This window comes from Urocitellus parryii, chromosome 12 (assembly GCF_045843805.1).
Source record: "Urocitellus parryii isolate mUroPar1 chromosome 12, mUroPar1.hap1, whole genome shotgun sequence".
NCBI classification, from domain to species: Eukaryota; Metazoa; Chordata; class Mammalia; order Rodentia; family Sciuridae; genus Urocitellus; species Urocitellus parryii.
Window position 1 is genome coordinate 30,401,123 of NC_135542.1, and position 56,688 is coordinate 30,457,810.

The window sequence follows — 56,688 nt, forward strand, 5'->3', positions numbered from 1 at the left end:
AAATTGCTAAGAATATAAATAAATAAAATAAAAGTATCGTGTCCAACTACCAAAATAAATAAATAAATAAAAGGAGCTGGGGTTGTGGCTCAGCGGTAGAGCACTCACCTAGCATGTGTAAAGTGCTGGGTTCGATCCTTAGCACCACATAAAAATAAGTAAAATAAAGGTATTGTGTCCAACTACAACTAAAAAAATTTTTTAAATTGCTAAAAGTAGATTTTAAGTTTCCTCACCAGAAAAAACAATAACTATGGAGCCAAGCTCTAGCATTCCAATAAGTATCACATTCCTTGTATTCATTTTATTTACTCATTTCCCAACTGAAGTACATTTAGATTATTTCCATTTTTTCACAACCACAAACAATGGTGAGATGAGCAAGTTTGTAGATGTCTTCTACAAAGACATGTGCATGTTTATGATAAATCTTATATTCCTAGGTTTCTATGAAGTTAAAAAATTGTTTTAAGATCATGATTGAGTATTCAATGTAAGTGTGTGCTTTTTACATTTCTAGTTTTCTAGCTATTTTGAAGTGCTTTTCAGGTAATTTATAGGTATTCAATGTGAGTACATGTCCTTTTTAGCATCTACTAAAGGAGCATACCATTTTTCCTTTTTTCTTTTAGTCACTGCAGTGAATTATAGCTAATTTTTAAAAATCTTCAAGTAATTTTGTATTCATCTAATACTCCCAAGCAATCATCGTGACTATGTAAAAGTATGCTAGGGATTGTTTATTCATATTTTATATAAGAAATTTTCATCCATGATCTCAAGTGTAGTTGAGCCATAGTTTTTCTTTCTTGTCTTCTACTTCAGATTTGGTAATGGTTTCTTGCAAGTTCTATTGAAAGCATTGAATAGTTTTCCATCTTTTATAAGCTCTGGAACCATGAATAAAATGTAGGAAATATGTTCCTTGAGGTTTGGTAGAACTCATTCCTTAGCAATTGTTTTTTCAAATAGAGTTAATAATATAATCTAGGTCTTCCATACCATGACTTCTTTTTAATGTATCTAAGATGCCTATAAGGGCTGAGGTTATAGCTCAGTTGCAGAGCACTTCTTAGCATGTGTGAGGCACTGGGTTCTATCCTCAGCACCACATTAAAAATAAATTAGTAAAATAAAGGAATTGCATCCAAGATGTCATTACAAACGGTTAAAATCTTCTCCTGGTACAAAATTTTTTCATGCTGTTAGTTCAGGCTAGTCCATGTTTTCATTCATTATAATTTCTGGAGTGCATGCTATCTTCATGGACTCCATCCTTTATTAAGACAACATCCTTTCTCTTTATGCCTTTGCTATATAATAGCATTACAGACAATGGTAGGTCATTTATGACCTTATCACTTGTGATATTGTAGTCATCTTAGCTTTTGTATATATACTCTATGATGTTAGCATAATGATGAAATCAATTATGTATTTCTCAGAACTATCCCCTCATTAAGTGATTTGTGACTATATATTAATAGTATTACATTGTTTTTGTCTGATCACGTTTTGGGTTAAAAAACATTAGCCTAGCTGGGGTTGTGCTTCAGCGATAGAGCACCTGTCTAGCACATGGAAGCACTGAATTTGATTCCCAGCACCACATAAAAATAAATCAATCAAATAAAGGTATTGTGTCCATTTACAACTAAATTTGTGTGTGTGTGTATACATATACATACACACATAGCACACATAAAAATGTTAGCCTAGTGTATATATGTATATATATATATATTTTTTTTTTTTTCAGTATCTTTATTTTACATTTATGTGGTGCTTAGGATCAAACCCAGTGCCTCCTGCATGCTAGGTGAACCCTCTACCACTGAGCCACAATCCCCACCCCTTAGCCTAATATTTTCAAACTTCTTATGCTTTAAGAATTTTCTTGTCAATTTATAGCTGGATTTTGTTCTTAATGAAAAAATATTTTTTTAAATTTATGAGTAAAATTAACCCATTTATACTTATTGTACACACAGTTTAGATTTAAGGTTCTAATTTTATTTTATGTTAGCATATTCTGGTTTCTTTTGCTTTTCTTGTTTCCATTTCAGCCTTGTCGATTGGACAGGTTTTCTTTGCTATATCCTCCCCTTTAATGGTCTGCAAATTTTAAATCTCATTTAATTCTTGTTTTATCATTAACTTCAAAAACTTAAAAGTCACATATTTAGAACACATGTATCCAAGACGAACTCGTGGAGTTAATTTGCATCTTACAGTTCCTTAAAATAGTTCTGATTTTTTTCCTCCTGATTTCCCATTTTCACACTTGTAAAATTGGGAGCATGGATTCTTCAGTCATTATTTTAAGAATTAAGTGTGACTCCTCATCAAGCCCCAGCCTTTATAAATAAGTCTTCAGTTTTTCCATTCCATTTCTTCATTTCGCCCAAACATCGGTGGTCCTTTCAACACAGGCACCTTTCATCTCCTTTGTCCTTCAAACCACCTTCTCTCTTGCATTTCTTCTTGCATCATCATGGCCTTCATCTACTCTTTCAACTTCCTGGTCTCTCAACAACTTCCCAGCCCCGCCTTTACGTTAGAAAACCTAATTCCACGGTGCATTGCGCGGCCTCTCACGCTCCACAGACAAGGAACGTCCTACCCCGATGGCTCCATGCCTTTCTTCATCTATCCTTCAAAATGGCGGACTTAGACGTTCACGATCCACACCACGTGCGCCTGCGCCTCCCGCGGCCATTTCACCCAGCAGCCCCAGCGCCAGCGCCCGCTGCGAGGCGCCTGCGCACAAAGCGGCTCGGCAGCTCCGCCCCCGGCTGAGTACGCCTGAAACCGCACGTCCCTACCCCCGCCCCCCCGCCGGCCGGCCGCCCTCGCCCTTTCCTGTGAGATTCTTCCGCCAAGTGAAGGCCCATCTTTGGTCGACAACCTACGCACTTGTAGAACAATCCAATAGGCACTTGGAGACCCGGGTCTCCCCATCCAGTCTCATCTGTGCGCCAGGGCAGTTTCTTCTGGGGCCCCCAAAGTTGATAACGGATCTCGCGGGACTCTTTTGCGTAACGTGAGGTAACAAACGGAAAGAATGGGGCGCGGCGGAGGGATTTTGCTGGCGCGCGTCCGTCCCGAGTGGGGGTCGCCCGGGCTCCGGGAGGGGGAGGGGACGGGGAGGAGCCGCCGAGGGATTGTTGTTTTCCTCTGCCCCGCCTCCGCGGCCCCGGCCAGTGGCGACAGGCCGCTTCCCCGCGAGCCCCGCCCGCCGCCCGCAGTGCAGCCAATGAGCGGCGGCAGCGGCTCCGGGGGGCGGGCCCGGGGGCCGTGCGTGTCTTGTGAGAGCTCTTGAACCAAGTAGGAGCTAGAGTCGGCTGGGCGGCTGGGGACGGCAGCCGCCGCCGGTGACTCAGGGAGGCGGGAGGCGGGTGAGCGCGCCGCGGCCTCGGCTGCGAGAGAGGCGGGGGTTCGGGGGCGAGCCCGCGGGCCGCGCGTCGTGTAGGCCGGGCGTGGGGCGCGGGCGGGCCGGGCGGGTGGCCGCGGGACGGGCCTCTGCTCCGGGCCCTCTCCTTGCCGGGGCCGGGGGCGGGCGCGCAGAGTCCCCCGGCCGCCCCCGCGGCGAGCGGGCCGGGGCTCAGGAAAGCGAAACTTGGCGGGCGGGCCCGCGCCCCACACGCTCGCTTCCGTGTCTGCAGGAGGGCGCTGCCGCCGGCGGAGACATGGTGCTTACGCTCGGGGAGAGCTGGCCGGTGCTGGTGGGGAAGCGGTTCCTCAGCCTGTGCGCGGCCGACGGCGTCGACGACGGCTGGGACGTGCAGCGCGTGGCCGAGTGGCCCTGGCTGGCGGGCACGGTCCGCGCCGTGTCCCACCCCGACGTTTCCAGGAAGGACCTGAAGGTGAGCCGCCCCCGCGTTGCCCTGGGAACGCGCAGCCCCCCTGCGGGGCTGCCCGAAAGTTGGCTTCGGACCTGCTGGTGCTGCGGAGGGGACCTCGCGGGTCTGCGGTGCCCGGTCGCCCGGAGTCGCCGGCCGCGGTCTTCGGGGGCTGCGCGCTGCATTGCCGGCGCCGGCCCCGCTAGGGCGACGACTCCTCGGCGGGGAGGAGCGGTGTTAGTGTCAGGTTGGGCGAGCGGTGACGTCTGGAAGCGGTAGGAATGGGGCTGGTGCCTGGAGGTGCTTTCAGACTTGGGGTGGGGGGTGTTCCTTTGGATTTGTTAACTTTTTTTTTGTTTTTAACTTAAGCACTGGTTAAAAATGAAGTGTGAGTGTAGAGGGAGGAGTTTAGTTCTGCTCGGCGTGTTAGGGTGGGTGTTTGTCCGTATATGGTGGGTCAGCAGGAATGGGTTCCTGGTTATCCGTGAGGAGTCTGTGGGTGGGTGTGGGATATGACCATATATGGAGCGCTGGGGGTGGAGCTGGCCCATATATGGTGCAGTGGAGGAATGGCTTCGAAATCTATATTGCACTTGGGTGTTTGGGGGCAGGGAGAGAAATGGGAGCAAGTGCAGTCAGTGATTTCTTAAACCAGAATGACACTGAGCACCTTTTTCAGTTAGATCTTTGGAAAGAGGGATGAATTCTAATTGTACTCTAATAGAAGTATTGCTGTGAAAAGATTGTCTGGGAACAACCAGTGAGGAAGCCATTGTACCAACAAAGACTCCTTTGTGCAAAAATAGCTGAAAAAAGATCCCTAACAAAGACTGCAAAGTGGTGATAAGTTGGAGGAAGCTTGTCAGAACGGAAGAGATTTCCACTCTGAGTGATGTGTGTGTTTCAGGATCTTCACTTGGTCACCACTGCTTTTTCTTGAAACTGTGCTCAGGAAATAAAGGAAGCAAGTTCTAACATTAGCAATTGAATATATGTTGGTTTCTGAAACACTGTTCAGTTTTGTACAGTTTATACAGTTGATAGTCTGTCCATTCCCAAACCAGTATGAGTCCACAAAGAGTGGAGGTAGGAGGATATTTGTACTTACATGTTTTTAAAACTTCTACCAGGTGCCTGGTCTTCACGTTGAGGCAGAGAAGTGAGCATTGAGCACTTAAGCACATGCCAAGCATCATGCTGACCTCTTACCAGCAATGATGCCCCATTTTACCAGGTCTTACAAAGATTGTCTTACTCAGGGTCACATGACTGGCAACTTACATAGCCAACTGGCATAATCTGTGTTCTGACCCAGGAAGTTCTACTCCAGGGCTGCCCTCTTCACCATCAGGCATTAAGAGCTGTGCCACAAAAAATGCTCCAACCACACACTGTGGGGTTTGGTTTCTCTCTTCTGTTCCACTCATTCTTGTACCAAAGAGGTTTTCATGTTTATAGAGATAGTGTATTGTACAGGGATGGCCAGCCTATTTATTTTAGGCTAGTTACCTTTTTACATAAAATGTAGAGCTTTGTGTATGAGATTTCATCAAGATGGTTGTGTTTTATTTCATCTAGGTAAATTTTTCTGTAGAACTTGTGTTTTAACTGACTTGAATAGAAACAGTTTTTAAACTGTATGTTCCCTTGCCTTCCCTTCCATGGCAGTGATTGAGGATCTGTTGTAGGCAGACAATCTAGGAGGTTCTTAGTGTGTATTTATTTTTATCTCTATATCCCTGCCACACCCAACTTTCAGGAACCTTCATTTTCTGGATGAGGAAGGAAGTAGTTTGAGGAAAAGGACTCTTATCTAGACTTGTGTAATTAGCTACTGTAAGTAAGGGAGTGAGGATTTGAATCCAGGTTGGGCAGTGTTTCTTCTCCACTGTACTAAGGTGCCTGACTGGAGACTACTGGGGATTTCAATTCAAGAGCAGTTTTGGTTAATTTGGACTTATGCCCTATCTGCAGACTTCACAACTCAGCCCTTTTTAAGATGCAAATCTATATTATTTCTTTATTCTAATCATTACTACTGCATTCCTCAGTAGCCATTGAAATAATTGGCTTAAGTATAAGAACCATGTTGTAGTTAATAAAAATGGATTTTGAAACACTGGAACCAAAGAGTGCAGGTAGAACCAAGTAACTAAGACCATACTTACATCTACATCTGGGCTTAGGGACATTGAGCTTTTTGAGTGGTGAGGTTGGGCGCTGAGGTGACTGAATAAGTAAACTTAGGTAGGTACTCTGATGATTTTTCTAAGTTTTAGCACACATACAAGTCAGTGTAGACTGGCAGGCTTAATTGTGAATGATATTAAAGGCCAAGGCTTATTAATTTTGTTTCACTGCCAGAAAGACTTTGTAACAAAGTCACTTAGGTGACAAAAGCAATATATCTAGTAGTTGATTGCAGAGGAGTGGAAGACATAGTAACAGGCAATAATGATTGTTTATTATGTGGCAAGTAATAATCCTTACCAGTAGCCTGTTTGGTAAGATTTTGTGTGTTGGGGGGGGGTTAGATTGAAGTTTAAAGAAATTACATAACTTGCCCAAGTTTGTCTACAGACTTGAAAAATTAGGCTTTGATAATCCCAGCAGGCTTGGGAGGCTGAGGCAGGAGGATTTCGAGTTCAAAGCCAGCCTCAATGAAGGCGAGGTACTAAGCAACTCAGTGAGACCCTGTCTCTAAATAAAATACAGAATAGACCTGGGGATGTGGCTCAGTGGTCAAGTGCCCTTGAGTTCAATCCCCAGTGCCTTAAAAAAAAAAAAAAAAAAATTGCTTCGAGCACTTTATTTTGCTAGCCTTTGAATCCTTCATACCTTGAACACTATGTAGTATGTACTTGTACTTAAATATCTGCATGAATAAGTGAAGGAATCAAAATAATTACTATTAGGAAACAGTTTACAAATAACAGTTCAGAAAAACTGCTGGGACAGTAGCCTTTTCTACCTCTAGAATAACAGAGATCTTAGTTAAATGTGGTTCCCAGGACTGACTTCATCTTTCATCCTTCTGCTTGAGTGTGAACTGTTTTCTTTTGTATTAGGTGTGCACGGAATGTCCTCCTTCCCCAGCTTGCCTATCTAAGTCTTTATCTTTCTTTAACCCTACTTTTTTTCTGTCTGTCTATCTATCTATCTATCTATTTATGGTGCTGAGGATCGAACCCAGTTCTTCACACATGCTAGGTAAGCGCTGTACTGCTGAGCCACAATCCCACCCATTTTTCATCTTTATGTATCTTTTCCTACTGTTGTCAGCAAATGAGTGGCCTGACCAATGCCTTTCATCCTTGTATACAGTTGGAACTTGAATATTGGTGGATTCTGCTGCCAGCCAGGCTATGTAAGATGAGAAACTCCTGGTGCAGTGTAATAGAGACTGTTTACCACTTATAATTGAATACTAGACTCGGGTTTTAGGTAAGCATTTTATTTTCATGTAAGAAGATGTAATGGAAGCGTAATGAATTAATTCCTTATTTTTTGGAATAGTGAAACTTGTAATCTGCATTGTAGAACTAGGTAGAGTCAATATATAGTCAAACATTTAACTACAAACCATGCTGTTCTGTGTATTTCTACCTTCACATTTGGTAACATTCTTCTTGGCAGTTCCCGTGGTTTTCATAATCATATGCTCAGGAGAGATGAGTTTTTGCTGAGATTAGCTATAACATTAATTCACGTATCATGTAAGATTTTCTTTTGGGAAAAATTGGCTTTGAAGTAATTGATTTGAAATATCTAACATTTGGTCAAAATATTTGATAGCCTAATCAGTTGCACATTTACAAAAGGCCCTATTACAAGAATAGTAAAATTGGAAGTTCAGGTAGGCAGTCATAACTGACCTTTGTTTGGCCTTTAGTGTCAGACAGCACAAGTAACCTCTTTGTGGGCCTAGGGAGCATGGGGAAAAGTACACAGCAGAAGCTCATTTCATTTGTCAGCCTGCATAAACTGGATGAGTCACCCTTAGTTCTTTCTGAATATGAATGTCTTCCGTCTGCCCCAGAGTATCTGCAAAAGAGACTTTAGGGGAGGTGTCCTTCAGTATTGAACCTCAGGCTTTGAGGAAAAAATGAAAGACATACATGGGTTTTTGTTTTGTTTTGCTGCACAGGGAATGGAACCCAGGGCCTTGTGCAGGAGCTGAACTTAAAATTAAAAGTACTTAAAAATTGAGATATTTGAATTTTAGTTTGTGTTATCTTAAGTTTTAAATAGTGGTCTGATAAACATTGTTGCTTATATTTGGGAAAACCACTTAAAGTCTTAATCCTTCCTTCATTTTTTTTTTTCCAGTGTTGAGTAGATCTGGTTATGTTGAAGACTCTCTCCTTCACTCATAGCTTCAGTGATATGGTGATACGATTTAGATTAACATATAGGTCTTAAAACTACCTGGCTGCCTAACCAGGCACTTTCCATACCTTGTTGTAATGTGTGTTGTATGGTGATATGGTGTTGCATGCCTGTATTCTCAGTGATTTGGGAGGCCTAGGTAGAAGAATGCAAATTCAAGGCTAACCTGGGCAACTTGGCAAGACCCTGTCTCAAATAATAAAAAAGGTTGGGGATGTAGCTCAGTGGTAGAACACCCCTCTTTGAGTTCATTCCCCAGTACTGACCCCTCCCCCATCTACCTAACAGTTCAGTGAGAGGTAGAGGTTACTGCTTTCTTTTTGAAGTTAATAAAACAAGATTCAGAGATCTAGACTTCTAAGTAAGAATTCTCAACCTGGGATGCAGTTGAGTTGGTTTCCTTTCTAATCACGTTTTGTTTTATGCAAGTAACATCAAGGAAAGTTTCAACATAGTGGGATTCAAGCCAAGGTCTCTCTGATTCTGAAATTTGTGTGCTTATTCCTTTTATATCACATATCTGAAAGATGGGAAAATTGGCATGGAAAGCTAAGTTGGGGTTGAAAGACTAAGCCTCTCTGTGGGAGTGTCAGGAGACCTGGATCCTCTGGCAAGGAAACCAGGAAAATGAGCAGTCTCAGTATACCTTGGTAAGGAGCATTGGTTGGTTGGTTGAAGTGATAGAATAGATATAACTTGGGAGAAAGGCTTTGCCACATAGCTGTTCTCCATTTGCATTTATTCTGATTTGGAAAGTATAAGGTGGTTACTGCAAAAATTCCTTCCGTACAAGAAGTTATGCAGCGTCCTAGCCAAATTGCCTGGGAAGTTAAGGATGTGTGTTTATTGTTGCTAGAAGGGTAGAGTGGGTCTTAATTTATCTTTTTTTTAAAAGATATCCTGTAGATTGGAAAAGGTTCAGGATTGGAATTAACAGTGTATCAGCTGAAATTTACAGCTTTTTAGGTGAAATAAGAGAAATGGAATGTAGGAGTCAGTTCAGAGAGAAGTTCATTTATTTATGCTTAATAAGTCTTTGAGTAATGATAGGGACTGTATACCAGTGACAAGACAGTGAGCAAAAACAGACACAAACTTTGACCTATTTGATTCATGTGTCATTTGACTAGCCATAAATTTAATGCCAACTGGTGGGTAAGTGCTAGGAGGGAAATGTATAGAGCTCTGAGGACAGTTAGCCAGGGGGACCTCTCTCAGGAGCGGAAAGGCTCTTTTGCAAGGGGAGGCTTCTTTGAGGAAAGGATTCTTAAGTTGGGTTCTGACCATGTAGTTAGTAAAGACATCTGTGAAATCTTAAGATTTGATAGAGATGGGTTCATTAATAATCCTTGAAACACCAAAAAAGAGGTCTCTTGTAAGACGAAGAATTTTAAATAAAAATAGTGATTTTTCTCACTGAATATTAAGGGAGTTTATTCAAGTCTGCTAAAATATGTAAATGTTAAAAAAAGTTTTAGAATAAATTAAGGGGCAGCATATTCATAATAGCTAATAAAATTTGAATGTTTTGACCAGTCACAGTGGCACATGCTTATAATCCCAGCAGCTTGGGAGGCTGAGTCAGAAGGATCTCAAGTTCAAAGCCAGTTTTAGCAACTTAGTAAGAACCTGTCTCAAAATAAAAATGGTGGAGGCTGGGGATGTGCTCAGTGGTAAAGTGCTCTGGGTTCAATCCCAATACCAAAGAAATAAATTTGGGTGTTTTGGGTGCATCACTTTTTTTTTTTTTAATATTTATTTTTCAGTTCTCGGCAGACACAACAGCTTTGTTTGTATATGGTGCTGAGGATCCAACCCGGGCCGCACGCATGCCAGGCGAGCGTGCTACCGCCTGAGCCATATCCCCAGCCCCTGGGTGCATCACTTTTTATCAAACTTTAAGGTTTTGTGAACAATTCCTACCTCTGGGCGTTGCCAGAGACCAACTTTTGTCTGATTTTTACAAAAATGTCTTCGTAAATTTATTTAAGTTATAAGGATTATAGCCTACTTGGAAAATTATATTTCAAAGGTAGTTTGATTTTTATATAAGCAACTAGACTGACTGAGTGGGTCTTTCAGTGATTGGGTGCTTATCTATCATGAATGAGGTGCTCTGGTTTATCCCCAACAACAGGAGTTTTTAAAAAAATTTTTTTTTTTTTTTAGTTGCTAGACCTTTATTTATTTATATGCAGTGCTGAGAATAGAACCCAGTGCCTCACAAGTATGGCAAGTGTGCCAGGCAAGTATGCTACCTCTGATTCACAGCCCCAGCTCCCCAATACCAGGAATTAAAAAAAAAAAAAACAACAACAAAAAAACGTAGTTCTGGGGTCATTTATTAATTTCTTATTTATTTTATCGTGTAAAATAGTTTTAGACTCCCAACCCTGAAGTAAATTTCTCCCTTTTCTCTATTGAAAGGTATATTGAAGGTGTGTCATACATTAGGGCTTTTTGCTAAGTAGTCTACCAGAGGAGTCTAAAAGCAGCTGGTGTCATGATGGGGTCTTCTTAAGCCCACTGCAGTGTCAACAGAGAATTGAATTACAATGCACTTGGAAAAATAGTTGTTCTGGGTTTCAGATTTGTCTCATTTAATTCCCAAAGTTCACACATCTAATTAACATGTAAATCCCTTCTAAGTGGGGTTCTTTGGTTTCTGGGCTACCGAGAGACTACTTTGAGGACACTGATCCCGAAAGCCCTGAACTTTTGTATCCCAGGGTAGTTTGGGGATCAAGTTTGGTACATGTGTGATTATTTTGCTGTGGCTGTGAAGGAAAGGCAGGGAACTAGGAGGGACTAACACATGCATGTGGGAGACTCAAGAATAATAATGACATCATTAAGCTTGTATGTTGATAATGTTTGTGACTTGAATCTGCTTTTCCAATTTTCATCCAGGTATGTGTCGAGTTTGATGGGGAATCTTGGAGGAAGAGAAGATGGATAGAAGTCTACAGCCTTCAGAGGAAAGCATTTTTGGTAGAACATAATTTGGTTTTGGCTGAACGAAAGTCACCTGAAATTTCTGAACGAACTATTCAATGGCCTGCAATAGTGAGTAAAACTAAGGAAAAGAGAACATTTCATCTGTTTGGGGTAAAACAAGGAAAATATAAATGAAATGCCTGTGTTTGGCCTTTGTCACACACATGAAACAATAGTCTATGTTTGTGACAAGGCAGAGGGTACAAAAGCACCTAGAATCTTCTGCCAGACCTTGTAGGAGCTCTGTAACTCTGGGCCTATCCCTGGGCTTTTAGGGTCTTATTTTCTTCACTTGAAAAATGGGGGAGGAAGTAATGTGGGGAATGTCAAGGTCAGAGGTCAGAAACTGGTAGTCATACATACATATAGATAGATCTGTTTGGTTTGGCCCAAACAGTTAAGTGTTTTAAGAAAATAGTTAGCTGCCTTTTTAAAAAAGTGTGGAATGTGCATTTAGATTTCTAGTGTCCCTAAAATTGGTGAGACCAGGCAGCACTGGGCAGGTCTCTGTGGCAGCAGTCCATAAAAGAGGTTTCCATTCCTGGCCTCAGGGTCTCCAAGATTCCTCCTGCTCGGGATTGTTTTTGGCTCTAAATATACTACAAGAAGGTCTGGGTTGTATCTGCGTTGTAAATGTGGTGCAGTTTGAGGAAGAGAGTGACCACTGTATCTGGAGAGGACATCTGGAGCTTATGAGGAAGTCAGGTACAGGTAGTTGGAAAGGCCAGAATGGTGCTTGAAAGTTGGCTAGATCCTGGAGGGCCTCACCTGCTGCTGGCAAAGCCAGGGTTTTGCTCATGAGTGAGAAGAGCTGCTGGAGGTCACAGTTTAAGTCATACTTTGCTCTTTATATTTTTGCGTTCACCTGCCAAGAGTTTTTCCTGAACTCATAATCCAATCTCCCCAGAAAAAAGTGCATATACTTCTTTTGCAAAAATTTTGGAAAATGGAGGAACTGGGGACCTGTGTGTTAATGACTCCCAAATGCATATCTGGTTTAAGTTATTGGGTTTGAATGAAAATTGTGTGATTTTTGTAGATACCTCATTATTATGAGGTCCTTGCAGTAAACACAAGCTTACTGACTTTGTTACTTCCTGTGTGCCTAAAAATTGCCAGTTCCATTTTCAGAATAATGCTGATAGCAATTATGATGCCAAACTTTTTTTTTTCCCCCCAGGTGTACAAACCTTTGTTGGACAAAGCTGGTTTGGGATCCATAACTTCTGTTCGCTTCCTAGGAGATCAGCAAAGCGTATTTCTTTCCAAAGATCTTTTAAAGCCTATACAGGTAAATCATCCTTAAATCATTCTTAAAAACAGAGATTCAAGTTCTTTTAACATGAGCAGTAAGATTGGTGTTGTTTGCCCATATTTAGATGCCTAATAAAGAGATGAACCCATCCCATCAAGAGTTAGTTGTTGGGGCTGGGGACACAGCTCAGTTGGTAGAGTGCTTGCTTTGTATGCAAGGCCCTGAGTTGAGTCCCCAGCACCACAAAAAAAAAAAAAAAAAAAAGGGTTAGTTGTTGGGCCTGGGCCAGGCACGGTAGCACACGCTATGTGGCTTGGGAGGCTGAGGCAGGAGGATCGTGAGTTCAAAGTCAGCCTCAGTAAAAAGTGAGGTGCTAAGCAACTCAGTGAGACCCTGTCTCTAAAATACAAAATAGGGCTGTGGATGTGGCTTAGTGGTCGAGTGTCTCTGGGTTCAATCCCTGATATATCCCCCTCAAAAAAGGGTTGTTGGATTGCATCCTACAATTGTAGCCTGTGGTCTGTGCCATCCATTTGGTTTGAAAGGACAAGGGTATACAATTGATGGTATGTATGGAAACACCTAGGTGATATGGAAATAATGTTGGAAAGTTGACTATTGCAGTTGTGTGTATGTGCATGAGTACACACAGGCATACAATAATGCAGCTGATCCTGGTTACTCATGGATTCTATGTTTGTGAATTTGCCTACCTACTAAAATATATTTGTAGCCCCCAAATCAGTACTTGTGGTGGCTTGCATTCATTCATCCATGTGCACAGAACACTTTGCCTGATGTGGGTTCCCACTGAGTCCAGTTAAGGTGATGTTCCTTTGTCACCTTATTTCAGCTCTCCTGGTGTAAACAAGTATCTTTTTTGCACCTTATTTAGTTTCACTGTTTTGTGTTTTTGCTTTTTTTCTTGTTTTCCTTTTGTAATTTTTTTTCTGTGTAAAGTGTCCCAGATGTAGTGCTGAGATGTTGTTTGGTGTTTATAAGCTCAAGAAAGCTGTGGTGGGCTGGGGACATGGCTCAAGTGGTAGTGTGCTTGCCTGGCATGCGTGCGGCCCAGGTTCGATCCTCAGCACCACATACAAACAAAGATGTTGTGTTCGCCGAAAACTAAAAAAAAGAAAAAAAAAGAAAGCTGTGGTGGGTCTGAAGTACATGTGTTAGAGGAGCTTTTGCCCAGCCGTCAGGTGGGGTGCTTGTGGACACGAGTTCAAGGCTGATGAATCTGCAATGTGTATTGCATAAGGTGTCTTTCACAGAAACACATCCAGCAAGGTTATATATTGATCAGTCGATGAGAATGTGACCAGAGGTTTATAAGATCCCATGTTTCTCTTAAGACCCATGGCTTGGTAATCACTAATTCTCCTTTTGGCAATCTGGTGGAACATAACTGAGGATTGGCTGTATACACATACATTCTTTTCAATTCGTTTGGAAAACTCTCACCTTTAAACATGTGGGTTTCTGGTTGTTTATATTAGTATTTGTTATGAAAATATTAGAAGGGAGGAGATCACTGCCTTCAGAATACTATTGGTTTTGTAATGACATCTGTCCCCTTTACGCACTCTGCTTTGTGATTTCAGATCTGATTTGTTTCTGTAGTATGCACAACTATTAAACCTGTGTATTTGCTAATATGCAGCCTGGGCCGGTGGCTGAGTTTCTGGGCCTGTACTGGAAAGCCACACACTGGCTTTCTCAACAATTGGCTTTGCTTTTACTTCCATATCCTGGAAATGAGTGAAAACAAGGCCCATCATGTAGGCTTCAATTTATAATGTATAAGTAGGTAGAACAAAGGAGGATGCTTCCAATTAAGTTCACATGCAAGCTACCTTCATATGTTACTAGGCATCTTGATGGTTTTCCTGCCTTGAGAAGAATGATTTGTTTACAGGACCAGTGACACAGATGGGTGTTTGGCTCTTTTGCCTTACTGGGTAGTAGAATAGTTTTTACTTGCCAGCATTGTTTCCTGAATTTACATCTTCCACATGTCCTAGTTTTTCAGTTAAGGTAGAAGTATTAGTTTTGTTTCTCGAAATTAAAAAGGAAAAATCTAGGGCTGGGGTTGTAGCTCAGTGGTAGAGCACTTGCCTACCTCATGTGAGGCACTACCATATTATAGATACCATATTATAGATAGATAGATAGATAGATAGATAGATAGATAGACAGTAATACCTTTATTTATATATCTATCTTCAACTAAAAAAATTTATAAAAAGGGAAAATCTAGATTAGTGTTTGTTCTCAGTGAGTTGTACCTTGGGTTCTCAGTGTGAAAATTGTTCTTCATGTAATCCTAATATATAATTCATTGAGGGAAACTTCAGTGTGCATTCTTGGATTTTACTCAGGACACTATTGTGTAGATATAGATGATCACATCAGGCTTCTGCTGTATGAATTTATAGGATGCTTGCTCTAAATAATGCAGAGAGCACCTGAATGTCATTTGGCATATGCAGAAGTTGGTATTGAAACTTAAGCTGTGTGGTTAGATGGATTTGACTCAGTTACAGAAATAAGACAGGGTCTCTAGATGAACTATCTAGCACTTTAGATAGGCCCTAAAACTGTCCTAGGTAGACTAGAATCACTCTGCCTTTCCAGGGAGCCCCATGTGGCTCTCTGCATCAATAGATTGCTTATCTTATAATAAGAATTGGATTTTTTTTTGAAATTGTAGTGCTAAATTATGAGGGGGAAAAAAACCCAACCAATATATGACCCATTCTGGTAACTAGCTTTGAGCTGTTGTGGCTGCCCTGGTTTATGTAGCAATATCTGACTAAGAAAATGCACTATTCCAGCTCAGCCTTCTTCTCTAAGTGGGAGAAATTGGTGAACTGCTCTTGCTGCTGTGGATGTATCTCACAGTAGCAGAGAAGTGGGAAGGCCCTGAGTTGTAAGGGCTGCTGTGTTTAGCACTGTTTTTCTTTGCCCTGCTAGAATTTTGGTTTGGCTGGTTGTTCCTATTGGCGGTCTGTATACATTTGTCATAACTGGGTGTGCACACAGAGCCAGAGGGCGGACTAGTGCCAGGTGGGGCAGCTGCCAAGAACGGAGTGTTTCAGAACTGGCTCGCTCTGAAGCCCTGGGCTTTGCATTCAGTTTTTCTGTTTGTCATCCCCCACCACCAGCTTCCTTACCTTTTGTAAAGTAGAATGTATTTGGGATATAGTTAGGTTAAATGAATTTGTATGAAATGAGATGTTAAAACAGCGATTTTAGTGAATTGACAATGAGCATCTCTCGGTGTGTCTTTGTTTCTTGGATTGGGCCTGGGATTTCCCAGTATTTGGTATATGGATTTGTTTTAAAGTTGGATCAACCAGCTTGTTGATTCACTTATTATTTTCCCATAACCAAAGTTATGTCATGCTTAAAATCATGATTGAGTCACTTGGTATTTCTCACGCTCTTGGCATGGGTGACTTCCTCTCAATTGGCCTTATGCCTGTGTTTGATAATTTCCAACTTCTTGACCAACTCAGTTCACTGGAGTTGAAATGGTTTGGTGCCATCAAATGGCTAGTTGACATTTCCTGAACTGGTCTGGATGACCAGTTGAAACGGTCATTGGGATTTATAAATAATTCTTTTTTATTTCCTTAAAGTGTAACAATCTTTGATTTTACAGGATGTAAACAATCTTCGGCTTTCCCTTACTGATAATCAGAGCATCAGTAAAGAATTTCAGGCTTTGATTGTGAAACATTTAGATGAAAGCCATCTTTTAAAAGGTATGTGGATGCTCTCTTGTTGATAGTTCATAAGTTAACCAGTGATTGCTTTTAAGAAGCTATGGTTTAGCTCTTCTCCCTCATTCTGTCATTAAGATTTCTTAATTTTTTTCATTGTAATTAATTTTAAAATTGAAAAATAAGAAGTTTTCCTATATAACATGATTGAGGAGTTTAATTTGTAAAGTTCAGAAATTATGTGAAATTATAAATGTAATGTAGGCATTTAAAAAGCTCAGTTATATTCTGACATGGAATTTGATGTTTGGAATTTTAGTTGTATAAAATTCCTTAGTAATCCTTACCTTCCCATTTAATGGTATTGAGTTTCTCAGTTTCACAGTCATGAAGAAAAAAAATTTTTTTTTTCTGAATTAAACTCACAGTTCTGTTGGGGTTCCTAAATTTGATTCCTCTAAAACTACACAGAACAGTGAGTTTCTGATGAATTGTCTGATACTTTTTGTTCTGATGGAATGTGTCAAAATAAATATATTATTCGAATTCAAATCTGTAAGAAAATGGAGCATTGAAAGCCTACATTTTCTTTAGCTTTGCTGAAATGTCTGTTTTAAGTTTGTAGCAATTATTTTATCTTTATGTTTATAGAAATTAAAGATTTGGGGAAGAATGTCTTGGATAATGGTACTATTAGAAAGTAGCGCAGATTCTCTAACATTTTTTTTTTCGTTTATTTTTTTTAAGGTGACAAAAACTTAGTTGGTTCAGAAGTAAAAATTTATAGTTTGGACCCATCTACTCAGTGGTTTTCAGCAACTGTTGTGAACGGAAACCCAGCATCTAAAACTCTTCAAGTCAACTGTGAGGAGGTAAAGACCATGGTAACTGTGTGAAAGATGAGTTCCAGGGCCACATAATCACACAGAAAATCTGTGATCTTAAAGTACCTAATAATATTTTCTAAATTTTATGAAGTTAGAATAAGAGATAGAAATTATTACGATCATTTTTAAAAGAAATTATTTCTAAGATACTCTATTATTTTAATAGAGCCAATTTTCAACGTGTTCCTAAGCATTTAAAAAAATTTGTTTTTTTTAATGTTTTTTAATTGTCAGTGTATCATTATTTTACTTATTTATATGCAGTGCTGAGAATTGAACCCAGTGCCTCACACATGCTAGGCAAGCGCTCCACCACTGAGCTACAGCCCCAGCCTCTCTTTGTTTTTGTTTTTAAGATTCCAGCATTGAAAATTGTCGATCCCTCACTGATTCATGTTGAAGTTGTACATGATAACTTCGTGACATATGGTAAGATACAGTACTATCTAATTAAAATCTTTCTTCTCCTTCCCCCTTTTCTCTGTTTTCCTTATGTTACAAGAAACCAGCTTACCTATTTTTACACATTTTAGATAATTCTGCAAGAATTGGAGGTGTAAAACGGAAGTCTTCTGAGAATAATGGAAGCTTGGTTTCCAAACAAGCAAAATCTTGCTCTGAGGTAATCTTGGTTTGCTTTCGTCATTTGTGTAAAGTTTCTTTAGCTTTGCTGTTGCATGGCCAGACTCTGTAGTAGTTAGATAGATGTCTTTTCTGTTGGCTGTGTGCTGTCTTGTCCACTCTTTTGTGCAAGTTCCTGATCTTGGCCATGATTTCTACACTGCAGCAGATGGAGATAATATAAGTTTCTAGTTCACTATTTTTTGCGTTAAAAATAAGTTTGGGGGCTGGGGTTGTGGCTCAGTTGGCAGAGTGCTTGCCTGGCATATGGAGGCACTGGGTTCGATCCTCGGCACCACATGAAAACAAAATATAGGCATTATATCCATCTACTATATATATATGGTATATAGTAGATGGATATAGTATACATATATATATATGTATTTTAAGGTTTCCTTTTGGGGATATTTGCTGGAAATTCTTAGCAGATGTGACAGTTTCACCACGAGGGAGTTTTTGAAGGTAAATTGAGTTGTATGTGTTATATTGGAAGGAGACGAGGGAAAGAATCTTAAAATTCTGAGTAGATTGGATGTTGATGAAATGGACCCTTTGATCTCTTGATAATAAGGAAGTTTCATTGGTCTTTCATGATTAGGTATGGAAATGTACTGGTTTTTTCAAAGCAAGTAGTTGATTTGCCATTATAATTTCTGCCAGAAAAGGTTTGGGCTTCCATGAATGCCATGTGGATTCAGGTACCAAATTTAATTCTGTTCCCAAATAGTCGCTATTTGGATCAAGAAATTTTGTTTCTCTCTAGGTGAGTTCAAACATTAGGACTTGTTCCAGTACAAATGACTTTCTGAACTTTGGGATAAAAATGCATTTGTGTTGATGGATATTTCCTTTAGTATGATTATTTAAAATACTTCTGTGGGTGGGGACTGAAGCTCAGTTAGTAGACGGCTTATTTAGTATGTGCAAGACAAACCTGGGATATGCCTCCAGCACCACAAAAACCTTCATGATGCTGTGCTCCAGGGTGAAGTTTAGATTTTTAAAACTGATCAGGATATTATTGTTAAGAGTATCCACAGGGGGCTTGTGGATCAGTGGTAGAGCACTTGCCTAGTATGTGTGAGGCCCTGGGTTCGATCCTTAGCACTATATAAAAATAAATAAATAAAATAAAGATTTTTTTTAAAGTGTCCAAAATATTTGAAAAGGAACCTTGAGGTCTTGGGAGCCAGGCAAGGAGCAACAGCATGGGTAATGGACCAGGGTCAGTGAGGGAATTAAGGTTCATGTTGGGGGCAGACTGGACCACAGTGTTGACTAGAACCAGAGCTAGCACTGTGCTGTAGCACACAGTAGTCTCTGTGGCTAGTGGCCAGAGGGCTTTCCTGATCCTACCTAGGAACTTCGATACCTCTCCAGAAGCTTTGTAAACCAAGGTGGATGCTTGGGTTGGAAAAAGTCATTATAGAAATTAGTGTTAATTACGTTTTATTTTTGCCTTCGAGTTACAAGGTTGAACACTCACTACAACTGGATACTTGGTCCTAAAGACTGAAGTGTATTTGGAGTTCCTGCCTTAAAGAGCCCGTAGTCGATTGGGAGGGGGGTGTTCAGATTATAGTGTCCCACAAGCTTGGAGGGCATGCTCTGAGCAGGAGCTGTGCAGGTGCCTGCCTCACAGAGTAGTATAGGCAGACGTTCTCAGAGTGTGTCCCTTTCTTAGAGGGCATGTGGCTGGAGGAGCAGAGAAGGAAGGGTAAAGAAGAGAGAGACAGCAGACTCAAGTTGAGTTTTATCTGGCAGTTAGGTATGGAGGGTGATTTAGGGTATTAGGGGTTTTAAGTTTTGGGTGATGGACTTGAGCTTTACGGATGATGGGTGAAGGAAGGGGATTGGGTAGAAATGAGGGCACAGGTGAAGTTAGTGGGATTGTTGACCAAGGAGGAGCATGAAGCCAGTCAGTGAACTGAGGAAATGGAGAGCTGCTTTGGAGGCAGCGTTGACTTGGCCCATTGGAAGACTAGGTGTGAGGACTGAGGACAAGGGTGTTTCCTAACAGTGGGTAGAAAACTGGTGAAGCTTAGAAAGTGCAAGGGACATGGTCGGTCATTCATGGTGTTGTGTGCTCCCCCAGTTTAGAAGGGCTGAGCTGGTGGGAGAAGGAAATAGAAGCAAGACTCTGGGTTGAGGACTGTGAAGGGGATGCCAAGCCAGCAAGTGAGTGTTGCATCTTAGAGTTAAACTCAGAGAGGTCATTGCCAGTTAATCCCCCTGGTGAGAAGGTGGGTGGAGTTGTAGCCTGTCAGGTGTGACATTGGAATTATTAGCCATCTAGGGTAGAGACCAGTAAAGGCCAGTTTGCCAAGGCTACTGGGAGTAGGCAAGTGCTACCTGATGCAGTGGCTATCTGTGGGAACAGTCAAGGGGCATGGAAAGGAGAGTTGTGAGAGCACTGGGGGACATGGGGTAGAAATGGGAGACCTTATTTGGAGAGGAAGAATGGACAGAACTGAGGTTGGGGGCTTCCTGGGGGAAGGTGTCAGTTCTTCCAAGTGTCATCGACAGAAAGGGGGTGGAGTAAATTTGTAACCTTCAAGGAGGTGCTTGTGAAATGTGGTAGTACGCACATGTGTGATGTGATCCTCTGCCCAACGCATGCTCTGGAAGGGCAGGGAGTGGGACTGTCCATATACCCAGGAGCAACAAGTGGATATATTGGGCACAACAGAAGCTGTTAAAAGTGTAAGCCTGAACTTCAGCCTGGGGATGAATTTCTTAACCTCTGCATCTGAAATGAGAAACAGAATTCCATGTTTTAAAAAGCCTGTGTCAGCTCTTAAGCACTGAATAAGGCATCTTATTCTAATAGAAATTGGAGGTCTTAGGTGTTTACCTGGAGTATTAGAAGTCTTAGAAGTCTGACATTGATTTTTAAAGTTATTTTAGAATTTTTGGTTTATTTAGAAAATGCAACAAAAAGAAGAAACCTCACTTGTCATTGTGCTTCTCAGAGACTCTTTGTTTTGGAATCCTTCCTTGCTCCTTTCCTTATCATATATCACGGAGGCCTGTTTTTTCTTTCTTTCTTTTTTAATAAACGAAACACATACTTTTCTGTAGCCTCCTTGAGTATTTTTTCATATCACCATTCTTTTTAATCCTGGGTGATTCTTAGAATGAGGCAAGTGTAGGAAACCCAGCTGGCCTCGACTCCAGGGGGCTGAAGAGGTGAAGGAATGGAGGAGCTAATGTGTGGGGTGAGTGGAAGCACCGCAGCACACAGCCTGGCTCTTCCTGTTCGCACCTCCCAGGTGTGCTGAGTCGTGAGGCTTGACTTGCAGGGTTATCGTGGGAAGCAGGAATTTGGGATTAGGTAGGCACGATCCTGGGCTGCCCTGATATGAGTCCTTTTGGATGAGATAAGCCTGTGTGCCAGTGGCAGCTGGCTCCTTGAAGGTCTTCTCTGCCTAGCAGACTATTCCTCAGAGTTTGGATGCTGCCTGGTTAGTTGAGAGGTCTGCTGAGGAGTGAGCCAGCAGTGCCCTTGTAAGAAACTGTCGTGCACTCAATTATATTATCTCCGTCTGCTGGCAGGGAGGAACTATTGCCATGACTGGTATAGAAGACCTTCAGGGAAGCTCTTCAGGTAAGGAGAAACTTTGACCTTTTCTGAGTCAGAGGCAGTGCAGAGGTGTACACAGGAGGAATGACGGGCTGGGAGGCAGTGTCCATCCCATGGAGCTTCACCTTAGGCAAGTCGTAGGGGTGTCCTTAAGCTGCTTCAAGGAAAGCACCCCAAGTTAAGTGAATTCTATCACACAGTGATGCAGCTGAGAAAATTTCTGCAGAATTTTTCTGCATTAAGATTGTTGAACCCAAAATTGATTTTGCTGTGTGTCAAGCTGCTGTGGTAAAGCATAATCCTGTGAAGTATGCTTTGTTACTCTAACTGTGCGAGATTAGTGTGCCAGGAATTGTCAAGACTGAATTCAAACCAGGGTCTAACACCAGAATTCAGTGTTGGTCACTGCTGTGTTGTCCTCAGGCCTCTTAGATACTGTCCTTGATGAGACAGTCACCACCATCACAACAGATCTTCCTGCTCCTCTCTTTGCTAGCCGACCCACCCTCCCTCCCGCCCTCCTTCCTTCCAACAAACACTTTATGAATATTTGCTTATGAGAAACACTGACCATTATTACTGCCTCAGCTAACTCATAAGACTTATTTATTATATATCTGTTTAAAAATACAAGGTGCTAACTGCATTTGTTCACTGGTACATCATTCCGCCAGTCTTGTTTTTATTGAGCATCTGCCTTATGTCTGGCTTTGAAGTGGTGTTAACAGACACAGGGACAGGGCCTCTGCCCATAAGTAGTGTACATTCCCGTGTGAAACTGACAGTAACTAAGTAGAAGGTACTTTGACAGTGTGACAGATGATTGAGAAAGATGTAAGCATGGTAGGAGTATGATAGTAGTAGGGTAGTGGCTCATGGGACCTACTTTGGAGTAAGTCATCGGGATTCTGAGGAGGAGACATTTGAGCCAGTGGAGGGTGACTGCAGGAACTGGCCAGCCACTGAAGACTGCAGGCAGAGGGAGTAGCAGGGCTAGAGAGGCTTGGGCTGTTTGAAGATTGGGATCAGGGAGGAAGCCAGTGCAGCAGGAGACCATGAGCAAGGGGGAGAGTGTAGTGGGATGGGCGATGGAGTTGACAGTCTGGAACACATGGGGTTCCTGCAGGCAGCAGAGTGCTGCCGTCTTATCGACTTCTATTTTAGAAAGATTCCTCAGTGGTAGAATAAATTTTGAGCAGGAAGCAGAGGATTAGCAGAGATGGAAGGAAGTCAGGCTAGCTACAAGATATGTAGTCCAGGGGGAGAGGTGTTGATAGCATGGCAGGGAAAGAAGTGGATAGATTGAATATTTTGGAAATAGAGGCAAGGTTTGAATCATTGATTGGATATGGGAAATGGGAGAGATGGAGAGATTTTTTGGCAGTTTGACAGACATTGTAGTCAAAATTTATGCATAAATGTTTTGGTCTAGTCTTTCTAATGATGTTCTCAGTAGTGAATTCAAGCACAGGTGTGAGTGCATCAACTCTGAACATATTCAGAGTAAGATGGTAGCTTTGAGGAAAGGTAAGAGTGAGCCTGAAATGAGCGTAGGTAAAGACTGGGCAATTTGGGCTGGGGATATAGCTCAGTTGGTAGGCACAAGGTCCTGGGTTCAATCCCCAGCACATACACACACAAAGATTGGGCAATTAAACTTTGGGAGGCTGGCCTTTTAATAGGTGATTACCAGAGAATTATAAAATAATACTCAAAAGAGACTTTAGAAATACACAGCTCATTTCTTCATTTAAAGGATTAGGAAACCAGTCCAGAGAGGTACAGTTGACTATCCCAAGCTTGTACTCCACCCCTATTCCCTTAAGTCCAAGAGCAAACATGTATCTTCTGGAGAACACTAGGTTCATGTTTAAGGAGAGGAAAGTTGAACATGCAATGAGAAATAGTAGAATGTACAATGAGATCACTCAGCAATTAAGTAGCTTGAAGCTCTGCCAAAACTTTGTTAGTGGTTAAGTTCTTTTCAGGTCTTTCTGTGTTGTTTTTGAGATAGTCTTGCTCTGTTGCCCAGACAGGTGTGGAACTCTGAGCTCAAGTGATTGCCCTGCTTCAGCCTTCCAGGTAGCTGAGATTATAGGTTATGCCATCATGCCTGGCGTATTTTCTAGGCTGCCAGAATAAATGAGGAAAAGACTCTTGTAAATGACATCTAAATATATTTAGAATTGTCAGGGCTCAAGTTCTACATCAGATTTTAGAGGCTTTTGGGTTGGGTGGAAGGAGAGAGAAAAAGGGCACCATGGCACCCACAGAGGTGACGGAGAGGTGTGACTTACACCTGGGGCCTGGGGAGCCTGTGCCACATGGTGCAGCCATGGCAAGTGTCCTGCATGCACCTCTTGCTTCTTGTGTCAGGGTGGGAAGTTTATTTTTGTGGATGATAAACTGGAGAGAGGTGTTACCAATGTGTTCATTTGGTGAAGGTGTAATCATCTGAGAGGGAAGGGGAGGGTGTCCTCCTGTCTTTGTCCGTAGGCCTGTCATGACTTAATATTTTTTGCAGCTTGGAATGACGTTTGTGACTTGATGAGCCACTTAAGAGCAAGAGTCGTGTCTTCAGCCACTATTGCATTGCACAGGCTTATGTTGTACCCAGTAGGCCTATAGGAGTCCTACGAGGTCAGGTCTCCCGCCAGTCTACGCAGTAAGTGCCTGGTAGGCACTCGTCATGTTGAAACAAATGCATGTGACATTGCCACCACTGAGACTGTCACCAAAAGTTCACTTCTGTGCATTGCATTTTTAAACAGTTGCTGTATAACTGTGTTTTCCTGGCATAAGATTGAGGTCTGAAAAAGATCAGGTTGTGATCTTTTGTAGGAACACTGAAGGTTTTTCGAAAGCTGAAGTGATTTATTTACAGCCTTTAGATGTGAGTCCTTGATTTTGTGACTTATCACCTGTTTACTGTGCTGGCCTTTTATTTGGTGATGGTATTGTGCTCGTTTATTATTAAACCAAGCAAATCTTGAATTTTACTAGCAATTCATATTTCTAGCTAGGGACTTTTCTTTTAATGTCTTTGGTTTGATATCTTTTAGGCTTCTCCCAGTATGTGTCCTGTACAGTCTGTTCCCACAACAGCTTTTAAGGAGATCCTGCTTGGCTGTACCGCAGCAACCCCTCCTAGTAAAGACCCAAGACAGCAAAGTACTCCTCAGACTGCCAACTCTCCACCCAACCTTGGAGCAAAGATTCCTCAAGGGTGAGTAGTGCTGTGTTAAAGATAATCACAACCAGTTATTTTGGTCATGGTTCACTGTTTTTGTCTCGGGTTGTCCATGGAAGTTTTTCATAAGTTTCTGAGAGGAGAGGTTACTCAGATTCCTTCAGCGGTGAAAAGTGTAGACAGCACACAGGACAACAGGAAGCAGTGTGGAAGGGCAGGATTGGGCTCTGTGATGGTGTGGGGACCTGTTGGAGTGCTGCTGACGGGTGGAGCTCGGAAGGAGAAAAGAACGGATTGGTTGAATGTGGAAGATGGAGGTCAGTGGGTATTGGGGAGGAGATGTGTGTACAGTGAGTGGCCACCTAGACGTGAGTCAACCCCAGGTACAGGTAAGAATCACTTCTCAGCCTTGTCACTGAGGTCAAGTGTAGAGATGTGGCAGAGGGGACTGAAACACAAGGGAGCAGTGAGTGATGGTGTCACTGACAGGTGGAGGTACTGAATAAGAGATGTCAAGTGTGACGAGGGTTCAAGTGAGCATGGTGCAGAGAGAGGGAAGGCCCTCTTCTGGGAGGTGGTGGTGGCTTATGATCAAGACAAGATGTGGTCATTAGAGACTGTGGTGTGGAGAGGCGGGTTGGGAAGACGGTCCCTAAATGTGGGAGAGTGGCTAAGTACGTTGCTTGCTGGGGGAAAGACAAAGGACAAATTCCTATGCTGATACCTGGAGAGTGGTAAGGTAGTACTCAGGCGCAAGGAAAGCAGTCTCACAACAAGGACATCAGGAAATTATTGATGGTCAGACTGAGATTTCTACTATAAATGCTATGAATACTATGGGATGCTCATTGCTCAGTGTTGAACACGGCCTAGCTTATGTGAAGCCCTGGGTTCAATTCCTAGTACCACCCCAAACAGAAGATTGATAGGAATGCTTGTTTATGAGACATTGTTCTTCAGGAATGAATCCTCTGTTAGAGGCAGGAAAAATAAAGTACAAATAAAGCTGTATTATTTGATGGGGCAAGAATTCTAGAATGAATCTTGAAGAAATGAAGTCCTTCAAGGATATCTCAAGTAAGATGGGGTGGTGCAGAGTGAGTCTGTGAATCAGTCAGTCATCGCCCGCTGTAGTATCTGCTGTGGTCCTAACCACCTCAGCTGGGTTGGGGCCGAACAGGATTTGTTCTGTTGCTGGTTAAATATTGGGTGACTACCTTTTAAGGGATTTCTAGTATTTCTTTTAAAATATTTTTTAGTTATAGATAAACACACAGTATCTTTATTTTTATGTGGTGCTGAGGATCAAACCCAGTGAGTGCCTCACACGTGAGGCAGGCACCTTACAACTGAGCTGCAGCCCCAGCCTGATAACTAGTATTTCTAATACACATATTTTAAAAGTTTTTATCTTCACACATTTGCCTGCCATGAGATTGAATTTCCAAGTCTTGGCAAGCAATAAGAATACTAGTTATATCTTTCAAATTTAAATATAATCTTCATTATATAAGAAAGTTCAGAAGTTTCTCTAATATTAAAAAAAAAAAACTGATAATGGGCCCTGCAGACTAATTTTGACATTTTGAAAACCACTGAGATTAACTGCTGAATATAATTTTTGGTTCCATTTAAGCTTGTTTTGAGGGAAAACTAAGGTTCACTGTGATGTAAGTAGCACTTGTGTTTTTCTGGTTTAAGACACTTCTGTGAGTTGTTGACTGATGACTTTTAACTTTGGCTCACAGAAACCAGTCCTGAGTTCTCTGTGGAAGCAGCCTTCTCATCCGTGCTGGTTGCTGAAGGGAACATACAGTTGGTTTTGGAATCGAGAGAGCTGAAAGAGGCCTTAATGTGCTGCTTTGCCATCCTGTGTTTTCCAGGTGTCCTAAGCAGAGTTTACCAGAAGAGCTTTCTTCCTGTCTAAACACAAAGCCTGAAGGACTGAGAACAAAACCAGATGTCTGCAGAGTAGGGCTTCCCTCCTCACAGCCTGCTCAGGTTGGGCCTGGAGACCTGAAGATTCTAAGTGAGCGCAGAGTTGGCTGTGACCAACCCAAGATGGACACTGAGCAGGAAGGCCGACTGCAGCCCGCTCCACAGCCACCCCTAGGCCTTCTTAAGGAGGGCTCACCTATAGAAGCTTCTCCAAGGGCAGAAGCGGAAACTGTCAGTACCCCTGAGCTGCAGAAGCACCCAGAACATGCACCTTCCACCTCTGATGTCTCTTCAGAGAAGCCAGACGTGAAAGCAGGTGTTAATTGTGATAGCTCTCATAGTTGTGCAGGAAAAATGGTCAAACCTTCAGTTTTAGGTTGCCAGTCTCAGAGTGTAAAGGAGACTTCTGGAAAAGTAGACAATGAAAGCTGTTGTACAAGAAGCAACAATAAAATCCAGAACGGTGAGTGTTTCTGAAGTCTTCATTGCTAGAGGGTAGAGGTGGTGTCTGTTTTGTTCTCTGTGATAGAATACATGGAAGTGACTCTGTAGAGGAAGTTCAGGTGAGCCTGTGTTGAACGGATGGGTTTGTGCTGTGATTGAGGGCTGGTGTCTGTTAACCTCACCAAGTGGAGGCATTCCATCATAGCCTTCACCATGGCGTCACTGGTTCTCTTAGGTGATAATTATCCCGACTTTTCATTGTAAGAAAGTATTTTAAAAATGAAACCTAAAGTGATCTGCTGATTACTGTCTCTTCAACTCTTGCTGCGATTTTCCTGTCATCCAGGTTAGAGGGGAAGAGGTGACACTACATCCTTACACACAAGCTCAGATCTGAATTTTTAAGAACAGATTACAGAATTGCATCCTCACTCTGGAAAAGGAAGTGTTGGTTAAAGATGTTGAAAGACAGGGCTGAACTGCTGTGCCACTTTACTTAGTGGAGGAACTGCATACTCACCAGTTCAAACTAAAAGGTCTTTCTGTAGGGAAAGTAGTACTGTGCTTCATACTGCAGGTTGAGCATTTCTAGTTCAAATATTGTAAATGCAAAATGTTCCAATATCTGAAACTCTTTGCATGTCAGTGTTACACTGCAGGTGGGAAATTCCATACCTGATCTTGTGTGATGTTCCCAGTCAGAGGGCAGACACCCTGAAAGTAGTGGATCTGATTACCTTCAGGGCTGGGTCTGTACAGTATATGTGAAATTGTGTGTTTAGACTTGGGTCCCATCTCAAGTGTCTCACTACACATACATAAATACTCTAGATTTTAAAAAAAAGAGCCAGAAATCTGCAGCGCTTCTGGCCCTAAGCCTTTTGGATAAGGGGTACTGGTAGGTTTGGGGTGCATTTCAGTAATGAAGGTCATCTGATTGTGTTGCTAGAATTAGAAGAATGAAGTGACTTCAGCATGGTAAAGGTACAGAGCCTTTATACTTTAAAGGTGCCTTAAATGATGGTCAGAATTATCACAATTTTGGTAATTATCAGAATTGGGAAAATCAGTGTAGAGTAGTTTAAGTTTTTAAAACTTAAACCCTGTTCATTTGAGTCAGCAAAAAATCAATCTGCCCACACTATTTTTTTTTTTATTTACTGCAGGCCTCTGAAATTAGAGGGCAAAGTGGTGGGATTTGGCCTTTTATAGTGTACATCTGGAGGAAGAGAAAGAACTTTCTTGGCCTAGGGGATTCTTGTACCCCATCTTCTTCATTCTTGAGGTTTAGGTTAATATAGATGCTAATTTGCATAAGATCATACTGTTCCTCAGGAGTTATATAACTCCCAAAATGAAGTGAATATTCGTAAGCATGTATCTGTTCTATTTTTTATTCTTTTTGAGTCATCAGCCCTCAGGCAACTAGCTTTAAGCACATGAGGGGTTCACAAGTGAGTGGAGTCCAGCTTTGTCTCACTTAATATGCTGTGTAGCTGTCCTTCATCTAGCATGATTGTAAGGAAAGGAAAACCCAGTCACACCTCCTGGACTAGCACATCCTGCCGTCTGTAGCTGAGGAGTGAGCATGTTTTGGGAAACCGCCAGGATCTCCGAGCTGTGTCCATGAATGTGGCTGTGGCTGTTGGAAAGCTGGACAATACAGGAGTCTGCTCCCTGGCTCCATGCAGAGCGAAGAGCTGCCTTTTTTCTGTTGAGGTGCATGGGTGGCTCCTCGGAACAGGGCATTGTCCTGTTCTCTTGGCTCTGTTGTGAGCGAGCATGGAAGGCGCTGGCAATTGCTCTCTTCACTGAGGGGTAGATGTAGGCAGTTCATCTTGGGTAGCTCTAGATGGGTAGCTCTTTTCAGCCAGGGCAAAACAGATGAGGGAACCTGGTCCAACTTGAAGGGTGATGTCATTTGAGTAATGAAAACTCTATCCTTGAACTATTAATCTCTTTTATTTTCTCATTTCTTTACTTTTTTCTTTCACTGTAACTGAGTGAGAGTGTTTAAGGGTCAAGGACCATCAGTACCAGCATTATTCAGCATGTCATGGGGTGATCAGGCCTGCTGTACAAGAGAGGCAACAGATCACCTCTAAGGGAATTATTGAACACTTCCTTTACTTAAAACCCTCTTTGGTTTGGGGTCTGTCTTCCAGTTTTCTCCCAGCCTGGTCTCTCACCTGGTTCCCTAGAAGTTGTTTTTGTTTGCCCAAGAACCTACTTCCTTCCCTCTTCTCTGTATGCTGAGTTCTCTGAGGAGAAGGGGCTTTTCTGTCTTGGGCTCGCTGTGGATTCTCTTCTGTTGCTGGGCAGACAGTGATTGCCCTGTCCTGTGATGGCTTCACCTCTGCTCTCCTCTTCTGTAAGGACCTTGTTAATGTCTCTTCTCCAGTTCCTACCCATCACAGGTTAGAACTCACCTGAGCGAGCTTACCCACAATCCTGTCTGCTGAGGGGAGCATGTGTGTGCAGGGAATTGAAGACATGTCAGGAGTTAAGTGACGTCTTTAGATGCCCTTAGAAAATAGCCCTTACTTTGTAGGCCAAGGATCTATGTAGGAAAGTGATTGGTTCACTTTTTTTAAAAGAGTGCTGTAAAAAACTCATCTTAAAACTAGACTCTCTTTTTTTGTGGGGGGGCTGGTACCAGGAATTAAACTCAGGGGCACTCACCCACTGAGCCACATTCCCAGCCCTCTTGTATTTTATTTAGAAACAGGGTCTCACTGAGTTGCTTAGTGCCTTGCTTTTGCTGAGGCTGGCTTTGATCTCACGATCCTCCTGCCTCAGCCCCCGGGATTACAAACAGTTTGCCACCGCACCCGCCTAAAACCAGCCTCTCTTGAGTGTGAAAGGGGCAGAGTGACCTTGACTTCTGTCTTCTGGAGAGGTGTGCCCACCTGTACTGCTAGTACTGCAGTGAGCTTGCTTGAGGCCTCTGCCTCGCAGTGCTGCTCTGGCATTCCCGCTGTCCAGGTTGTGAAAGGAGAGTGTGCCGACCTGGAGAGAAGAGCACCTTCCAGTTGTTCTCTGGTGTCTGCCGTCAGCCATGTTCCTGACATTACCTCTGAACCAGGAGTGGAGAGGAGGAGTCCTTTCTTTGTGAATATTGGCTTAATGAGTAGAATTTAACCAAATATTGATGTGATATCCAAAAACTTGAGATTCTGTTTCCTTGATCTTTTTCTTTCCTAGTACCAGCCCGGAAGTCAGTTTTGACAGATCCTGCTAAACTCAAGAAGCTGCAGCAGAGCGGTGAGGCCTTTGTGCAGGACGACTCCTGTGTGAACATCGTGGCTCAGCTGCCCAAGTGCCGGGAGTGTCGTCTGGACAGCCTGCGTAAGGACAAAGAGCAGCAGAAGGACTCACCTGTGTTCTGCCGCTTCTTCCACTTCAGGAGGTGAGGCCTGGGAGAGAGTGCATGGCGTTTGGGCCCACTTGTGCACTTTTCTTCTGTACGTAGGCAGAGCTAGAACTAAGAAGGTAGTGGTTGCATTTCTAATCTATGAGCATTAATCTAGAGCTTTCTGCATATTATTTTGTTTGTTTCTTTTTCTTTCTTTCTTTTTTTTTTTTTAGGCAGGGACTCTCATTAAATTACCCAGGCTAGCCCCAAATTTGTGATCTACCCGCCATAGCCTTCCCAGTAGCTGGGATTATAGGTGTGCACCACCACACCTTATTTTTCAAATGAAGCTGAAGTACACGTTTTTATTTCTAAAAGTACTGTCATTGTAGAAAAATGCTGAAGGTTCTGAAAATCCACCACAAATAAGGAATGTGCACTGGCAGTGTTCAGGCCCATCCAATTAGTATATTGCATGGACTGTTTTGGATTTATTTTCCAATGCCCAGGAGGAACCTCTTGTTCACATTCATCCTTTTCTACAAATACTTATTTCTGCATAAGAACCTATTATAGTAATGCTTGATATCCCATCTCAGCAACTCCTTTGTTGATATATTAAAATGACTTCATTTTTTGCCACTAGAAATAACATGGAGCTGACATCTTCTTGTCCGTGTCTCTGGCTGTACTTTGCAAGGATTGTAGGAAGTGGCATTGCTAGGTTAGAGGTGTGTGTGCAAGGCCTTGGCATTTGTCTTGCCAGGTTGCCCTCCTGGAACCGTCAGCTGTGTTTTTGCCCACTGGTGGGATTCAGGCCTGCTTGTCATTTCCTTTACCAGAGAAGGCATGTCTTGTGAAAAATCTCAATTTAATAGACAAAGCTTTCATGTTTATATTGTATTTTTTCATGAGTCAAATTCCTTTTCTGTAAATTCTTCTGCCTGAGTGAAGCCAAGGACATCCTTCTTTTTTCTTTCATTGAGACACAAATGGTGGTGTTCCGGTACTGATGAACTTTGGATATAATCCAGTTTTTTATAATTTAGATATTTTCAGGTCCAACAGTTATAATTGCAAACAAGTGCTGATTTTTAATTTCTTCCTTTTCTTCTGCTCTTTCATTCAAAGTTAAAATCTAACTTAAAATCTTAAGTTAAAAGGTGGTTGATAAGCTGAATGAAGTGCACAAGTAATTTCAGTATTTAAGGATCGTGCGATTCAAAGCAGCACATGCAGGACACCAGCGAGGCGAGCTGTCAGTGCTCTTGGGTTCAGGCTGTTGTAATGAAATCCAGTTCCTGGCTACTGGCTTGCCCTTCACTGCTGAGTGAGTCACAAGTGCAGACAGTGCAGTGTGTCGCAGTGCTGTGGTGCAGACACGGGCATCCTGCATGGTATCTGGTCCAGGCTGTTCCTAGTCAGGTCAGCTTTGTTCCACTTCCTCTCAGGAGACTTTCTGTGTACAGTAAAGGTGCTTGTGCATTTGCACTTGTGTATATTTTGGAGAAACCGCAGAATGCTTGTGCTTCCTCCAGGTCTTTGTTAGCACATTGCTGGCTCTTGCTGTGAAAAGTGGTAACTGGAGCAAGGGAGAGGGAAGTTGCCAAGGCTTTTTAGGGAGGGGATCACTTTGTTGTTCTATGTAATAGTATCAGAGCTTTTTTTCTTTAAAAAATCACTGTTCTTGAACCATCTAAAAATCATTGATGCTGTGATTTAGCTGTTTTCCTTTTTTTTTTTTAATTTAAGGGGGAGGTGCCTTTGCTTAGTGTTATAATAAAGCCACTCTAGTTGAAACTAGAACACAGTCACTCTTTTTGTAAAAGAATGTCATAATTAACTTTCCCCTGTTGCTTGGAGAAGAGTAGATTAAAGCTGTCCTTGGCCACCTCCTCGAATATTTCCCATTCGGCTTTTTTACAGAAAACAGAAGTAGAGGCCGAGTCTCAGTTATAAGCCTTAGTTACCACGTCCCGTTGTCATTACCTCCCCCCTTTGAAATGGCTTTCATACTTGTTTTAGTGTCATGACTCTCCAATTTGGGCTGTTTTAACTAAACCTTGCAACTCTTCTTTGGATTGCTTGAAGCAAGTTTATTTGTTATGCAGCTCTTATTGTCTTGTCCTGCTTACCCTGCATTCTTTTGGACAGGTGATTTTTCTAGAACACACTTTGTGTGTCTCCCAGGCTCAAGGAGTCTTGCTAGGTCCCCAGTGCCTAGTGGAGGAGGTCTGGGTCCCCAGCAGCATGCTGAAGGCCTGTAGTAGTTGACCCAGCATTCCTCTCTGGATTCTCACCTCAGGAGTAAACTCTGGTTTTATCTTATTGGTCTCTTGTCACCCAATTCACCTGCTTTTCTTCTTGTATGAAGCACTGTTTCCTGAACATAACCCTCTCTTACCTACTATCTACCTTTTGTGACAAGGGAAGCTCAGTTACTATTTCTATGAGGCAGGCGGCTTCACCATGAGCCCCACAGAACTCTTAGCACTTAGTGACTGTCACGACATCTGTCACATCTGGTGTGCATTTTGGGTCAGTTTCTTATGTCTCCAACTAAAAAGATCAAAACTAACACATAGCTCATGAAAAAGCCAAGTATGATAGGAAATTGAGTGAGTTCTGGGCAAGTTCTGTGCCTTTTCCCTACTTCTCTGGAGCACCTGATGCCCTCTTATGCTTCCTCTCACAACAGAGATACACAGTAGGGGCTCTGGTGGGTGCACAACCCCTCCCAGGTCCATGTGGCCTTGCTTCAGCAACTGAGGAGCCTTTTCTTGCTGAGCTGAGCATTATTCTGAAAACAGTGGAGGTATTCAAATCTGATCAGATTATCATCTTCTGGTGACTGGTGACTGTCCTTACTGTGAAGTCCTATGCCCAGCAGGCTGAGCTGCCTCTGTGGAGGGAGTGTGGCTCTGTTTTGGTTTGAATGCAGAATGCACCTCTCCTAGTCCTCTCAGGCTTTCCTTGTGGAAGAAAAAATACAAGTGTTTTATCTTTCTGTTGGCATTCACAAATAATTGGCTTTAATTAATCATGGAAATTACAGAAAACCTTGAAGGATTTTATTGATTTAAATAGTAATTACAAATTGTGAATCAGTTTGGTGTGTTTTCTACTTTCGTAGGTTGCAATTCAACAAACATGGTGTGTTGCGGGTAGAAGGCTTCTTAACACCAAACAAATATGACAGTGAAGCAATTGGCTTGTGGCTACCTCTGACCAGAAATGTCGTTGGGACGGATTTGGACACAGCCAAGTACATCCTGGCCAACATTGGAGACCACTTCTGTCAAATGGTGATTTCTGAAAAGGAAGCTATGTCAACTATTGAGCCACACAGTAAGAGCATCTCTTAGGGGGTAGGATTTTTGAGTCCAACTTGATTTTTGTTTCTGAGGTAACACCAAAGTCCCAGTGCATGGTTTCATTTTCACTGAGAGGGTTAGGTGGCCTTTTTCCTTCCATAGCTAGCTTCTTCAGAGTCAGCCTCCCTAGGAGTGCAGGCTCACCAAGGGTGAGGAGGCCTCAGATGGCTATGTAATCAGGAAAAATGGACAGGCTATTCTCTAACCCTCTTGAGGACCAGGGTGAGCTGGTTCCCTGCCTGAGAATGGGAACAAGCTGGGGTTAGAAGTGATTGTCAGAGCAGAATTTAGAGGGGACACTTGAAGATTAGTGTTGGACATAGCCCACCAAGCCCCAGGGACCAGGGTGGGTGACCCAATAGAGCCAGACCTCCTTGGTGACATCTCAAGGTAGGATGTCTAGGAGGAGAGCACACAGCCCTGCCCTTTTGCTCTGTAGAAGCACCAGGGCATCCGTCTTGTAAGGCTGTGTTATGTCCTCTTCCACATTTTCTTTGCCACACAGTTGAAAGTTAACAGGGAAGCCTTCTCACTCGCATAACCAAGCCTGTTTGAATACAGGCATCCGCAGAAGTTAACCACCACCAAAGTTCTTAACTACTGGATGTTAACAAAGGTAGCTTAAGCACAGAAATGTTATTAGGGAATGAAGATTATTTCTCTGGAGTCCAAGGAATAGAAACCAGCAGTCGGAATCTGAAAGTGGGTGGGTCAGGGGTCTGAGCCACTGCAGAACTGGACCACACTGATGAAGAGTGGCTTTAACATCATGCCATTTAATTGGGTAGTGGAGAATCGGAAATCAAGATCTCATTCCCTGTGATGTCTTTAGGACAAGTGATTAAAACAAAAAAACCTCTTCCCTTTTCAGAAAATTTTCCTTAATACATTTGGGTAAAAGTAGTTGATTTAAAGAAATTCCTTTAGCAGCTGTGCGCAGTGGTGCAAAGACTGCAAGGAGCAGCCGTCCTTGGCACACACGGCCGCTTCCCTCCTCAGGCCACAGGGCTATTGGAGGCAGTGCTGGTTTTCTGTTCTGAGGATGTTTTGTTGCACACATCTGCCTTTTAAGATGTAGGTAAGGGCTCTTCCCCTCCCGAGGAGCCTCTCCTCCTTGCCTGTGATGGTCGCCCTGTCGTCTTCCCTCCTCTGTGATGGGCTGGTCGATGGGAGGGGCCGCCTCCCTGAGAGGTGCTGAAAGCTGCTGCTTTAGCTGAGGGCTGTCACCGTCCTGACACGAGGAGCACATTTCCGCTGTCAGATGGGAGCTCTTCTAGTTAACGTCGTTTCAGTGACAGATAACCATGGGACGGGTGGCTGAGTTTTAAGAATACTTTGTAATAAAGCAGTCTAGTCCAAGTGACCAAAGTACAGTTCAGAGATCGGATTTGTGAAGTGCTTAGAGCTCTTGCATGGGTGAAACAGCAGAGGTTTACTCAGCAGTTGGGGTCATTTGGGCTGTGCAGTCATTCTGAAAGAAATAATGCATCCACCATAGACTGGATCAGGAAGAGGTCCTCTCCACAGAAGGAGAGTGCAGCCGCGTCAGCCCAGGGCTGCTTGGGGAGGGGGCAGGCTGGCTGAGTCAGTCACGGTAGTGGGCTTTCCTGTGACTTGGAACAATGCCTGCTTTGCTCCTACTCCTTCAGCTTTCTGTTAGCGTCAGGCTGGGCAGGCAGCCCATGCCCAGACCTAGAAGGACCCTCCTTCTGATTACCAGGAGATAGCCTCTTTGTAGATTCCTAGGTTGCCTCCAGCTGCTGGGCATGTGGTAGTGTGAGTTAGTCCTGGGCCTGGTATCACTGACAGGACAGAGTCAATGACCTGACCGTGTACATAGGCCTGTTCCTTGGAGGCCCTTAGACACTCTGGAGCCTTTAATGGGCAGTGAGTGGATTGAAGGCAGCTGTGAGTATCTTGAGGGTTGTGTGTGTGTCTGAGCAGGTTGCTTTTCCCCTGGAGGAAGCCTGTTTCATGCTGCCCTCTACACAGGAGCTTGCAAACAGAAAGCTTAGGCACTGGTGCTGCACTGTGGCTGGTGGAGCAGCTACTGCACAGCCTGGGCAGGGTTTCTGTGGAGTGCAGCTTGGCCTCAGAGGCAGAGCTGCGGTGCAGGATGCCGAGGCTTGCTGGAGCACGCAGGGAGGACTACTGACGGCCTATCTTGGCACTCGTGATTTCAGAACCCCTCTCCCCCACAGGACTGACTGATCTCTTGATCCTTGCAGGGCAGGTTGCCTGGAAGCGAGCGGTCAAAGGAGTCCGGGAAATGTGTGACGTGTGTGACACTACCATTTTCAACTTGCACTGGGTGTGCCCTCGCTGTGGGTTCGGGGTGTGTGTGGACTGCTATCGCATGAAGAGGAAGAACTGCCAGCAGGGTGAGAGCTGACCCGACACCCCCGCCTTGAGGAGCCTTCTGCTGATGACGCTGGGGACCCTGGGGCCTGGGGCCTGGGGCCATGCAGATGGTCACCATAGTGCGGTATTATTTGCAGGTGCTGCCTACAAGACATTCTCTTGGCTAAGATGTGTGAAGAGTCAGATACATGAGCCTGAGAACCTGATGCCGACGCAGATCATTCCTGGAAAAGGTACTGTGTGGTGCAGGGGCTCTTCCCCTGGGTCTTGGCTGGCGAGGGACTGGTGGTTGGTTTACTCTGTGGGCAGCGCTGCCCTGTGAATAGTTTCATAGAGGAAGACAGAGGTGCTTGGAGTTGTTGGGAGAAGGAGGGGTACTTGTGCACACTGGGTCTCTGTGCTGCTGGGTGAGTTCGAAGGCACTGGCACCCTGTTGAGATGTCACCTCTGCCCTTGTGTTTTCTTAGCACTCTACGATGTTGGTGACATTGTGCATTCTGTAAGAGCCAAATGGGGGATAAAGGCAAACTGCCCCTGTTCAAACAGGCAGTTCAAACTCTTCTCAAAGCCAGCCTCAAAGGAAGACCTAAAACAGGTATTACTGCTTCTGCTAGATTCATCATCCTTGTAATTGTTGATGGTCTATTTTCAAATAAGCTAAGCATTCCTGGCAGTGCATTTGACAGGAACACGGGCCTGGGGCTATTCAGAGACCCACCCTTCCCATTCTTCCTGTTGCTCTTAGTCACCAGGTGGCTCTTAGTAGATTTTAGTTTTTTTCTTTTGTTTGAAAAAGGAAAAATTTGTGCTGTAGTCTACCCAACAAATTGCTGTCAAATTTGTGTGGGTTTCTAAAAGGTGTTCATGTTCTGCAGAACTAAATGACTCAGATAGACTTCATGGAGTGTTAAATTACCAACTATATTTTACCTCTGATGTAACTGAACAGTGCAAGGAGTGGTGCCCCTTCCTGCAGGCTTCCCTCGTCCCTGCCGTCCGTCACTCTGTCTCTAGCTCTCCTTTCTCGCCTCGTCATTCTTGTTCTTTAGGAATCCAAAATTCTTTTATACTCTCAGTTGGAGGAGTTGGGATCTTTGCCATTTCCGCTGCTTTTACGTTGTTATATTTTTGCCCATGAGGTGATTGCTCGCTAGGGTGTCAGAAATGACAACCAGTAGCAGTCACTGGGCATTGCCAGCATGTCTCGTGTGCAGGGAGGGTGGACCAGCACAGGAACTTCTCTCCCTCTCTGGGGCCAACCAGGTGGTTTCTTAGGTCCCAGAGGAGTAAGTGGTGCTGTCTTTGCAGCTGGCTCCTCCTCTTGATAGTCCTCTTGATGTTTCTCAAGAGCTGCTAATCTCCTCACCTCTTACAGCTAAACCAGAAGAGCACATTTCCTCTCAAACTCTGTTTCCTTTCCTGCCTGCCTCACTTATTTACCCAATAGCTGTGTTTCGTGTGCCTCGTCTGGCTGGATTCTCAAAGAGACAGGCACAGACCATCCCGTCAAAGCCACATGGTGCATGGGGTGGTGGAGACATGGGCGAACCCGGCTGGGTTGGAGGGTGGCGGGGAAATGCCTGTGTGTGGGGGGTGGTCATGAGGTCTTCCTTCCCACTGCTAGTCCTCAGAAGCTCTGCGCAGCAGCCCTGCTCCCTGTTCTGTTGAAGGGTTGCTGAAGCCCTAGGATAGCTGGGGCAACTCATTAGGTAGCTTTGTTCTGGAAACTTCTCTTACTAATGGCTACTGGGAAGAGGGAGAAGGTTAAGAAAAGGGAATTGCCATTCTTCAGCCTAAACAAAACTCTCCTTTTGTACTCATGCAGACTTCCTTAGTTGGCGAAAAACTGACTCTGGGTGCTATGCTCCCGCAGAGCCCCTCAGTGTTGGAGCCGGTGGCCTCAAGTGGAGAAGCAGCTTCCAGGCCAGCCTGCAGCGTGAGGCCTGCCTGTCCAGCCAGCACGGCTCCACTCAACTGGCTGGCAGACCTGACCAGCGGGAACGTCAACAAGGAGAACAAGGGTGAGTGCTCCTGAGGACTGAGTCACTCGTGGAGGGCTCTGCAGTCTCACTGTGGGGAGACAGTGGTTGGAAGTCTCTTGGGAGGGGACGTGTTCCTGCAACTGTCCTGAAGGTGTGTTTGCAGTCAGCTCCCAAGGCTTGGGGGTGGGGTGGGGGTGGGGGGCGGGAGGCGGGAGGGGTGCATGGTGCTGAGACTGTAGTACAGTGACAACCTGCCCCCAGCTCTTCTCCTCACCACATGGTGCTTGGTTTCTGTTGTACCTCACTGGAATGTGCCATCTTCAGTTCCATTTTTGTCACCAGTGTTTCAGGATGCTGATGAAAATAAAAAGAATGTGGACTTTGGGATAAGGTAGGCTTAGGTTAAAATCTAGGTGATTTCTTTGGCTAATTTCTGGCTAATTTCTTTAATGTGAAACATCCTTAAAAAAATGTGGTGACTCAAGTTTGACACCATAAATAAAGGGACTTATATATAATCTCTAAGCAGGGTCTTCCAGAAACACAAGGTATGGTTTAACATCCCAGAATATAAGAGGAAAATTGTGTGATGAGACACAGAAAAACTCTGTGTAAAGCTTAAATCTAATTATAAATTTTTTAAAAAACACCCTTAACATTGAATTTTTTTTTTTTTTTTTTTAAATGAGAGATGGGATCTCCGCTGTGGAGCCCAGCTGGTATCAAGTGCCTGGGTGTAAGTGATTCTTCTTGCCTCAGCCTCCTGAGTAGCTGGAACCACAGGCCCACACCACCATGCCTGGCTTAAATTTCAAAAAAATTGTTTTGATAGTTTCCTTTGTTCAGGGATGAGACAAAGGAAACTGTCAGTTGTCATTAACTTTGTTAATCAGGAAACCCTGGCCAGTGCACTAAGGCCCGAATAAGAGAAATCAAGAAAATATGAAAGGAATCAATAAACGGTCAATATTTGTTAACAGTACATGTGAAAAGTTCAAAAGAATCTACATTTGCAATACACATTAGTGTTGCTGAATAACAGAGTGAATTAACAACAGTACATTTTATTTGCATAACAGAAACAGAAGTCAAAGTTTAAAAAATGCCATTTTCCTTAGTTTAGCCTGGGTACTAGATATTGTTTTAATATTTATTGGGAAATCTTTAATATCATTGTTATTTATCCCCTTAAATTTTTCTTGGTTCTAGAAAATGAAAACCAAGATTTTTGTTGGTTTGTGTGTGTGTTTTGGTACCGGGGACTTAACCAGGGGTGCTTTTTACCACTGAACCGCGGCATCTCCAGCCTTTTCTATTTTAAGGCGGTTGAGGCTGGCCTTGAACTTATTATCCTCCTACCTCAGCTTCCTGAGTTGCTGGGATTACAGGCATATACCACCATACCCCTCAAAAACCCAAGTTTTAAAATAATTGTTACTAGAAGATTGCTAAGAGTTGCCTTTCAGAATGCTGTTAAATCTGGATTTTTTTGGTTTGGTTTTAGAAAAACAACCTACAATGCCAATTTTAAAGAATGAAATCAAATGCCTTCCACCCCTCCCACCTCTGAGCAAATCCAGCACAGTCCTTCACACCTTTAATAGCACCATCTTGACACCTGTAAGCAACAATAATTCTGGTTTCCTCCGAAATCTCCTGAATTCCTCCTCAGGAAAGGTATGTGTTTGCTTTATTGTGTGTATCTGCTTTACAAAGTTGCATGGAGACAGACAGGAAGAAACCAAGTGGGTAGAAGTAGAAGGACATAAATCACATACTTAACCTTTGTGGGGACAGGAGGTTGGGTCATTGGCAGATGGACTTCCACAGGGCAGGACCACTTTCTCTGATTACATATACTTTCTCCTGTACCCAGGTGGGAACAGGGGACTTGCTTCTTTACCTGGGGGTCCTGGCTTGGGCTCTGAGCATACACTGATAGGTGCTCATCCTATCTTTAGGAAGGGGACTTTTTGATGATGGGGAATGGCACACTTAAAAGACTTGTGTTCTTTCCTAAATTCAGACAGAAAATGGACTCAAGAATACACCAAAAATCCTTGATGACATCTTTGCCTCTTTGGTGCAAAACAAGAGCTCCTCTGACTTATCTAAGAGGCCTCAAGGACTGACGATCAAGCCCAGCATTCTGGGCTTTGACACTCCCCACTACTGGCTCTGCGACAACCGCTTGCTGTGCCTGCAGGACCCCAACAACAAGAGCAACTGGAACGTGTTCAGGGAGTGCTGGAAGCAAGGGCAGGTAACACCAACCAGTCACAGCCCCTCTTCTTGGCTCCCTTGGCATTGGGGATTGAACCCAGGGGTACTTGGAACATTGAGCCACATCCCCAGCACCCACCTTTTAAAAAAAAATTCAGGTTCTCTCTCAGTTGCTGAGGCTGGCTTGGAACCTGTGATCCTCCTGCCTCAGCCTCTGGAGCCGAGGGGAAGGCAGGCATGCGCCACCACACCTGGCTCCATTGTTGGGTTTTGATGAGAGCAGCCAGGCCTTGTGAGCCTCAGGGAAGGTGGGCTGTTTGGGAGTTTGAAGGAGTGACAGGACAGGACAGCATAAAACTGAGCGAGCTCTTCCATGGAGGGAAGCTGACGGCTGTCCTAGGGTGGGCGCCGAGTAGCAGCAGCAGCAGTAGCAACAGCATCTTATACCTGGTGAGAGTCCCCCAGGTGTGGTTGCTGGATCTGCAGCTAGAGCGTGCAGGAGGTGCCTGGCCTTGGGCCCAGGCTGTGCTTATGTCATTTTGGTTCCATTTTCTGTATCTTTGGCTTTTCTTTTTGGCCAAACCGGAGTGTTCACCAAAGGAACATTGCTCTTGGGCAAGAATTTGTGGGAAATGCCAAGTACCAAAACGTGACTTGCCCATTCTCATAGTGCTTTTCCACCCTGTGTGTCCTACCTCCCAGGTCTGCTCACTCATCCTCCCAGAGGCTGGGGGTGGCAGGCAGGTGCCCTAGGCAGCGGCAGGTTTTGTTTGGCTTATATATATGCATCATGGTTTTACATTAACATCAGGACTGCACAGAAAGCTCAGGATTCTGGCTTGTCTCCAACAACCAGGACTTGGCAGCCTCAGGTCTGTGTTCAGTGTGGTGAGGACAGGCTGGAGCGTAGGCTGGCGCCCACCCGCTTTATCTCCTTCACATCCCATGCTGCCCCCTGGCCTTGGCATGGGGTGTTCTTGGAGTGCGAGGGGGGGCCCTTTCTCCTGGAGCTTCCTGATGTGGTTGGAAGGCAGGGCTGTCACATAGGAGCTGCTGTGGCTTCCCCGAGACCAGGACCAGCAGCAGCTGGGGAGAGACTGCTGTGGGCTGGGGACAGCTGGGGGTGTGCTAAGCCTCCTCCCTCTCCGTAGCCCGTGATGGTCTCGGGAGTGCACCACAGACTGAACGCCGAACTCTGGAAACCCGAGTCCTTCAGGAAAGAGTTTGGGGAGCAGGAAGTGGATCTCGTGAACTGCAGGACCAACGAAATCATCACGGGAGCCACAGTAGGCGACTTCTGGGACGGCTTTGAGGATGTCCCAAGTACGTACTAAAGACACGTCAGGGATGTCGAAGGAGACAGGAGCAGCAGGGAGTCGAGGACTGAGCCTCTGTCCTCCCTTTCTCCTCCCAATGGGCCTTAGTTGTATTACAGGGACTAGTGTGATACACTTTGTCACCCAGAATATGATGGGGGGTGGCTGGCTGGTCCTGGTCCATGCAGAGCAGGATGGCCTCAGTCTCGGCAGAGCTGGTCATTTCTGTGTGATGCTGGCTTCGGAAATTGAGCTTGCTAGTCACCTGTGGTTGAGCAGCAGACAGGGTCCCTGAGGGCCACTGTAGAAACACGTTTCGTTCCACACGTCATGGGCATGAGGAGTGGCTGGATTTCAAAGAATTAGCAGCATCAAAAGACGGGACCTAATACAAATTAACTACTGATCTTTATTTTGCTGCTCTGAGAGTACAAATGGATTTTTTGACCATTTAGAAATGATTGGCAACTGGTAGGCGGGACATTAGAGAAAAGCAGTGTTTGTGTTCTAAATGGAGCGGGTTGTGAAGCGTCTACCGAGATGAAACTGTATTATTTGTATTATTGAAGCATAAAATATGAATTTGTCATTGATTTTGGTCTGAATCATGAATAATGGCTCGCTTATTCTGGTTCCTTTACAGATCGTTTGAAAAACGAAAAAGAACCGATGGTTTTGAAGCTTAAGGACTGGCCACCAGGAGAAGATTTCAGGGACATGATGCCGTCCAGGTATGGCCACGGCGGCAGGCGGAGGGCTGCCTCCTGGACTTGGCGGGATGAGTTCTTGAGGTGACGAGGAGTGGGTTTAGGGAAACGTGGAATTCGTGGCTTTTTTGGTGCTGGCTGTTGTCCTGGCTAGACCCTTTGGAGAGGAAGAATTTTTAAGTGAGATGAAGTCGAGGTGCCTAGGACTGGTGCACACGCCCAGTGCCATGCCAGAGACGAGGCCCACGAGGTGCACAGGCTGTGCTGCACGGTCACGGGCGCTGCTGTGCCAGGGCTCGGAGTCGAACGGGACGTTCTCCCGAGTGCAGCCTGGAGAGGAGCCTCCTCTGTGGCTACCAGTTCTCCCTGCTCAGCTCTCCCTGAAACGCTCCAGGTAGTTGACACATCCTGTGGTGGGAGAGGAAGGCCTCTCTGTTTATGACTGCTACAGTGCTGACCTTAAGTCTCCATGACCACTCTCCCCAGCCTCAGGGTCACCCACACACCTTTGTTCTGTTCACATTGCACACTCTGCGACAAACATGGCAGGCTTGTTTTGCGAATTCCTGGCTTTCTTGTCCTAGGTTCGATGACCTGATGGCCAACATTCCGCTGCCCGAGTACACCAGGCGAGACGGCAAATTGAACTTGGCCTCTAGATTGCCAAACTACTTTGTTCGGCCTGATCTGGGTCCCAAGATGTATAATGCTTATGGTAAGGAGGAGACGCTAACTCACAAGTTAAGACAGACCGAAACCAAACCTTGAGGCTGCTTTTCAGGGGGAGAGGACACCACCCTTAGCACAGCAGCGCCTGACCCTCGGGCTTCCCCTCTCTCCTTGTTCCTGTCCTGTGTGATTCACTGTAACAGCCAAGGTGTGAGGTGGCTACCTTTTCAGAATACACCTGCTTGGTTTAAATAGCACAGCTGTGGGTCTTTTCCTCCTAGTCACTGACTGTTGGCAGTGTCATTCTGTCAGAGCTCTTCCCCTGACACAGTTGTACCCCCCCTAAAACAGGCAGCAGGCGCTGAAAGAAGGCAGACATGTCTCTCCTCACTCCTGACACCTGGCCATCAACATTGGTATACAGCTGTCATCGTCCATGGGTTAGGCCATGGCTGCTCAAAGGAGAGGGTACAGGCTCTCTCTAGCTGCAAGACCCCCAATTTTCCAAGTAGGGACAAGGATTTTGGAACAGTAGAAGGGACAATGACTTCAGAATCTTCAGAAGCAATTGGCTAGTCAGAGACTAGAACTTGGGCTCATGAAAGTTCTTTGTGTGTTTTTTTGGTATCAATCTCTATAGTTGTTCTGGGAGTCCTTTCCCTGTGACCGTTAGTTTTTATAATCTCAGTTGAGAGTCTGGCGTTGTTACTGTGGTTGCAGTCTTGGGGCCAGTGGCTGGGCAGGTCTCACTTTACCCAGTGTGGCCCTGGACAGGCCAGCGAGCAGCCCTGCTGGGACTGACTGGCTCCAGCTCACTCTCCCGCCCCAGGTCCTGGCCACTGTCCAGGAGCCTGTGCTGGTGGTTCCTAGTGTCCCAGGTGCACTGCAGGTGTGTCATCTTCCTGAACGCTGCTCCTTGACTTTTCAAACAGCAAGTAGAATCAGACTTTGTGGCACTGGCTCGTGCTGTCAGATGGGACCTTCATTTCATTTCTAGTAGGTTAATGGCTCTTCTTAAAATTGACATTTTTTAACTTTTTATTCTGGAAATATTTTCCAAATACATTGCGAACATGAGAGTCTAGAACAGTGGTTCCCTTGATATTTTCCCTTTGCCATTTTAAAGTGAATTCCTGTGTCTTCTGAGTTCCCCTTGACACTCGGCACTTCCTCTGTGCCTGGGGCTGATGTTCAGCAAGTTGCAGAGGCAGCAGGGCACGCCAGGGCTCTTGCCCCAGATGGGCATTTGGAGACATGCCCACAAGTCCAGCCCCAGGCAAGCCAGGGGTCAAGGCCTCCAGGCCACACAGGCTGTTGGGGCATCCCACAGCCTTTGCTCCGGAAGCACTGGACACAGGAGGGGGCCGCACTCTGGCCCAGTGAGTGTATCAGGCAGCGTCCTCCCTTGGATCCAGCAGTATGTGGGAGCGGGCAGCTTCCAGCAGGCACCATGAGAAGTGGTGCTGGCTCTTGGTCCCAGGCCACATAGCACCCGGAGCTCCAGCTGCCCTGGCCTGGGAGTCGGCTCTGCCACTTAGCTTGTGCCGTCTAGGTTGGGTCCTGGGTACCCCCTTTAGGCCTGCAGTTTTTTTCCGTAATTTCATTTCAAGCATGAAGCTCTTATCAGGGACCTCCTTTGCTTGTCACTGGAAACAAGTCTTAGGATTTGTGGATGTATAATCTTGTAATTAAATATCTGATAAGAGAGTCCTTTCTAAAGGAGAGGACAGCTCCATCCCTTGAGTGTTGTTACTTTTGAGGATGAGAGAGCGAGCTTGTTCCCAAGGCATCTTCCAGCATTTGTCCTCAGTGTCTTTTTTCTGCAGGATTAATCACTCCAGAAGATCGGAAATACGGAACAACAAACCTGCACCTGGACGTTTCTGACGCTGCTAACGTTATGGTCTATGTGGGCATCCCCAAAGGGCAGTGCGAGCAGGAAGAAGGTAGGGCTGCACACCGAGTAGGGCTAACTGTCCCAGTCCGAGCCAGGTCTGTGGTCTGATCACCTACTTTCCTTTGCTCCAGAAGTCCTCAGGACCATCCAAGATGGAGACTCCGATGAACTCACTATAAAGCGGTTTATTGAAGGAAAAGAGAAGCCAGGAGCCCTCTGGCACATCTACGCTGCAAAGGACACAGAGAAAATAAGAGAATTCCTTAAAAAGGTGTGTGAGGAGAGGCTCACGTGTGGCCATGTTGGAAGTCCTGGTGTGGTGAGCTGACCTGGCTGGCAGGGTTGTGGCGAGGGGGCCTGTCCTTCTGTGTTTTAATGATAGAGCTTGGAGAGCTCTGTTCTCTACTCACCTCTGGGCATCCATTTATTTCCATTGTGTTGTAATCTGAGCACTGGGTAGAGACCGTGGCCCCTAGCTTCCTTGTTCTGAGTGCATTACTAAGGTCCCTGTTGATTTGTCCACTGTCACTTGGTGCAGGGCCCTACTTGTGTTCATTAGCCAGGGACTACGGGGTCCTGGAAGGCTCCAGGCTTCTGGAATTTCTGTGTCTTTTAGGCAGGGCTCTGTGTGGAAGTTGGAAAGTTGGGGCTTACTTGGTTTTAAACTTGCTGGCACTGAGGTTACTGGTTGTGACCCAGGTGTCCTTGGCTGGTGGTCTCCCTTGTCCATGAGGCATGGACCTGAGCCACTGGGCCTACTGCCTGGCACTAGGCAGGCCCTGAGCTGTTCCTGGACAAGGACCGTTTGGCTTTTCTAAACATGCTGGTCACCTTATTGTTCCCCGTAGCGTCACTCTGTGTGTACTTTTCCAGATACTGGGTCTAGAATAAATTGGATGTGTGGTCATCTTCAGGACTGTGTGATAACTCTCAGATTGTTAAATAAAGGTAGGTCTTTAATGACAGTAAAACAAGTTTCTATCTAAGGAATTTGAACCTACTTACCTTTAAAAGTTCTAAGCCAAAAAATGTCTAAATATAGTGGGTCCAAGAACATGTAGAGACTGCCAGTACCAGGAAGCAGCAGCCATGTGCAGTCTTTCTTTTGTTGGTTCATTCCAGGTCTGATTACTGCTTCTCTCTTTCTGCAGTGGGGCACTTAGGCTGAAGAACGCCTGAGGCTCACTCACTTTGGGTCTTAGCATGTCGCTCATGTTCTTATTCTAGGTATCAGAAGAGCAAGGTCAAGAGAACCCAGCAGACCATGATCCTATTCATGACCAGAGCTGGTATCTGGACCGATCGTTAAGAAAGCGCCTGCATCAGGAGTATGGGGTGCAGGGCTGGGCTATCGTCCAGTTCCTTGGGGATGTGGTGTTCATCCCAGCAGGAGCTCCGCACCAGGCAAGCACTCTGCTTCTCTTTCTGCTCTCTCTGCTGGGGACTTGAATGTGCACTAACGTGGCTCCGTGTCTTCCAGGTTCACAACTTGTACAGCTGCATCAAAGTGGCCGAGGACTTTGTGTCTCCAGAGCACGTGAAGCACTGCTTTTGGCTCACTCAGGAATTCCGTTATCTGTCGCAGACTCATACAAACCACGAAGACAAATTACAGGTAAAAACAGACCTGGCTTCTGGCATTCGTGGGTGCTGGCTTCCTAGCCTGTTAAAGTCACTATGTCTGCAGTGGAGTGGGAGCAGCCCAGAGGAGACCTCACTTGCCGTGTTGCAGCGTAGACTCTGGGAGGGACTGTGCCCGCGACAAGGCTGCTTTTGTATACTTCTGGCTGCGGCCCAGCTGCCAGCCAGGGCTCTCACGAGACCTGGTGCAGTGGAGCTGGACCTCTGGCTGACAGTGGCCGCTGCAGCAGTGATGCAGGTCTGGGAAGCTGGGGAAGTACCTGGTTCTGTAGGAATAAGGAAGGGAGGAGAAGTTAAGGCAGAGCTGTCCTTGGAACCTGCCTCGCACTGCCTGGCTTGAGGGAAGAGGGAGTGGGCTCCAGGTTCTCCAGAGGCGGCGGGCACTGCTCTGAAGGAGCCCAGGCCATTCCTGGTGCTGGCATTTCACATGAACTTTGGTATTTGGTGATACTGCTGGGGGCGGTTGTAGATGCGTAGTGAGGGATCGTGGCCTGAGTGGTGGAGTGACCCACTTTGCTTCTGCTGTTGCAGGTGAAGAATGTCATCTACCATGCGGTGAAAGATGCGGTGGCTATGCTGAAGGCCAGCGAGTCGAGCTTCAGCAGACCTTAGTCCCTGCATGTTGGCAATGAACTACTGGCAGCTGTTCAAACTCTTCAGGCAGGACTCCTGTGGACTTTGAGATTTCATGTTACCTCATCTTCTTTTTTAAACTATACCCGACTTGTGAGGGTACTCTGTCTAATGTATATTTCTAGTGTTTACAGACACTAAGTGTGTATATGTAGTACTATTTACAGACGTGCATCCTGATACTGTGACTCCTCTCCTAGTGCAGGACTCTCACCAAGCTGTACAAACAAGAGCCTCCTGTCAACTCTGCAACGGTCATTTCCAGCTGGGTCTGGAGGGTGCAGACAGGTCCATGAGCTTAGGATTGCTATGGGCTTACTGGTCAGCTTTGTCTCATGTCTGTCTGGCCACCCTCCCACCTGGTCAGGGTCCAGGATGCAGGAGGAAGCCACAGCTAAAGGAGCAGTCCTCTGTGTGGCATAGGACTGGCGTTATAGAGCAGAAGCCAACTACTGTACGACTCTGGGCTAACCATCTGTAGTTACATGGAATTTTAATTTAAATGAAGCTTTGCTAATTTTAAGTGTTAAGCATTTTGCATTAAAATATTCATATAATATTTTGGTATTGCCATTATCTTCTCGTTGTGGATTCAGCACATCTGTTTATCGAATGTGGGTTTGAGAGATGGCTGTTAGAACTCTTCTTCAAAGCACAGTGGGGGCTGTAGTCATTTCATAGTGAGTGTTCCAGCGCTATCACAGAATTTCAAGGGAAAACCGTCACACTTGCAAAGGAAGACCACCAGTTAACTTGGAGGCCTGGCTAAGTGGCTCTATAAGGAATGAGGGGAGATGGGGTGTGTGGTCTCTCTCCTGGTCCTTTGTCATGGGAGGGTTTACAAAGGAAGGTGACAGGTTTCAGAACGTGGACCTAACAGCAGAGCATCAGGTATAAGAAGCCCAACCAGAGCACTTCATCTGTTTAGGCGGCGGCAGCACAAGGAACCTGCAGTGCAGGTTTATTAGAACCAAAGGACAAAGCCACCATAGGAAAGAGGAATGTCCAGTTGTGTCATTAGACTTGCGAGGCTTGCAGATTCTGAAATGAGCTGATGCTTCTTCTGAATCTAATAGGTTTAAAGAGGTAAGAGCCTGGGAAACATGCACAAGGGATTGCCAGACATGACCAGGAAGAAAGATCTGGAAAAAAGCAAAGTAGAACTTACCTGAAATGAAGTGTGAGGGGTCAAGTTAGAAATTCAGCATGTGGGAAACGGCAGAGAAAGTTCCATGGAGTACAGCATCCAACAACAGCCAGCCAGAAAGGGAACACGACAGGCTCAGGGACAGCTGAAGGAAGGCAGGGAGCTTGACAACAGAGACATTAGCTTGAAGAAAACCAAGGACAGTTCAAAAACCCACAGGATGGATTTGTGTGAGTAGTAAGTCTAGATACCAAAAGCAGCTCCCCACTTCAGCTGGTCCACCTTGGGACTTTTCAGCTCTGGGATGGTGTTTGCAAAAGTGACACCTGTGCAGTAGAAACTGCTTCGGGCTTGGGGTTTTGACTACTCCTGGACTGATGGTGCCAGGCTGCCTTGCCAGCACGAGGGGAGCCGGCAGTGTCTGGCTGAGGTGCATCAGGACCAGTATCGAATTAGAGGCATCCGTAAGTTATTAAAAGCAGTCAGGGCAGTCTGGAGCCACTGGTGGGTAGAGGAAGCAAGCACTGTTTTATAAGTTTTAAAGCTCCCCACTCCCAAAATGATAGTTTCAGACCTTGTTGAAGATGAATAACTAATAAAAATAACCTTAGAAGATTCTTTTCTTTTTTGGAACCGAGGGACACTTGCCCACTGAGTTGCATCCCCAGCCCTATTCTGTATTTTATTTAGAGAGTCTCACAGCTATGTGAACTTACTATCAAGCCTCCCAGCCTCTGGGATTATAGAGAAGGATATTATTCCACATTATGCAAGGAGAAATGGTGTATAAGGAAAACCCTAAACAAAGGAGTACAAAGCTGTTTTCAGAAGTGGGAAGCTTTAGAAATGGTTGGTCATGGTTTCAGGACAGAATGTGCTTAGTGCCACTGAACTCTTCACTTGCAGGAATTAAAATGGTAAATACATGTATATTTTTCCACAATAAAAAAAAAAATAACTCCCAAGTAGGAAAACCTTTGGAATTGAATGAAAATAATTACATTTTAAAAATTATTTAGGCAGGAGAGAAGGAACAAAGAACAAAAATATTCCAATTACAAGAAGAGATCATCTGACTAAGTAAAAGACCTGCTCGTAAGAGTTTGACTACAGGAAGAAAGTGAAAACAGGAAAATCACACTGTGTAGATAAGAGTCTGCCAGAGGAAAGGTGATGTTTCTACATCTACTACAGCTTCCAACAGGAGGGAGTTTGAGTAAAGGACGAGATTCTCAAGGTGACTGTTGGGTACCTTTCTGGAATAGATGTGTAAGCAGACATAAGGACACTTGAGCAGTGAAATGGACTTCGATCAATGACCAGAATACACATTCCTTTCATGGGCATTGCTCTTCACTCAGAAAGACCACAGACTGGACCAAAATGCCACCAGCATTTATTAAGACTATAGAGTTGAAATCCTGTTCGGTGGTAATGGAATTTAAATAAAAATTAACCAATGTTGAGTAATTAAGCAACATGCAAAGTGGAATGGAAACTAGATATTTAGAACTGAGCAATAAAAATTTGACACATCAAAAATGATGGGATCTGGTTACAAAAGTACTTCGGAAGTGACAGGCAGCCTTAAATGTAGAAGAAAAGGTGGAGGGCTGAGGTGGGGCCCAGTGGTAGAGCATTTGAATGCCCAGCCTACTGAGGTGTCCTGGGTTCTATCCCCAGCACCAAAAAAGAAAAGTCAAGTCTAAATTTACATTTCCAGACCCAAGAAGAGGAGGGAGGGAGGGATCAGAGCAGTAATCAACATATTAAATGAAAGATCAAAAAATATTTTTGTGAAAAGATTAAAATTGTTAAATCTTTCAGGTTATTGGGAAAAAACAAGGCTACTACCTATTGTGGACATTCAAAAGAATATAAGGGAGTGCTGAGGGTGATCTCTTGTCAATGAGTTTGATGACCTGGAGACATCCCTCAAAAACAACTTACTGAAAATGGCATTTTAAAAAGTACGGGGAAGGGCTGGGGCTCAGGGGTAGAGCACCTGCCTCACCTGTGTGAGGCCTTGGGTTTGATCCTTAGCACCACATACAGATAAAATAAAAAAGAACTGTGTCATCTACAACTAAAAGACAAAAGTACAGAGAACATTCTGACATTTTAGTTAATAACCACACCTGACCAGTAGGACATTAAGGAAGTTGCAGACCCACAGCTTTGGTTAGCAATGATGTGAAAATCCTCCAAAGGACAACAGAACATGCAAAACGGCCTTCCTGTCTGAAGATCAAGTCCAGGCATTCCACAGCACTCACGGGGTCAGACAAGATCCAGCAGCCGTCCGTGACCAAGTCTAAGGTAAGGAAGTGCGTTTTTGAAAAGTACTCAAAACAACACAAAAGTAGAATTTTTAAATGCTATCAGTGAAAAATTTTAAATGAAAATTTAAAAGGTACCACTGAAATAGCAAACCTTCAGGCTCTTAGGAACATGGTTATTGACAGTCACGAGACTTACTGAAAACTATAAGAGAAGCTGGACTAGTGAAGGAGGAGGGCACATGACTGCTGTCTAGGTGTGTGTGGGGACACCGTGCGGGTGGGTGTGCAGCTGCTAAGAATTTCATTTGGGACTGGCTTCTCAGAGCTGAGCCTGGACAGCCTGAGGAGCAGCCAAGCCCTCTGCAGAGCTGACTGCCTGCTGAGCAGTCTCCCTCTGCAGCACCCCCAGCAGGACCTCCCTCCGTCTGTGGCTGTGGCAGTGTCTCTGGCCCTGCTCACTGCACTCAGCAGGAAGTGTGGGCCCTGGAACTGGTACAGAATCGCAGATGCAGCACTAAGTGACACACTTGTCCCTGGATCCAGGAGCCGGAGGCCCCAGACTGCACAGAAACATGGTGGGCCAGCTTGCTGCCTTGTAATGGGTATGAGGGGGACACGAAATATAACCATTAAAATAAAGAACTGATGATGAGCAAAGTCCAAAGCCAAGTATAGTCCATTTTTTAAAAATGTTTTGGCTGCGGATGGACACCGTATCTTTGTTTATGCCTGTATTTTTACGTGGTGCTGAGGATGGAACCCAGGGCCTTGCATGTGCCAGGAAACTGCTCACCACTGAGCCCCAGCCCAGCCCCACGTACGGGTCCGATTTCTGCTGCTGCTGCTGCCACATAGGAGAGGCCTGAGGCGGCCCCTCTTAAGAAGAGGTGCACCTGGTTCACAGCTTGAGGCTGAGAGCCCAAGACTGGGCAGCCCATCTGGTTGTCATGAGGACTGGCGTCACAGCGGCAGGCAAAGGTGCCACAGAGAGAGGTCACGTGGTGAGACTGAGGCCAGAGTTGGGGCCACTTGTCCTGAGCAGCACCCCTCTGCAAGAGCAGCCTGCCCGTCCTCCCAGGGCAAGCTACATGAACCAGGTTCCCCGCACCAGGATCTGCCTCTCGGGTTCCACAGCTCCCAGTGCCACTGCAGTGGGGACCATCACGTGTACAGAGCAGAAAAATCCAACCCAACCACAGCAATGACTGGAAAAAATAATAAAATAGGCAGACTTCTGGCAAAACATGAAGGGAAAAAGGCACAGACGGAGGGACATTAAGAATGGGAATTCGGGCTGGGGATGTGGCTCAAGTGGTAGCGCGCTTGCCTGGCATGCGTGCGGCCCGGGTTCGATCCTCAGCACCATATACAAAACAAATATGTTGTGTCCGACAATAACTAAAAAATAAATATTAAATATAAAAAAAAAAAAAGAATGGGAATTCAGGGCTGGGTGGGGCTCAGGGTGAGCACCTGCTGGCCGGTGTGAGGCCCTGGGTTCATCCTCAGCACACATCCAAATACACAAAAGATCCATTTACAACTAAGAATATTTTTTTAATGGAAATTTTAAGTACAGATATAATAAGGATTTTAAATAAGTAGAATCTAGCAGTGTGATACTCTAAATGAAATGGACAACTATAGGAGACAGTTCTCAACAATCTTTAAAATACTATTAAAGGGGTTGGGGCTGGGGCTCAGCGGTAGAGTGCATGCTCACCTAGCATGTGTGAGGCCCTGGGTTTGAGCCTCAGCACCACATTAAAAAAAAATAAAGATATTGTATCCAACTAAAAGTTAAGTATTAAAAAATACTATTAAAGGAATTGAATTGTTAGTAATCTCTATAGCATAATCCTCAAAAGGCACCAGGCAAAGGGAAAGTTTTACAAATGATTTTGCACATTTAGAAAAAAGATAATCCATTTAAGAAACATGGAAAATAGCCAAGAGGATAGAAAAGAAAAAAGAAAAAAAAAAAAAAAAGCCTTTTCTCCCTTTCTTATGGTCCTGGGGATTGAACTCGGGCGCTCTACTCCTGAGCTTCATCCCCAGTCCCTTTCTATATTTTTAGACCGGGTTTCACTAAATTGCTGAGGCTGGCTTTGAGCTTGGGATGCATCACCTCCGCTCTGGGTAGCTGGGACTGTGGGGGTAGCTGGGACTGTGGCATGGGCCACCACCCCACTTTCTTCCTTCTCGCCTTCACTTGTCCCTGTCAGTCACACAGGAGAGCATAGTGTGTCTGACATTACACAATGGTAGAGTGTGACTTCCCCTTGTGGTTTTGCATGACGTCCTCATCCATTCTTGAAGGACAACTGGCCACCACTATTCATCAAGACTGCTCTGCGCTCTTCCAGCACCTCAGTGGACACAGCTCTCCGGCCTCTCGGTCTGAGATGGGAAGCGGGCTCCTCTCGGGTGTGCCATCACGTGAGGGCTCATCTGTCCTGGGAGAGGTCTGCGCAGCTCCTCGCACAAGCCTTTTCAGCTTTCTTCAGATTGTCCTATCGGACTGCCGTGACGGCACCTGGGCTCCGCTGACGTCCTCCTCCACCCCTTCTGCTTCCCCAACTGGTGGTCCATCACTGTTCGCAAGGTTGCTGGTCACTTCTGCTGCCTGCTCAGGCGCAGCAGACACCTCCAGCATGGCTGCAGCTCTGCTCGGGGATCTGGGTGGCTCCATTTGACACTCAGCCTCTTGGCAAAGGTTCCCTTTGGCTCAGGATTTGCCTGGTGTCTTGCCATTGGGCACACACATGGCTGTCATTTGCCCAGCCTTCCTCCTGGGTTTCAGAGCAGTCCCTGTGTTTCAGCGTTATCTTGGACTGTGATGGCCTCGCCTGTGTTTGAAGCAACACCTATCTTACTTTTCTGCCCAATAGGTTCTGCGCTGGCTTCTTGTGTTAGGACAGATACAGTGATTTCCATTTGAGGCCCAGTCTGCCCCTCCAGAACCAGAGACCATGACCCACACTGAGAGTGGTCTTCAAGGGGCTGAGCTGGGGAGGGGGCAGGAAAGGGCAAATAAAGTGTCACAAAATGCTCCTTCCATTTTAAAATCTCTTTGTCCTTAGTTCAGCCACTGTGTGCGCTGCCCATCTCTGCTTCCTGCGCTTCCAACAAACTGGACTCTGGTTTTTAACAGGTTTCTTGGAGGGGTAGGAGATCATGTTTTACCATTATGCTGTCACTATAAATGTGTTTTTGAAACTATAATTTCATCAGAAGGCAACTTATTTTGAAAATTCTTTTTAGTGGTCAATGCACCTTTATTTATTTATATGTGGTGCTGAGAATTGAACCCAGTGCCTCGCACGTGCTCCAACACTGAGCCCCAGCCCAGGCTTAAAAAAAAAAAAAAAAGGAAAAAGAAACGGTTTCATCTCTGTTGCTCAGACCTGCATTGCTCAAGGGACTCAGCAACTGGGCTCATTAATTCCGATATCGCAAAAGAAAACCATCTCCCACAGGAGGCTGAGGCCGGAAGACCACAACTTCACAACTGGCCGTCCTTGTGAAACACTGTCCCCTGCCCCACGGAAACAGGGCTAGGGATGTAGCTCAGTGGCAGAGTCTCCTGGGTACAATCCCCAGCACTGAGAAAAGAAAAAACCCAAAATGGAAAAATTGAGAAGAAACTTGTTCATCTGAATCAGACATTTCCTAGGTTTTTCACTGTACGACGAACAGGCATTTGCAGAGTTCCTGCCACTAAATTAAAATGAGAAAAATGGCTGCTGTTCTTCAGAACCTGGAAAACAGAAAACAGTGTGGCGTCCTGACTGTTTCCATAACTGGCTGTGGGGTTGGTCAGGAGTGGGCACCCTCTTCTCCACAGCAGCTCACGGCACCCCCCTGGGAATGTGCAAGGTGCCCCGGTGGATGAGCTGTGGTCGGCAGCACCCAGGAGGGCCTAGGGCAGGAGAGAGGGGTCTATGGAACTGCCCACAGCAAACTGCAGGGCAACCACCATAAGCTGGAGATAGCTGTTCAGAAGTGATGGACGGGTTGGTGGCGTGGGATGAGTGAGGGCCCAGTGAGGGTGGATGGGTCCTGTCCCAGTGCCTGCAGGTGGAAGAACATCTCACTACAAGTGGCACTGTCAGGACATGCCTTCCAGACCCAACCCCAGGGGCCAAGACAGCGCCCGGCCCTCTCCAGCAATGCCCCCCCAAGAAGCAGGAGGGGAGACACGCACACAATACATGGAGCAGGATGCACCCACTCTTGGGGAACAAAAAAAGACCCATTTAAAAATTAACCCCAGCGGCTGTGGTAGTGCACACCTATGATCCCAGCAGTGGGTGGTGAAGGGGTGGGGGAGGGGCGGAGGCAGGAAGAGCTCCAGTTCAAGGCCAGCATCAACAATTTAGTCCCCAAATGAGCCGGGGAAGCAGCTCAGTGGATGAGTGCCCTGGGTTCCATGCCTAGCACCAGGAATGTCTGCTGGGATGCTGCAAAACAGAAAATGCAGGAGAACCAACTGCCTCGCCTGAGGGGCTGGAGAGGCTGCCACCTGCCCAGCCGCCCAGTCAGATTATCTACAAGAACAAACAGGCCCCAGACCTAGGCTGCCCTGTGCTTCCAATAGCATGCTGCACCCTATGGTCATTTTCAGCATGTCGGCCCTGCCCAGCCGGACCAAAGACCCCAGCAGCATCAGTGAGAATCAGAGCCAGCTCCTCTGAGGATCTAGATGAGGTGCACAGTGACGGAGAGGACCAAGCCAGCAGATGGATACCCCTCAGCTCCAACAGTCACCATGAAGCTCCAACCATCGTGTGTCATAAGGGGAGGAGGCAGTGCACAGCCCAGAGACAGGCCCCAGCACGGCAGCTGATCTAGGCCAGGGCAATACAACAGAGAGCAATACAGCGGAGAGCAGCAGCCTCGACAGGTGGCATCCGACAGCCACGTGTACAAAGTAGTCCACAGGCCACCTCCAGTGCCCTAGTGCACGGAGACGACGAAGTCGGCCTGGTGAGGCCCCGAGAGACACGCAGACCCTCAGGGGTGGTGGTGACTTTCAGATACAGCATACCAGAGGCATAATACAGGCAAGAAGACCAGCTCTGAGCACAGAGTGAGCGGGAAGGCACACAGACTGGGACATAGGACATTGCTGATGACCGCAGTGTCACCCAAATTCAAAAAGATGATAACCTAAAAACCAAACCACTTGCTTCAGCAGATGAACACAGACCTAGACAGCTGGCCAAGGCCACAGGCAGCTTCGAGCAGAGACACACAGCATCCAGCCTCACGAGGACTCAGCAAATCAAAACAGTAAGGTGACGGCTCGCTTCTGCACGGCAAGACCCAGGCCACTTAGAGCACTGAAGGCTGAGTCTGTGGAGGAGAAGCACTGTCGCTGTCCCGCTGGAGCCCAGCCGAGAGCTCTTGGGAAGGCCACCCGGCCGGCCCCTTCTGTGTATGCAGGCCACCCGGGGACTTATGAAGACTCACGTCCCACAGGGAAGTATCTGGAGGATGCTAGAAAGTCATGAGCTGTCAAGCTGTGAAGACAGAGGGGATTTAAAGGCACGGCACTAAATGAAAGAAGCCAGGGTGGAAAAGCTGGGAACAGAAGGACCCCGACCTTCGGGGAAGGGCAGGACCAGAGCAGCGCTGGTGGGTGGGAGAGAAGGGCATGGACAGAGCACGGAACATGGATGGCTGGAGAGATGATCCCCTGATGAAATCGTGATGGTGGGTCCTTGTGTCACACACCTGGGCAGACCCACAGGACACCCAACATCCCATGTACCGTCCACTACCTGGCAAGGGAGGCTGGGTCACCCACGGCATGGCAGCTGTGCACGGAGAAAGGCAGGGATGTAGGAGGTGCTGGGCCTTCCCCTCAGTTCTGCTGTGAGCCTGGGATGCTCTGAAAATCATCATTAAAATAAACGTGATGATACTCTCAAGGTGAAGAGTGACCGGAGGGTCCTGTGGGTCCCAGACTATTCTGTACGACAGTTTGGAAGTACCCACGGCAGCAACACCAGACAGCAGGATCTCTGTGCAGTTTATGACAGCCACCCTGCCGCTGGTGGTCAGCCTTCCTCCTGCTGCCTGGCTGCCTCAGCAGGCCGCAGAGCCTCGGGCCGGCTGGCCATCTGGACCCAGGTCAGCCACTTCCTGATGGTGTTCCACACCTGGGCTAGCAGCTGATTTCCTCAAGGAAACCTCACAGCAGGAAGCCTTGGGAGCAG

General features: G+C 45.3%; 1 protein-coding gene across 4 annotated transcripts; it reads left to right on the top strand.

Moving 5' to 3' along the window:
- Positions 1 to 2,817: 2,817 nt before the first annotated feature.
- On the top strand, positions 2,818 to 47,538 carry Kdm3a (lysine demethylase 3A). 4 transcript variants are annotated; one of them, XM_026409456.2, is made up of 26 exons: positions 2,818 to 3,048; positions 3,666 to 3,866; positions 11,142 to 11,297; positions 12,409 to 12,519; positions 16,151 to 16,253; positions 16,959 to 17,083; positions 17,455 to 17,527; positions 17,632 to 17,720; positions 24,368 to 24,531; positions 26,379 to 26,896; positions 30,082 to 30,286; positions 33,366 to 33,580; positions 35,835 to 35,987; positions 36,105 to 36,200; positions 36,435 to 36,562; positions 37,793 to 37,988; positions 39,454 to 39,626; positions 39,976 to 40,212; positions 41,324 to 41,495; positions 42,132 to 42,219; positions 42,780 to 42,910; positions 44,691 to 44,810; positions 44,893 to 45,032; positions 45,989 to 46,165; positions 46,242 to 46,376; positions 46,934 to 47,538. In XM_026409456.2, exons 2-26 carry the CDS (start codon positions 3,690 to 3,692, stop codon positions 47,012 to 47,014), a joined length of 3,963 nt encoding a protein of 1,320 aa, XP_026265241.1. In that variant the 5' UTR covers positions 2,818 to 3,048; positions 3,666 to 3,689; the 3' UTR covers positions 47,015 to 47,538. The 4 variants fall into 4 exon arrangements, with proteins under 4 accessions (XP_026265241.1, XP_026265240.1, XP_026265242.1 ...); XM_026409455.2 differs by lacking the exon at positions 2,818 to 3,048 and adding an exon at positions 3,325 to 3,398; XM_026409457.1 differs by lacking the exon at positions 2,818 to 3,048 and adding an exon at positions 3,325 to 3,398 and having other exon boundaries at positions 37,841 to 37,988.
- The last annotated feature ends 9,150 nt before the right edge of the window (positions 47,539 to 56,688 follow it).

Coding starts and splice junctions, on each gene's coding strand:
- Kdm3a (XM_026409456.2), top strand. CDS start 3,690: ATGGTGCTTACGCTCGGGGAGAGCTGGCCGGTGCTGGTGGGGAAGCGG. Junction 36,201..36,434: donor GCAGATCATTCCTGGAAAAG/GTACTGTGTGGT, acceptor GTGTTTTCTTAG/CACTCTACGATGTTGGTGAC. Junction 42,220..42,779: donor AGGGACATGATGCCGTCCAG/GTATGGCCACGG, acceptor TTCTTGTCCTAG/GTTCGATGACCTGATGGCCA.